General features: G+C 41.7%; 2 protein-coding genes and 1 long non-coding RNA gene across 9 annotated transcripts; 1 reads left to right on the top strand and 2 right to left on the bottom strand.

The window, feature by feature from the left end:
• Positions 1 to 32501: 32501 nt before the first annotated feature.
• Positions 32502 to 36072, bottom strand: LOC135312479 (uncharacterized). Its single transcript, XR_010372028.1, has 2 exons — positions 35441 to 36072; positions 32502 to 34405 (listed from the first exon to the last, which is right to left on the bottom strand). It is a non-coding gene; the product is annotated as an uncharacterized LOC135312479 (long non-coding RNA).
• Positions 36073 to 42811: 6739 nt separating this feature from the next.
• Positions 42812 to 48112, bottom strand: NENF (neudesin neurotrophic factor). The gene is made up of 4 exons (XM_064446197.1): positions 47564 to 48112; positions 46334 to 46394; positions 44225 to 44328; positions 42812 to 43613 (listed from the first exon to the last, which is right to left on the bottom strand). Exons 1-4 carry the CDS (start codon positions 48095 to 48097, stop codon positions 43437 to 43439), a joined length of 876 nt encoding a protein of 291 aa, XP_064302267.1. The 5' UTR covers positions 48098 to 48112; the 3' UTR covers positions 42812 to 43436.
• On the top strand, positions 47642 to 70088 carry PACC1 (proton activated chloride channel 1). Of its 7 annotated transcripts, XM_064446193.1 has the most exons (9): positions 48244 to 48803; positions 49833 to 50125; positions 54334 to 54430; positions 56071 to 56280; positions 58362 to 58516; positions 60022 to 60164; positions 64433 to 64577; positions 67551 to 67655; positions 69350 to 70087. In XM_064446193.1, the coding sequence occupies exons 3-9, from the start codon at positions 54391 to 54393 to the stop codon at positions 69509 to 69511; spliced, it is 960 nt and encodes a 319-aa protein (XP_064302263.1). In that variant the 5' UTR covers positions 48244 to 48803; positions 49833 to 50125; positions 54334 to 54390; the 3' UTR covers positions 69512 to 70087. The 7 variants fall into 7 exon arrangements, with proteins under 7 accessions (XP_064302260.1, XP_064302263.1, XP_064302266.1 ...); XM_064446190.1 differs by lacking the exons at positions 48244 to 48803; positions 49833 to 50125 and adding an exon at positions 47642 to 47844; XM_064446194.1 differs by lacking the exons at positions 48244 to 48803; positions 49833 to 50125 and adding an exon at positions 50286 to 50576 and having other exon boundaries at positions 56179 to 56280.
• The last annotated feature ends 1014 nt before the right edge of the window (positions 70089 to 71102 follow it).

Here is a 71102-nt window from a genome sequence, read left to right as displayed (position 1 = left end):
TAACTCAGAGAAAAACAGAAGTTTATCTGTATTGGTGAGAATCCACGTTGAAATAAATTTCAGAGTTATTGCTATCCATAGTCCTGGAACAGAAGACGAAAAAAAGAGATATCCAGAAGAAAATTTTGTAAAACTGATGTCTAGAGAAACAAAGTAGTACATAATGCTGGACATTTTAAATTGTAATTATTTACACATGAAGGATACTGTAAAGGAACTATTCAAAGTAGTGAATTTTGTCAGCTTGTTAATAGTTTGATCAGACTTGTCTTTCATAACAGACATTTTATCTACATCTTTGCCATTTATCTTAATTTTGTTACTGTGTTGCCTGGGAGCTCAAGTCAGACTTCTCCATAATTGCCTATTTTGATTTAATTTTTCTCGAATATGAGTGACAAGTCTTTACATGTAATATGTTTCACTCTGATTAGCGCTTTGTATCCTGACATTAATACCTCTCTGTCTTTCCCAGTAACTTCTCATCCAGAATATCTTAATATTATCTGCCACATCACGGTGATTGCTCATAGTCATCCTCTGATGAACTAATAGACCCTCCTCTTTCTTCTCATTTGTAATTTCCAACTTGTCACAGGAATTCTTACTCCTATGTGTATGACCACGTACTTTATCTAATTTCATTCTGTTTCTGTTACTGCAGTTACCATTCTCCTTTGGTGTGGAGTAATGTCTTTCTTCGTACTAACAGCTTATCACAAACCTAATTTCTGTGCTGAGGTCACAAGGGAAAATATTAAATATGTCCTAACACAGATACTTGAGGAATTAATCTAACAGTTTCTCTCTAGCATGATACTTTCAACTGTTTTCTCTTTAGCCAGTGCTGTAGAAATACAAGGACATATATTCCAAATTTTCCTATTAAGTTTATACAGGGATCTTACATTTTCACACTTCAGTATGATTTATACAAATCATATAGTATTATTTGTATAACAGCTAACAGATTGTATGATTTGTATAATAGCAATCAGAAAAATCTCTAAGAGATTCCAGACATTCTTCAGCTATTTGCAGAGCAGCTCCACTCAGGGCACTGTGCCAGCACTAAAATTTCCAAGCCGAACATCACATTTAAGAAGGCATCCTTGCAATTATTACTTGCTCTGACCTGCCCCCATGTACCCAGGGCTGTGCTTTGGAGCTTTGGAGCTGCCAGTGGTGGCATGTGGCATGTGCTTCTGAGCACCTTTCAATGGCAGAAAAAGCCCATGTTTGTCAGTAACTGGAGTCCGAGTTGTGGCATCCATACGCACATGCTCAGGACTTTATTCAGTCATGTCTTGAACACTGCCAAGGATGGAGACTACACAACCTCTTTGGACAACCTGCTCCAATGCTTGGCTGCTGAAAAAGTTTATCCTTATGTCAAGTTGGAGCCTTTCTTATTTTGGCTTGTCCTTGTGTCTCATCCTTCTGCCATGCAGTGCTGAGAAGAGCCTGGCTCCCTCTTCTTGGTAACCTCCTTGTAGGTACTGAAAAGCTGCCATTAGGTCCTCCCAAAGCCACCTCTTCTCCAGGCTGAACAAGCCCACTTCCCTCAGCATTTCTTCACCCAGCATCTGCTCTCGCCCCCTGACCATCTTGGTGGCCCTCCAGTGAACTCACTCTGGTTTATCAATATCTTTCTCATGCTGGGAGGCCCAAAACTGGGTGCAGTATTCTTGATGCGGTATTCTCATTACAGTCGAAAGCATGCTGACTGAAGGGGGATAAGCCACTACTGGCTACGTGCCCGGTGGTCCAGCCCAGGATGTTGCCCTTTGCTGCCAGGGCATACTGCTGGCTCATGTTGTTGCTGCCGATGTCCCCAGCTACCCAGCCAGTTGGTCTCCAGCCTGTACTGCAGCATGGGGTTTTTCCTTCCCAAGTGCAAGACCTTCATTCGTCCGTGTGGAATTTCATAATTTCATGTCAGCCCAACCTTCTAACCTATCTAGGTCAGTTTGACTGGTGACCCTGCTCTTGAGCATATTTGACTCGTCTGCCCAGTTTGGTGTCACCTGGAAACTTGGTGAGGGCATGCTTCATAGAATCATAGAATTGTTAAGGTTGGAAAAGACCCTTAAGATCGAGTCCAACTGCTAACCTATCACTGCCAAGTCCACCACTAAACCATATCCTCAAGCACCACGCCTATACATCTTTTAAATACCTCCAGGGATGGAGACTCCACCACCTCCGTGGGCAGCGTGTTCCAATGCCTGACAACCCTTTTGGTGAAGAAGAAATTTTTCCTAATATCAAACCTAAACTTCCCCTGGCGCAGCTTGAGGCCAATTCCTCTCGTCCTATCGCTTGTTACTAGGGAGAAGAGACTGACCCCTGCCTCGCTACAACTTCCTTTCAGGTAGTTGTAGAGAGCGATAAGGTCTCCTCTCAGCCTCCTCTTCGCCAGACTAAACAACCCCAATTCCCTCAGCTGCTCCTCATAAGATTTGTTCTCTAGACCCTTCACCAGCTTCATTGCCCTTCTCTGGACGCGCTCCAGCACCTCAATGTCCTTCTTGTAGTGAGGGGCCCAAAACTGCACACAGTACTCGGTGCAGCCTCACCAGTGCAGTGTACAGGGGCACTATCACCTCCCTGCTCCTGCTGGCCACCCTATTCCTGCTACAAGCGAGGATGCTGTTGGCCTTCTTGGCCACCTAGGCACGCTGTTGACTCATGTTCAGCCGGCTGTCAACCAACACCCCCAGGTCCTTTTCTGCTGGGCAGCTCTCCAGCCACTCCTCCCCAAGCCTGTAGCGTTGCATGGGGTGGTTGTGACCCAAGTGCAGGACCTGGCACTTGGCCTTGTTGAATCTCATACCATTGGCTCTGGCCCAACAATCCAGCCTGTCCAGGTCCCTCTGTAGGGCCTTCCTGCCCTCCAGCAGATCGACACTTCCACCCAGCTTGGTGTCATCTGCAAACTTACTGAGGGTGCGTTCAATCCCCTCATCCAGATCATCAATGAAGATATTGAACAGGACTGGCCCCAACACTGAGCCCTGGGGAACACCACTCGTGACCGGCTGCCAACTGGATTTTACTCCATTCACTACTATTCTCTGGGCTCGGCTGTCCAGCCGGTTTTTAACCCAGCGCAGAATGCACTTGTCCAAGCTGCAAGCAGCCAGCTTCTCCAGGAGAATGCTGTGGGAGACGGTGTCAAAGGCCTTATTAAAGTCCAAGTAGACAACGTCCACAGCCTTCCCCTCATCCACTACGTAGGTCACCTTATCATAGAAGGAGACCAGGTTAGTGAGGCAAGACCTCCCTTTCATAAACCCATGCTGGCTGAGCCCAGTCCCCTGGGTGTCCCACATGTGCTGCATAATGGTATTCAAGATGATCTGCTCCATGACCTTCCCTGGCACCGAGGCCAGGCTGACAGGCCTGTAGTTCCCCGGATCCTCCTTCCGACCCTTCCTGTAGAGGGGTGTCACATTCACTAGTTACCAGTTGTCTGGGACCTCTCTGATTGACCAGGACTGCTGATAAATGATGGACAGTGGCTTGGCAAGCTACTCTGCCAGCTCCCTCAGTATTCAGGTGGATCCCATCTGGCCCCATGGACTTGTGAACATCTAGGTGAAGGAGCAGGTTGGTGACTGTCACCTCTCCAACAACTGGGACTTCATTCTGCATACTAGCTCCATCTCCCAGCACAGGGGCCTGACAACCCCGAGGATGACCAGTCTGACTATTAAAGACTGAGGCAAAGAAAGCATTAAGTACCTCAGCCTTCTCCTCATCTTTCCTGGCAAGGTTACCTTCCGCATCCAACAAAGGAGGGAGCGTCTCCCTGGCCCTCCTTTTGTCACTGATGTATTTATAAAAACATTTTTTGTTATCTTTAACGGTGGTGGCCAGTTTAAGTTCCAGCTGGGCCTTTGCCGTCCTAATCTTTTCCCTGCATAACCTCACAACATCCTTGTCATCCTCCTGAGTCACCTGCCCCTTCCTGCAAAAGCTGTAAGCTCTCCTTTTTTTCTTCGGTTCCAGCCAAAGCTCACTATTCAGCCAAGCTGGTTTTCTCCCCCGCCTGCTCGACTTACGGCACATGGGGATGGCCTGGTCCTCAGCCTTTGAGACTTCCTTCTCTAATAACATCCAGCCTTCCTGGACTCCTCTGCCCTTCAGGACTGCCTCCCAAGGGAGTCTGTTAACTGGACTCCTTAACAATCCAAAGTCTGCCCTTCTGAAGTCCAGGGTGGCAGTTTTGCTGACCCTCTTCCTTACTTCTCCAAGAATAGACAACTCTATCGTGTCATGGTCGCTGAGCCCAAGACAGCCTCCGACCACCACATCACCCACCAGGCCTTCTCTGTTCATAAACAGCAGGTCCAGTGGGGCACCTCCCCTGGTTGGCTCGCTTACCAGGTGTGTCAGGAAGTTCTCTCCCACACACCCCAGGAACCTCTGAGACTGCTTTCTCTCTGCTGTGCTGTATTTCCAGCAGATACCTGGTAAGTTGAAGTCTCCCATGAGAACAAGGGCTAGAGACTGTGAGACTTCAGCCAACTGCTTGTACAGTACTTCATCTGTCTCCTCATCCTGGTTGGGTGGTCTATAACAGTCAACATTGCCTCCTCCAGGTCATCAGTAGATGTAAAACAGAAATGGTCCCAGTATAGACCAGTGCAGTACTCCACTTGTTACAAGCCTCCAGGCTGACGACAATCCATTAACCATTACCTTTTGAAACCAACCATCCAACCAGTTCTTTACCCATTACGTCAATTCATCAATGTCACTTTATTTTTGCTAATTCAGTTATTACATGAAGTAACGTTTTATTGTAGAAATGCATTTAAGCCATGATAGTGAGGGACCAGGATAGTCTGGAGAAAAGAAAGCTGTAGATAATACTACTGCTTTTAAACCTAAACTTTAAAACCTAAATTTATTTCATTTATTCTTAGCTGATCCTGAGCTAAGAAGTCTCTGAAACTAGATGCTCAGTGGAGTGCAGTGTAGAGGTACCCAAGCTGGTGCATTATAATAATTTATAATGATATCTTGAATCTAGTGAGGTTCATTAACTCTGAAGAACTGTGTAAACCATAATATTTCTGAACTCAAGCTTCCTGAGAATCATTATAGTCATATTTGTGTGCTGTTGTTTAGGCATGGTGGACTTAGGCTAGCATGCATGTTACTATTTTTAAGTATCTCTGCACCCGTGTCCTGATTTATCTGCAAAGTAGGTAGCCCACGCAGAAATTTGACTGAGTTATTGGCTATGGGCTGACAATGGAGTCTCTTACTAACTAGGTAGTTGAGCCTGAGCATATGCCTTTAGTTCATATTTTCCAAGGCAACAACCTGCTTGTATTTTGCACATGATTTGTTAAATATAACTTGAGTAATCTAGTAAGTTTGTTATCTGATGTCATTCACGAGTTAAGCAGATGTTTAAATGATCGTCTTTACATTCATAGTTATTTGCAATTATAGAATAAATGGTGAGGCAAGAACCCATTTTAAAACTAGGCCCTGAACATTTTGGTCTTGATTTTGTATCAGTAGGAACTTCTGAAAAACTTGCCACTAATGTCAATGGGAATGAGGTGGAGCATGTCTATAGAATAAAGACATTATGTCGGCTGCCAGTGGCGCAATGTGTGTGAATAAAAATGGTTTATCTCACTAAATGTTAAGAGGTTTGCCTGAAATCACTTCCAATATCCTTTCTTGTTCTCTATACAGTAAAGTATGTAATTAGGGAACATGTTATACAGCAAACTCAGTTTGAAAAATTGATTTTTAAAGCATAAAAGAGGCAGTGACTGAAGTCCTGCCAGGCTCTATCAAATACTCACATGTATTATATTGTAAACATAATGCAATTTTACTGTATGTTGTCATAATAATTGGCAATGGTATTAGAGTCAGTCATTGAGTGCTTTGTTCATGTGGTAATAGATGACAAGGGCTACAACGTTTGTTGGCAGCAAACTTGTTTTCCTTTCTGTTTTTCTTAGTAAATTGGTTTCAAATAGTTTTGTGGGTGTTTTTTTTAACCGACTATCTTGGGATCCAGATGACTTTATCTCTTTTTAATGAGATTTGGGACATTCTCCTTAAAAGTGGTTTTCGCTCAGTGCTGCCACAAAGGCTGCATTCTTCACTTTTCTTAAAGCATGGCACTGTGACAACAGAGCTAGGGAAGACTTAGTAGCGATGAACAGCGCAGAGGGGTGGGTTAAGTCATATTCATTAGGATCCGTGGCTGAAGGGTAGCATGAGTCAGGAGAGAACACAGAAAATGAGTCTGGAGGCCAGCGAATAATTTTAGATTGCTGGGTAGGAACATCTTATCTGTTAGTCTCTGTAGGCTTGACTCCGTAATCCTAACTCATGCAAGCCATGTCACTGGGTTCCTGCGGGCTGCCATGTGATGGGAGCTATTCATTGTGAGTAAGTGTAGCAAAACTGCTCCATTTACTTGCAAAGGTTCTAAGGGGCAGCCAGGATAGATAACAACTGGGAAAGGGGCATTTTTCCTGCTGAAACTTCAAGACATTTGTTACTGAGTCAGTTGCTGGAGTTTTACAGGACAAGACCCTCTTAAAATTATTTCTTTTAAGATGCAGACCATATGTAGACAGGGCTCTGCAGGATCCTGAAAGGCAATTTGTGGTGGCTTGAGGCATTCACAGTAGGCATGCATTTCATTTATGATGGAGTAAGTTTTGCCTGATACAAGTTTAACAGCTGAAAAAAGGTTGGCTGTACCAGCTTTTCACCTTCCATCAAATTCAGACTATAAGCGTTGACTACTTAGCTTCAGATTCCTGCAAAATCAGCACTAACACACACCCTACGCATCACCATTCTTTCACTTTTACATATATCTTTCATTTTTTGCCAGTTTGAGTCAGCTCTTGCTGACTTCAGTTGCACATGATATAGCCATATGCTTCCACCCTTCCCAGGCTGCCGTGCCTTTTCTTGTACTGTTTGTGTGCCTGCCCTGCCTGTCGCTGTGTCGCTCTGTTTCCATCTCATTTCATGTTGTGTACCACTCTCCATCTCAAAGTCCATTTGTGTCTGTCGTCATTCTCTGTGTTATTCTTTAGTGCCTGATTCTTTTTCAGTAGTCTCCTTTGGATTACTGGCTGCAGAATATGCCACCTGCACATGTCTCTAGTTCTGTCAGCAGAACAAGAGTAGCAATGTAATTGCTTCTACAAAAAAGTCTTGCTCCTACAGAGCAGACATAACTTTATTCTGTTTTGCACTGGTGTATACACTTTGGCTTTCTTTGCTGACCACGCAGGTATTATGAACCTGCCCGGGTAGTTTTGCAGAAGGGATGGTATTAAGCTGCCATGAGATATCTCTACCTGTAGTCAGCATTTAGAAACACTCTGTATCTGTGAGTGAAGAACAGGACCTCTAGTTGAATGTTCAGAGGGAAATGGAAATTAGTAGAATACTTGCCCAAAGTGATATTTATCATGGCCTCTGTCACTTTTTCCTCTTGAAAATGCTAGCAGATGTGTGACCTCCCACATGGTGTGGTGCAATATGGGGTAAATTAACCCAGTACTGAGTCATAGGGAAAAGGGGCATCAGTTTAAACCACTAATATAATATCTTAGTTCTTTAGGGATCTCCTGTCCAGGGGTTGTCCTGTAACTGTTTAGTTTGTGAACATCTTTTAAAAATCACTACTCAAAGTGGTTTAGTAATTTGAGACTATGTTGAAAAACAAATTAAATAGTTGTTAAATACCATATCAACAATTTCCAGTTAGAAAGCACAAAAATAAACATTGTAATGTTTTTTCAACATTTTAAGGTTTTTATTAACCTGCTGCGATATTATCTGGTATCTGATGAAATTGCTATTTTTCCTCACTAAGATGTAGCGAGATGTGCGTGCATATATTCTAAGGCACAGTGGATTCTCAACTCAGGTATAGTTGTTGCAAACTACAGATGTTCCAAGTGCTTTTCTGCTCAATATTCTGATTGGTAATTATGTGGCCAATCAGCATTTTAAAACAAAATTTGCACATAAAGAGCCTGTTCATCCAATGGGGACATGCTAATGGGTTCCCTCCCTACACAAGTGCTCTGCATGGTAAGACGTGCATTGGCTGCCTGAGATCAAAACAGAATCAGAACAGGAGAATTTTCATAGTGCACAAGGTCGCTTTAAAATTGTTTTTTCTAAACCACTATGAATTTTTTCTTGTGTACTTTACACTCTGTGAGGGGAAATCTATTCATGCAACAATGCCCAGTACTGTAACTGGGACTGATTTAGCTTGTACTTTAACCACATAAAAAAAATCCTGGTGTCTCCACATTTTCTTGTAACTTTTGTCCACTCTGCTGCTTTAGCAGTCAAGCTTTTTAGACCATGAAAAATCTTGAAGACATGGCTGTGCTTAGCCACACCTCTTTCTCTGAAGGGAGTGGCAGAATCTGATAGAAAGATTTCCTGTAATAGAGCCAGTAACCAGAAGTTGGGCCTGTTTATATCCTCTAGACTGGAAAATTCAGAAAAGGGTAGGTTTGACATTCCTCGTATCCTAAGGTAATATGCTTGAAGGCACACAACAACCTAGCCTTAGGAAAATACACTCTTCAAATGTTTACAGCTTTTTTTGTACCTTGTACTAAAGAAGGAAAGGAGCACATGGACACAGCTTTTCCTTGATGAGTCATCTTATTTCTTACAATTCTCCCTTTGATAAAATTATTTGCAAAGAGGCTTAAAGCTGTTTTCTTCCAAGTGTCACTGTTTATTAGAAAACTGAAAGATCATGAGTTAGCTTCTGCTTCTTGCACGTTAATAAATTTACACCTGTCTTGCTTTGGAGGCAACTCAAAGGGCAAATGCAGTTGGTAAGCATGAGTGCTGCACCACTTTGGAGTCATGCTAAACTCTTTGTACTTCATAGCACTCTACCCTTTCCACAAGTACTGTGGAAAATGTTGGCTGTCATCCTTTCAACAGTACAGTATTTGCATTTCTCTTGATCATCTGTCCCAGAGCAAAGTTCAGTAGTATTGTTGAGGAAGTATTGTTTAAGTGCAATTAATCTAAAAATATATCAAAAGGAAAACTACTGTATATTAACAAATTATGGAGAAGCTTTATATAGTCTTGTTGATGTCTATAAATACATAAAACAAGGAAGCAGCAGCTTATGACATGGTTATTTCTGGAAAAGCAGAAGGTCTGACTCTCATTATTACACCATGCGCTGAGCCAAGCAGTTGCTCCTGGGGAAATTGTGAGTGGAATTAACAATCCCAAAATTAGAAAATTAGAACTATTTCCACAGTGTTATGAACTCTTTGCTCCAGATCAATGATAAATCACACATTAACATCAGTGGGATCAGGCTTAGGGTTTTTGCTTCCTTCTGGCCCCTACCTTTTCAAACAAAACCCTTTTCCTTTCCAGGGAATATCCCTTCTGACTATAAGCTTGAGGATCTGACAACCTTTAGTGATTTCTGACAGATCTCAACATAGAGTATCCCAAAGTTAGTGAAGTGGTGTCAGCTCATTTCTTCAGAAAGGAGAGTAAAATACATGACTGGATCCACAGGGCGGGGGAGAAGCTAGAAGGAACTAAGTCAGTTAATTTGCTTTCTGTATCATAGGTCATTATTACCCAGTTACCTCTGTATAGAATATTTTGTGTTCAACTGCAGTAGTAAGCGTCCAAATACATGCTGACCCAAAACAAGCCACAACTCAACAAGGTATCCAGACTTGAAGACCTCAAAAACTAAAGATGCCATTGAGCATTCCCATGCTAATTGGAGTTATTTATAACTTGTGGTTTAATATGCCATGTTTCCTAACTGAACTTCATGTTTGTGCTGAAGAACCCTGTAGGAGCCAGTATCTTCTGTAATTTATTAAGTCAAGCTAGTTAATAATGTTAATAAGTGAACTTTAAGTATTTCCTTCAAACATGTCACTGTAATGTTTTCAAATAATTTTGTCTGCTTTTTTGTATACTGTCTTGAAACCATTCTTTCTAAAATGTGAAACTTGGTGTGGTGTTCCACTGCAGGTTTCACCAGTGTTGCATATAGTTGTAAAAAGCTGTTTTGCTTTTGTATCTGTACATACAAGGATCACATATGGGGGAAGGTTTGCTACAGTGTCAGCTGTTTGTCACCTGTGATCCTTGGTACCTTTCAGACCATGTGTTTTCCAGAGAGGCGACTTGGCTCTAATGGAGCTTTTAGTTCTAATCCCTTTGTATTTGGCTGTATTAAGTCACATTTAGTTAGAACAGGCTTAGTTTATTAAGTGATTCAAATTGGTCTACATGACTATCTTCAGCTCTTTTCCCACAATTTCGTTAATCTTGCAAATCTTATTATCATGGATGTATACATTTATTTCTAAATCACTGATCATTTATATTTATTTCCAAATAAGCCTTAAAGTTTGTTACAAGTCTGCATTCATTATTACTTTGATAGAATTTTCAGTTTTCCGTCCATTTAATACATTTTATTGATATTGTGTTGAGCTAATTTTCATGACAATGTCATACACTATTCAGTCAACTGGTGTCCACAAATATATTGCAGATATACAATTACTTTCATAAGCCAAACATCTGTCTCATCAAACAATGCAATAACTTTATTTTACAAGATCTATTTGCCACAAAACTGGGTTGATTGCTATTAATTATATTATGGTACTTCAATTCTGTATTAATTTTATAACAGCTTTATTACCTGGAAGTAACATCAGACTAAATATCCATTAGCTCTCTGAGTCATCTGCTGGCCTTTGTTATTATTGGCACAACATTAGCACTTTTCCAGTCAAATGGAATTTCCCTGGAATGCCTTAATTTATTAAAATAAACGTGATTAGTTCTCAGGCCTTCTCAGTCTTAGTTCTTAGGTGTGAGGTAGATGGATTGGCTGATTTTAAAATGTTTAGTTCTAGTACCCGTTGTATAACATCCTGTTTGGTTACTAAGGGACTGGAAAATAGTTCAACATGATCATGTGACATAAGAACATATGTCCAAGTATGGGATAGAAATATTTCTAAGAGTTTCTGTCTCTTCTGCACTGCTATTAAAAATTTTATCATTTCCATCTGGCAAAGGATTTACATAACTTCTAGGACTATTGTAGTCTTCATACTGTTTTTGGTTTTTAATTCTTCATGTTACATTGATCCTGTCAGCTGTGGACTTTCTCCTAGTGTTTCTAGCTTGCCTTACTGTTTTGGTTTTTTTTGCTTTGTAACTCCTAATTAATATGGATTATTGCCATTTCTCTTTATCTTCATGAACTGGCTGGATGGTTGCATCCAGAGGGTAGTGGTCAATGGCTCGATGTCCAGATGGAGACCTGTGACGAGTGGTGCCCCTCAGGGGTCTGTACTGGGACTATTTAATATTTTCATCAAGGACATAGACAGTGGGATCGAGTGCACCCTCAGCAAGTTTGCAGATGACACCAAGCTGAGCAGTGCATTTGACACACCAGAAAGACAGGATGCTATCCAGAGAGACCTAGACAAGCTGGAGAGGTGGGCCTGTGAGAACCCCCTCAAGAAGTTCAACAATGCCAAGTGCAAGGTCCTGTACCTGGGTCAGGGCGACCCCCAGTATCAATGCAGGCTAGGGGATGAAGGGATTGAGAGCAGCCCTGTGGAGAAGGACTTGTGGGTACTGGTGGACAAAAAGCTGGACATGAGCCAATAATGTGCACTCACAGCCCAGAAGGCCAACCGTATCCTGGGCTGCATCAAAAGAAGTGTGGCCAGCAGGTTGAGGGTGGTGATTCTGTCCCTCTACTCTTCTCCAGTGAGACCCCACCCGGAGTGCTGTGTCCAGCTCTGGAGCCCTCAGCAGAAAGGACATGGACCTGTTGGAACGGGTCTAGAGGAGGGCCACAAAAATGATCAGAGAGGGATGGAGCACCTGTCCTGTGAAGACAGGCTGAGGGAGTTGGGGTTGTTCAGTCTGGAGAAGAGAAGGTTGCGGGGAGACCTTATTGTGGCCTTCCTGTACTTAAGGGGGATTATAGGAAGGATGGGGGCAATCTCTTTAGCAAGGCCTGTTGTGACAGGACAAGGGGTAATGGTTTTAAACTAAAGGAGGGTAGATTGAGACTGGATATAAGGAAAAAATTTTTTACTATGAAGGTGGTGAAACACTGGAAGAGGTTGCCCAGAGAGGTGGTAGATGCCCCATCCCTAGGAACATTCAAGTCAGGTTAGATGGGGCTCTGAGCAACCTGATCTAGTTGAAGATGCCCCTGCTTACTGCAGGGAGGGTTGGGCTAGATGACCTGTAAATGTCCCTTCCAACCCAAACCATTCTATGATTCTATGATTCTATAGTACTTTTTATTACAAACTAGTGCTCACACTTGAATAGTGAAAGATGACACAATTTTTAGCCAAAACTATCTTTTCCTTGCCTGTGGAATTAGAAATTCTTGACCACCCTAAGGTTTCTTCTTAAGGAAACTTCTCACTTTTGACTTTGCCACATAAATTTTAACCATAATTTTAATTACTCTGCTAGGATACTGAAGTTGCAGGTTTCTGACAATTGTAGGACATGTACCATGCTCATGGCTTTATGCCACAGTGTCTCCCTCATCTGTCCGACTCATTCTGCCCTCTTTGTGTGTTTTTCCTTTTAGCATTTAAATCACATGAAGCATTGCACAATGTTCGCTAATAATAATCGCATCATTCTTTTGCGCTGGAGATAATGTCACGTTCTCTGACTTACTACCTCTTCCAATCTCGATACATAAAGGCCCAAAAGTATAATCTTTTAATATGCTTTACCATGCTAATTCAATTTCTTCAGGGACTGTTCAAGCATGTACTCTATTTGCCTTCTTACCAACTTCCTCGGGTGTCGCTACTTTAACATTCTCCTGCCTATTCCAGCTTGTCTCCAGATCAGAAAGAGGTAACACTTGCACCGTCCTCTTTTAGAGTTTTTCTAAGAGGTAAAATTATGATAGGGAGTGGATTTTCATACCAGCCCTGTTAATGAAGTCTTCCCAAGTCATGTACTTGTTTGTCTGTTATCCATCTGACCATACTTAGAGGATAATGCTATCTGTTCAAGAAGTGATGCTGCAAAAATGAGATTTCAGATACATTTCATCACAACTTTACATTCTCTAGGCAAAATTTTCACCAATGTGCCTTCCACAGTGGTATGCCAGCAGAAGCCAAAAGTAAATCTTTTTTTTTTTTTTTTTCTTCCACAGCCTTATACAGCAGGCCCTCCTTTTAATTTTGTGCATTTTGCCTCTGTGACTCAGACTCCTGCATATCTGGAGGATGTGTCAGCTTTTTATTCCAAACTAGTGTGTCTTTTTCTTTCTTTTTTTAGAATAGCATGTAGTAACTTCAGTGGGATGATATAAAGGGTGTTGAGGGGACTATAGCATCCAGCTGATTTGTTAGTGATGTTAAAGGCTGCCCTCCAGGAGTAGAGCACACTGCATATTTTGCAGTGAGCGTTCAAATTTGGTCAGCATTCAGAAACAATAGCCATTCGTAGGTGATAAATAGAAAATGTGGCTTGGACATACCTCCTTGCTTTAGTATTTTAGATCAAATGACTTCCAAGGGCAGGGCACTTAGCACAATTCTCCCTTCTGCCTTCCTCTTTCCTTCCTGAAATAAAATAATCATAATTGTAGGTTCTCCTGTCTGCAGCAGGTACTCCCAGCAAAAACTCTTTCCTTAATATGTGTACGTGGCGATTAAGCCTTTTAAAAATTACTTTCCTAGTTTTCCTGCTTAAACCTGCCAATTAGCATAGTCTAGATTGGAAACTGGAAGGAAAAATTATTTCTTTCAGTACGTTTTCCTGAGAACAGAATACTTGATAGGTGATAAGCAGGGAGAAAAAGAGAGCTGACATAATTCAGCTGCGCCTCTTCTTTCATGGGCTTGCAGTCTGGTTTATAACTGAGGAAGGAGAGGAACAAAAAGCAAGTGGAGTTAGAGCATACAGAGAATTTTAAATGCAGGTTTTTATTTTCCTAATTCCTAGCTATCTTGTACTCTGCTAAAATGGTCATCTTATACAGATTTCAACTGATATTTTCCAGTGATAGAGACTCAAAACCTAATGATGCCTAAGTGTGACACATTTAACCTATGGCCTTGATATGATTTGTCCAGATCATGTTGCTAAAGAAATCTTTAGATCTCGTGAGTACGTAAGAACATTTATTTCCTTCCTGAAGGAGATCATAGAAGTACTTTCTGTAAAAGCCAGTATAGTCCTACTCTAGTAGCAGTGCTACATTTGACACGATAAATGCAGAAAAAGTGCTAAGAAAGAGTCACAGTGGCTGAGCTACATAGGCCTTCTGAATCCAGACTTCTTTGGATGTTTTGAAGGAGAAAATGAAATTGTCACATGGTTGCTGATTACATAGTGACTGAATTGTTTCAAGCTACGTGTGCTTTGGGAGATAGAGTCTGCAGCTGGGAAATCCCCAGCATGTGACTGGTACAGCTGTGTTTGATAGCGTGATTAAGCTTTACAGCAGGCCTGAGTATTTCACCAGGTTGCATCTGTACCTGTTGGTGTCTGCCTGTTGCAGCATTCGCGTAACTGCCAAACATTCCCAGTCTTTCAGAATTTGCATCAGCATGTGAACATCTGAGCTGCTTTAACTGTGTCATCTGCTGCTGATAAAGCAATGGGGAAACAGAGTACCAAGTGCAGTGAAGATGACAATTTCTCTTTAAGGGTGAATACAGTAGCTTTAAGTTATCTGCATTTGTGCCATCCTGTCAAAGGACATAAATAAAATGTTAGGAAAAGGAGAAGCTTGGGCTTCTGCTTTTCTTCAAGCTATTTTTATGCTTATCCGTCCCCATCTCGTTCCTACAGTTTCTCCTCCTGTGGCATCTTGTCAGCGATTGAAATGCTGAGTTGTTTGGAACAGGGACTCTTCGTTACTTACTGATCCAGTGCCAAGGATAATAGGACCCAATCCCTTATGGGGTTTAAAAAGTTTTTTGTAATATAAACCTGTGATTTCAACTAATCATTTGTTGGTTGACTCATTTTGACCCACTGCATTGTCTAATACGTAGAAGCATTAGGCAGTGGGTCATGCAAACTGTCACTGTGTTCATGTGGGAAAAGAGAGATGCTGTACTGTGGCTTTGAAGTGACCCCTCAGAGTGTTGCAAAACAGGCCTCTAGCTACATCGTTGGAAATTTGGATCACTGACAATTGCAAAGCATCACTGTGATGACTTCACTGGCTTAGTAGTTGAACTTTTTCACAGTTCTGCCACTCCTGGAGATTTTCTATCACACCATGGGTACCACTGTCTCTCCCAGGTATGAACTCATAGCACAACCCAGTAGTGTCAGCAAGCTCCCTGACATTCCAAGAAACACTCTCTCCTGGATTTTAGGGTACTAGTTATGTGGTCCCTAGAATACTATGATCCCTGACCAGAGTGAGCTACTAAGAAATAATTGATCTGATTTAGAAAAAAAAATTAATGCATTGAAGCACCAATTTGCAAAGTTTTATGTATTGTGAGAAAAATGCACTGTTTTTCACTGTTTGTAAAATATTTTCAAGATAGAGTCCCTTGAAAATATATTTAGCCTTTGCTTCTTGGATTTATCATGTGTTTCTTCTATATGTATGATGTCTTGTTAGAATCCATTGTCACTCTAACCTACCTCATCTGTCTCAAAGCTTCTGGCTTTGGGTTTGATTTATAATGGTGCTGCTTCAGTCTTCCTGCCAAAGCTTCACAGTATATTTAAAATATGTTTTCCTCTTAATGTGTATCACCCTATGTTTCTAGGGACTAAATACCGCTTTTTCTCTGATATTTAATTGTTTCAAAATGCCTAATGGGGTAAGACATTGCTGGTAGGTGCTTGAAAGGATTTCAGTCTAGTGTTTAATTTTATGCCTGCAGTTTTTCACACATTGTGGTGAAAAGGCAAAATTTAATGTTTGTGCTAAGGGTTGCTTGTTACCAGCTTTACACTGTAAGTGACAGAAAGAAAAGTTAGTGGTACAAATAAATGTCACTTTTTAAATACAGAACTAGATTATCTTTTGCAGATTGGTAAATTATTTATTCATGTAACGTGATTTCTTTTGATAATATTTTTTGAAAAATTTTCCTTTTGGAAGGTCTCTAGGGACTGATACTTCAAAAGTCTAGGTATTCTCTGCCTTCACTCATTTCATAACAAAAAACAACCTATGACTTAGTTAATATGGTTAATTAGCCAAAGGATAGAGTTTGATAGAGCATGTAGTAAGGATTAGCACAAGAGCAAAAAATCATGAGATGAGCTATTATTATTCCCCTAATTTGTTGGTCCTGGTTTCCGTATGTTATATATATTTCTCTCTATTATGTTTGAGGAAGTAGTCAGATGAAAGGTCACAACTGTTTTATGAAAGTGGGTGAATCATGTACTGATTCACTGTGTACAGACAATGTATGCTCAATGTACTTGGACTGTGCGTTCCTTTATTAGTGTGCCATCCGTTCTACCGTGGGAATATAAGAGAGATTAACTGGGCTGAAAATCAGTTAAATAGAAATGGTGTTGCAATACAACTTTATGGAATTGAATGGGAAATTACATAGTTCATTTAAATTGCACACTCAGTATGACTTTAGGCCACATCCCCAAAATCTTTGAGATGTAATTTAGATGAGCAGGTATTAGACAAAAGCAGGATGTGGGGACCATACCCATTGCTTTGGTCATGAGATGGAGAACGTGCTCCCTTCACTGACTTTTGTCGTCGTATGCAAGTGTCGTAGCTTAAGGACATGTTGTGTCCCCAGATTCACATCAAGATACATAGAGTGAAGTTGGGGACAGGATCTCTGTGACAGCTTGTGTGACCCAGAGCAACAGTTTTGCTCTTTCTTTCCCATCATTGCCACTGGAGTTCAGAAAATTCCCAAAGCTGGGGTTTGAGGAAGACAGAGAGGGGAAAAATCACCTGTCCCACACAAAAATTTGGAGTAAAATAACAACCAAAGATTGTAATCAGGGTGATGGGAGAGTCTGGGTTAGTTTTGTTTGGTTTTTCTTTAAGATTGTCCAGGGCAAAGGTGACACATTTTTAAATGCTGATCTGCTCAGTTATTTGGCCAACGTGCCTCATTCTCTGTTACCACCAAATTATATAACGTGGTGGGGTTTATCCAGCCTCACATGCTTCATCACAGTGTGGTGGGTCATCTGACAGTATAAGGAACATAATATGGTAATTAGGGAATCTTGTCTTTCTTTTATTTTCCCCCTCCAAAGCAGACTATTTCATGCTTGTGGGAAGGTATCATGCTAGCAGTTCTGGGAAGCAACACTTTCTCTTTATCCCCTGAACAGATACAAGATGTACGGTTACACTGCAGGCTTTCCTCTTGCTGGCATGATAGCATCTCCATTCTCACATGGAAATGCAACCTTCAGGGCTGAAAAAGCAGTTCAGGCCAGCTGAGGTGTTTAACCCATTCCACCTTCTTGCTAAGACTAGCAAAACTTTAAAACCAGAGAATTCCCTGTAACTTCAGCCAGAGCAGACAAAAGTCCAGGTTATCAATACTGACCCAAACATGAAGCCCCATCTGCTAGAGGTACTGTCTTTTACGACGTGCTACTATATGGAATGAAGTAAAGAGAGAGACAGTCCTACTTGCAATACTGGTAAATATACTGTAAAGTACTTGGAAACTCTATCTGTATTTAGGATCCTATCTGGGAAAGAACTTCTGTATGACGCTCAGCATCTGAAAGCTAAGCAATTTCATTGATACATTTCTGGACTGAGGCCTTGGGTTTCTTCTAAGGACAAGTATAATTGCAGCTCCTTTGCTCTGACCTTTAGTTGGCTTAACGTAGGCATCCAAGCTTGAAACTTGTACATTGTACAAAGGGAGTTCGAGTTTGGTTTTCTCTTACTACACCTACAAGTGGAATGCCAGCCTGATGTGCTCAGAAATGAAAATAAACACTGAGCAGGACAAGTAGAAGCACTGCTGGACACAAGGGTTCAGTATAACTTGGGCACCATAACTTCATTCTTATAATGCCATCTTGAAGTTGTTGTAGGTTTTTTTTTTTTATATAGCAGAAATAAATCCAAGTAAATCTATTTTGCAGCCTTTCCTTTTCAGGTGATGTAGGATTCATGTATATGGAATTGAACAAACTATAAGTTTTGCAGTGCCTGTCTTTGGAATTACCCTACAATGTATTTATTGACTGTTGCTTCTTTCTAGCAGCCACTGTGTTTTCTGCAGCTAAAAGAAGGTTTTAAAACCTGATTTGGAATATGAACTGACAAAAGTGGGAAGAGAGAGAATGTCTCTGTAAAGTGTCTGTAATTACTTACCTTCAAATATGCAGGCATTATGCAAAATAGGATCTTAAAAGTTATTTTATTCCCTCTTGATAGGTACACAGCTTATCTCTTTTTGAGATCAGAATTTACAATATTCAAGGGGAAAAATTAGGACTACTGATTCCCCTTACACATGTTTTTACAATTATTTGTATAAATTTTCTTCTCCTATGACCAATTTAAACTGTTTGTTTCATATGTAATTGTATCCAAGGGGAAGATATGTGTTTGTGTGTATGCTTGAATATTCCATTATTAACTAGTGAGGTGATTTCCTGAAATCAGGAGGTTTTGCTGATGCCCTTTATTTTATGTAGTTTTATGTTAAAGAAATTGTATTTTTAAAGATAGTAAAGCACATCAGCAATTTTGGGGAAAAAAAATAAGCGTAGGCTTCTTGGATGTTTGAACAGTTCGGACTAATGGGCAATACTAAGTAGTCTTGAGATGGGGGAAGCACATATGCAGAAGAAAGAGAGCTGAGTTTGGGAACTAAAACAGAAAAACCACAGAGCGAGTAGGAAGCATATCCTGGGTAAGACTAAAGAAAAGCTGAGCTGGAGCTCTTGGAGCAGCATCCAGCTTTACCAGCTGGGGGCACTTTCAGCTGTCTTATTTGTTTGATTCTTGCACAGCTGGAAAAGACTTGACCCTGTAAAAAGGCTTGTTAGTTTTATCTTGAAAGTATAGCTGATAAATAAATGGGGGGGGGGGGGGGGGGAGAGTGGGAGAATAAAAACAGAGAGTAAAGTCAGTTCTTGTTTCTGCCTTCTGTCTGTGGGAGGTTTCTACCCCTTGAGGTAGAGTGCAAGCACTCAAACAGGTTGGGTGTCTGCATTTGGCACAGCTGAGAGGCTGAAACTGCGGTGAGGAGCACAGCCTGGAAAGAGTGTCAGAAATCTCCTAAAACCGATCGGACATTGATGATGAGAGTTTCTGTGCTCTGAGCAGCAGAGGTGCTACGGAAGAGTCCCACTCCACCCCTGGCTGCTCCCTCCTGTCCCCCAGCTGTGGCAAAGGCTGATCCAGTGACTTCTGTAGCTATGCTGTGGCTGTCCAGTGAACAAGGTGGAAGTGGGTAACAGGCACAAGCAGATGGGGGAATGCCTCAAAATAATAAATTAATACTAGTTATTAAAACTAACAATTAAAACTAATTATTATTTGTGAATTTGATAATAATTAAACTAGTTACTATTTTAGAGTAAAATTCTATACCAGTATTGTCTAACTGGAAAGATCTCCAGAATCCTGAGTTTTGTCCAGGTGGTCAGGTAAAAATGTTAAGAGTTGAATAGTTCAGCTGGTGCCAAAGGTAAATGTGCTTCAGCAGCAATTAATGGTCAGATTCGGCCTCCACTGAGGCTGTGGTTTCACAAGCACTTCTTTCTCACAGTATTGCCATCCACTCACTGTTCATTCTTGCTTCCCACCTTTACCCGCATATTCACTTGTGCCAGTATAACACTTTGTATGCCTGCACAGTGAATTAGATTGGGAAACTAATTCAGTTTTGAAAAAAATCTTTTTCTGGGGGTGGGTGGGCGGGCAGGGGATGGTTATTTTCCTCAATACAGTTCAACGTGTGCTGTACCAGCAGTTGTCCTGGCACAAATAAGATTGTGGTGGAAGGTGGGAATGAGCTGGAGGGAACAAGGTATTAAGGCCAACACTGTTGCTAAAAGAGATGTTTGTGAAAATACACCTTGTTTTGGTGCAGAGAAATGGGAGAAAGGGTATAACTAACTCTTATGGGAACTGCTGGGTTATATGTGGTCATTTTGCTCATAACAGAGATCTAGCTCTGAGTGCCTGTGGACCCCAGTCCAGATCCCTCTTTTCAGTAGCAGGCTGAACAGAAATCTCATTGCTTCTAAACTCTGGAAAAGCATGCTGTGCTAGACTGTAATGGATGTAAATTAATTCACTGATGGAAACACACACACACACACACCCCACAACCAATTTCCTGTATAATACTGTTCTTTGGTGCAGTCATCTCATTGTCCTTTTCTCCATTGCACCCTGGGCACTGCTGCCACAAGAGATGCTGCAAATGGCCGTCATTCTGCACAGATATATGTCCCTTCCAGGTATTCAACTCAAAGCTGCCACTCCTTGTGCTGTAAATCAGCCCTCCTGGACTGCAGTGGCTGCAACGACAGCTTGTTCACTCCTTTCCTGTGTATCTCGTTACTTTCCCTTGAACTGTAGTTCCCTCAGGTACAGAGGTTCCTTGCCTTCCTTTTTCTTGGTGTAATATAGTAAGATTTTGCCCTTTATCCAGTGATTTCTACTTAGAGTTCTCACAGCTAGGTAAGTACCTTCTCATTTCTTACACAGAAAAATAGACATAGGTGATGGTAGCAGCTTGACCAAGATCACAACCTGGTGTCTGTCAGAGCATGGAATAATTAAATAGTTCTCCTCACTTCAGGCCACTGCCTAAGTCATCTGCATCTTAACAAGGGACTGTTCCTTCTGGCAGCTTGATTTGCTTATTTTAGTAGTTCCATGGTACGTTTCTGTGGTATGTATTTTTTATTAATATGGGCTAATTGGGTCATTAATATTAATGACAATCAAATTCTGCTGTGTCTGCATGCACCTGTCATTGCACACCTAAGACCGCACTCACCTGTGTCACTTCTCTTATTCCAGTCCTAAGTTCTCCGGTGCTGTTATTGCCAAAGTACACAATGTTGTCCTTGTGTAATGTAGATAGATACCTGCTAAACCCCTTTGATATTGTGAAGCTCACTTCACCTGGGCCCTAAGGGAGGAGGCTAACCTCCGAGTCAGAAATTGAGAGGAGCCTGCACATTGAAGTCAGTGACTTGATACGGAAACCTAAATGGTATCAGAGTTGTGTCATATGACACAATGAGAAGGTAATAATATTAAAGAATAGAGAACAATAATTATCCTGACATCATCTTTATTAATTTTATTATCAATTTTATTACAAAAACTCGTTGATCCTTTAGTGCTGTGAATAGTCTGTTAACAGGTCATCTGCTTGAAGCCTTTCTCCAGTTTTTCCTCAGTTCTCAGCTGGGCAACTTTCCCATCGAAGTTGATGCCATTTTGTGTGAGTAAGAGGGCCAGTAAAGAGGAGAGAGCATTTCAGGATTTGTGCCACGTAGTGGTGTTAAGAGTCTTTAAGGCTCCTCCTTAACCCCCACACCGGCAGAGAAGCAAAGACTCCCCATCAGCTCTGCCCGGCGCTCACAAGTGTGCTCACAGCCAGGGCTATCATTGCTGTGGCTGTATGTTGATGCTCCTGTCTATGTCCCAGTAAATCAGTAACGTGCCGGTTTTTTTCTCCTCGCTTTACTACACAGAGTCCTCTACCTTCAGGTTCTCAGATTTCTAAACAGGGTCGAAGCTGTGAGTCTTCTCTGCCAAATGCAGTATGTCCAGGAGGTTACATTATACTGTCCTCTAGTGGTAAAATATTCTGCTTGCAGTCTTATCGCAAAAGCAGGATGCTTTCAGGCACTTCCTTTTCTATGTTATTCCCATGTGAATACTGTTCTTGAAGAACCTGAAAGCAATCTTTCTTTGAAAAGGTTGCCTAATAATAACACAGGCATTTAGGAAGAAGTTCTTAACAAAGGAACTTTGTAACAAAGTTGAAGTGATGCTTTGCTAACATAATTCAGTTTCAGGTTTAGTTTTAAGTTTTGGTTGGCTGCCTCAGTCATTCTTCTGTGTTGTTCCTTGAACTTACAAGTGGAAGAATATTTGGTGGAGAAGTACAAAACGTCAAGTCAAGGGATTTGAGTTATTGCTGTTTCAACTGTAAAGTGTTGGCAAAACTCTGGATATCATTTTTCCTATCATTTTCTCTATGGAGAGCAGAGTGACAATAATAGCTACTTCATCTCAGTGTTGGAGGGCTGCTCTTGGAAACAAGGTCCTCAGTGCAAAGAATATGTGGTATAAGAAACAGTAACACATTGCCTGTTAAAATAGGACCAAAGTCTTTGAGAGAATCCTGTCTCACAAGTGGTATTTTTTATACGTTTGCCTAAAATCAGGGTGAGTTCTTACCATATGTAGATCACCGTTTTTAAGTTCTTTTGCTTTTCAGTGAATTCTTACCTAGTATCACAGACTCCAAAGCAAGATGGAGGCTAAGGAAAAAAAAACCAACAGATTTCAAATGCTTATTTTCCTTTCTTACCTTTTCATATAGGAACATTAGAGTATGTTTTGTTAATATGTTTAGACCTAAATGATTAAGTCATTGATTAATTAGTGTTAATCTCAGTTGTTGATTTAACCTTTGAATAAAAAAATATTTCATTCTTTTGAGATAACTAGAAAGTAATAATAATTCAAAGTTACTGTCTGGTATCCATCTAACCAATGAAAAACAGGTAAAAATTCCACCAATTACCGTGTTGATAATAACTCTTCTAACAGAAGAAAATTCACAGAACCACAGAATCACAGAATAGTAGGGGTTAGAAGGGACGTCTGGAGATCATCTTGTCCAACCCCCCTGCTTGAGCAGGGACACCTAGAGCAGGGGGCACAGGAACGCATCCAGGTGGGTTTTGAATGTCTCCAGGGAAGGAGACTCCATGGCCTCCCTGGGCAGCCTGTTCCACTGCTCTGTCACCCTCACAGGAAAGAAGTTTTTTTCATGTTTAGCTGGAACTTCCTGTGTTCCAACTTGTGCCCCTTGCCCCTTGTCCTGTCGTTGGGCACCACTGAAAAGAGTCTAGTCCCATCATCCTGACACCCACTCTTTAGATATTTATAGGTATTGATTAAATCCCTCCTCAGCCTTCTCTTCTCCAGGCTGAACAAACACAAGTGTCTCAGCCTTTCCTCATAAGGGAGATGCTCCAGCCCCCTGATCATCTTGGTAGCTCTCTGCGGGGCTTGCTCAAGCAGTTCCCTGTCCTCTTTAAACTGTGGGGTCCAAAACTGGACACAGTACTCCAAATGTGGTCTCACTAGGGCAGAGGGGGGGAGGATAAGTTCTCTCGACCTGCTGGCTATACTCCTTTTAATGCAGCCCAGGATACTGTTGGCCTTCTTGGCCACAAGGGCACAGTGCTGGCTCATGGCCAACCTGCTGTCCACCAGCACTCCCAGGTCCTTCTCAACAGAGCACTTTCCAGCAGGTCAGCCCCCAGCCTGTACTGGTGCCTGGGGTTGTTCCTCCCCAGGTGAAGGACCTTGCACTTGCATTTCTTCACACTCATTTCTTCACACGCATTTCTCTGCACTCTTCCACAGGAATAAGTACAGAAAGAAAGAAAGAATTTCATAGGAAACAGAGGATCACTTCCAGCCAGTGCCACTTTTTTCACCCAACAGAGCAGTAATCTGAGGGACCTTAGATCTCCAGAGTACAACAATTAGGTAAGACTTAATGATTTTCATGAGTCCAAACTGATGAAAAGGCATCATTGTACAAAAGAAAAATCAGCATTCAGGTTGCTGTTAACTCTTGGAAAGGTTTCATCTATATATGTTTCAGAAGGAGCTGTTGCTGACTGGTAATGATGGCTCAGAGCAGTTTTGTTTAACCTTGAACACTGATTGTCCCGTGGCCATCGGGAGAGGTCACTAGGAATTCAGTTGTCATTTGCCCACCACTTAAAGCTGACCTAAAATCTGCCTGTAAACAAAGTTGCCTCATGGAAGACGTATCCTGAATATCTTGCTGAACTGCATGACCTTCATGTGAAGCACCAGTGCCAGGGTTGGAATATGCAATGGCTTTGTGTTTCATTACCAAATTGTTACCTAACAAGACCCAAATCATCGCTACAGCATTATTCTGACATATAATAGACTGGATCTTAAAACCTGTGCTAGATTTGTTTTCTCCTAATGCCTGTGTGGATGATGTGGCTTTCTTTAGTGAATGGGCAAAAAGTCTGGGATTTGCCTTTAAATGCTTTGAAGCTGAAGTGGTTTTGTCTGTCTGTTTTTCTGAGGGCACTGTTCGGGTCTCAGCAGATGAACAAATCCTCAACTTAGATAATTTGAGTGAGGCAACTGTACAGTTAACACTGATCAAAGCTAATTGGGTGGGTGGCAGATGTATGCTAGATGGGCTGTAGCTTAATGTGTTACAAAGCATTGTTATAAAGGCACCAGTGAAGGATTTGCTGTGGAGGAAATAGGAGTAATACAAGTTCTGTGATTTGTCAGACAAACCACATTCTTCTGTGCCTGTGCCCTGTACTAAATTGCTGTTTGCTTGGGTGGCTTTCTTTGTATGTAATAGCTTTCTGACATATGCATTTTTAAGGCACTGAAGTGTTGCTTAGACTTCAATACATATATAGTTCACCACCTGTATGGTCCACCACCACACAAGGTCCTGGAGTTAGCCAACAACATCAGTTCAACTCAACATCCCTCCTCAGACTGGTCAAGGCATGAGGCTTGCTGACAACTGGCTTGCTAATGATCCAAGCTAATGAGGCTTGGGATGAAGCTGCACATCACAGATCAGTGCCATGGACCTCCACCTGCATAAATGAATTGTGGATAATGTTTGCCAACAGCTGTTATTGTTTGATCACTTACAAACACAGGACACTGTATTGAAACCAAGTAGCCCGCATGTATGTAGTCAGCAGGGATAATATGAAGCTTCTTCATTAGGTATGACCAGTTGCCTGAGGCAGGTTGGGTTTGCTGATTGGGGTGTGCCACATGGGATCAAGATAGATCCCTAAGGTCAAACAACATGAACAACTCTGCCTTACAGTAAGTCCAAGATACAGCCTCTTTTTTAAAAGATTTCAAACTGAAAAATAGTCTACTGCATCTCTAATAATTCTCCAAATGTCACCTACTCTGCCTTGCTTAGATACCTCTTTTAAAACCATAAGCAGCAGCAATGTTTTGATAAAACATTTAAAGAACTAGATCTCTGTCCAAAGGTTATTGGTAAAGAGGCTGCACTTGATTTTTCAGAACCCGAGATTCTGATTTCAGCTTTTGATTTCTATTGATACAACTCTGTTGCTTCAGTGGAGCCTGTCTGGCTTTCCAATGACATCAAATATGGTCTGAAATCACAAGGGAAATCTATTTGCTCTCATTTTCAGTCACAGTAGAGTATAGCCAGAAGTCTATGAATATAGTGATTTACAGTCTTTCTGAAAGTAGTTTCTAATGATGTTAGCAATTGAAATCAGCTGCCGTAGACATCTGGTGGTCAAGAAGTGTTTTATTTAATTCAAGCATGGAATTAATGTTGATTTGAAAGCTATACCAAGCAATTCTTACTAAGCCGCAGTAAGAAGTGCCTTGTGGACGTTTCCTTTTTTATTTTTTTTAGTTTTCCTTTTTTGTTTTTAATTTGGGGTGAGTGTTTTTGTAGCAGCACAGTTAAAAAAACCTTGCAAGGAAGTGCACAGTAAGTAGAGTGAAATATTGTAGCAGAGGACACAGTACAAGCCTTGAGCCACCTTCTGGGTTTTTTTGGGGGGTGAAGGGGAGGGGGTTTGGGGTTTGTTGTTGTTTTTGAGTTTGGGGTTTTTTTTTGTGTTAGGAATAACTCTATTGCAGCTTGATATGTTGTTTAGCTTATGTATGATGGATTTTCCATATGTGTATGTGGTAAGAAGGGAACCAAATGTCTTCTCATACTGGATATGTCAGTTTTTTCATAAGTAGCATATCCTGCTAATTTTGGGTCATCACATCATATTATCTGTTTTCACCCCATTGGCTGCATACAGTTTTCTCTTTAGAAGTTGGGAAATTGGCTCATAGCCCTTAACTCTGTCCCTAACACCTCATCCAACACTGTTGTGAGTGAAGCCAGCAACTGTCTGCCTTCAATTCTTCACTAAATATGGAAGAAATAAACCATTCTTTACACTCTTACCAGAACTCCTCATACAGATCTTTCAAGTTTATAAGGGTGAAGCCCTTTAAAAAATGAATTATTTAACATGTAGCAGTGACAAAGTTGATTTTTGCAAATAAATTACTTCTAAATTAATATTGCTAATATACTTTGTCAAAAAGTTTATGTTTCTCTTCTATTTATTCATCCTAGGTTTAGATTTTTGAGTTTATAAGCACTTTTGGGCTGATTTATATTTCCAGATAAGCTGTCTTTTTACATACATGAAATAATTTGGATATAACAGTAAAGATATGGAATTTCTTTATAACAAATACTGTAGATTCTACTAATTTACAATAGTAAATTTAGTAATCTTTTTCTCCCTGTTCTTACATGAAGATCAAACCACTCTGTACCAGGATTTACGACCGGTTCTCTGGAATTTTGTATCAGTAACAATTGGAAAGTCTATTTACTATGCAGATAAAAATAACTAGTACAAATAGACTTAAGGTTAGATAAAATATGTGAATAGCAGATAGTAGATGTGAAATGTACATCCGAATGGCAAACAATTAGAATGAGATTCTGGGTTGACACAAACCATTATAGCTCCGTGGAAGTTAATAGACCTATACCAATTCACATGAGTTGAGAATCAAAATAATGAAGTTAAGCTTAAGACAAAAAAGGGAGAACTACAGATGGGACACGGAGTACGCAGTTTCCTTCAGGTTGGCGGAAAAATACCCAGCAGAAATTATGGTAGTGCTTCAGCCAATGGAATAACTTTTTCTCTGGTTCCGTATGTCTGGTGGTTGGCTCCTGCATGGTTTCTTATATGCACAAGCACGTGGACTAGGAAAGTAAGAACATTGCTGAGTTTGTCTCTAGGTTAAAAAATACACTTAAATGGTCCAGCCACTGGATGTCTCTCTTGTTCTGCTTACATGAATGAGGACTGGCCTTTTAGAATGAAAAACCTACATCTCAGAAAGATAAATGGGTCAGTATGGAAAGCCAGCTGTCCAGTGCTGCCCAGCTGACTGAGGTGATATGACACCAGTCATATGATAGACTTGATAGACTATAAGTATGAGAAACAAGCAAGATTAACAGTTGGAAATGCATTTTTATTCCGTTACAAGAGCACTTCTTACCAGGCCCATTCTTCTCAGTTGTGCTCTGCACAACTGTATTAAATAACCTGCTGCCAATAACTGGTTATTATTTGAGAAAATAAGTTAAAATCAGTAGTGCCTTTCTTAATAGTTACAGTATGTAAGCAAATACTGTGTTAGGCTGGATAGTGCAAATACACCAGGTAAACTTCCTTTTTTCCTGCCAGGGGTTTCTGGCTCAGGTCAGTTGAATTTGGTAGTAACTTCAGCTTGACAAGAACCAGATTTCCTTTTTCTGGAAGAGTCTGCACCTTCTAACTATTTCTCTTTTCTGAAACAGAATTAAGAGAGACACACATTCAGAACTTCCCATGAAATACTGTGCTGGAAAAATAAACATTAAGAGAGACTTTTGGTTACCCGTGTGAGTTGAGGATACAGGACCAGGTCTTTGTTTTGCTCAGCTGCGTTGCTTAAGCAATGGAAACCTTTCTGCATGCACATTATTGGGTCTTGTTTGTTTGAGGCATCAAAAATAAACGAATGCAGGAGAATGCTTAAGAAATCCTTATGAGGTTAAGAACTTCAAAGTCTCTGACTTCTGAGAATCAAAGAGTTTCATACTGCTTGGTAGCACATATCTTTCAGTGGTGTGAAATATAGGGAAGAATAGAGTGAAGCCTCAGGCAGTGATTTCAGAAGGACCTATGAAGGGTGAGTACTGAGAATTCAGGGTTTCAGTGATTTAGCTAGGATAATGCAGGAATTTGGGCCGAGGGAGGAATGTAGTAGAGATCTTCAAGTTTCAAGGTAATGTGATGATTAGATAATTTTTTCCATTCTTCAATTCTCCACGCTATTTTCAGAAAGAGTTTCATCCGTGTATTGTGAGGTAGTATGTTTCCTTATAGTCATACTACTTGTTTAATCCTTTAAGTTAAAAACCAACTGAGATTACATATTCTGAATGGTGAAAGTTGGATATCTTTCAGAATTTTGCTGGATTTGTTTTCTGCATCTCTCAGTATACATGAAAGAAATTACGTAATTTTTTACTTTAATGGTTGGCCAATATTTGAGCTCCACTAGTTTATGTCTGTCAAAAATGTTGATATGAAGGGATATATCTTTGTGTACATTCTTTGTAATCAAAGTGGGATTAAACTGAGGTTCTGTTTCCCTGAATGTAGCAGGAAAAAAAGACAATAGGAAACAGCTCCTTTGGCAGTAACCCAAGCCTCTCTTTTCAGTCAGTACTGCACTCGGAAAACTCTCACTCCCTCTTTTTCTCTCTTTGTGGGAATTCAGAATCATTCTACAAAGTGTTTCACTGTTTTGGGGTGGGTTTTTTTTGCCTGCGTGTGTAATATTTCTGACTGGGTCACTTACACCATTTTGCTAAAATTATTTTTTTTATTTGCATGTCTTGTGGTTGGTGCCTGGGAGGTGATACCTATTTGTCTGCATCTTCTGTTTGCCCACAGTTACATTTCAGAACCATTTTCCTCTCTAGGACTACAAACCAGTTTCTTTCCACTCTGTTTCCTGTCAGCATTCTCTGTAGCAATTAAGGAAAACAGGCAGGGAAAATGCGCCTCCCACTTCTTTGTAAAATGTGGGCTTATGAACCAATCTATTACTGTATTTTGAAATGTGCTGTTATCAATTCCTTTAAGCTTCACTACTTTTTAAAGGACATAAACAGCATTTGGTTGTCCAAGAAGTTTTGCTCTCTCTTATCTCAGACAGTGAAATTTTAAGAATATCAGAAGGGTTTTTTAACAGTCTAAGCCCTGAACAGGGGTTGTGGTCACGGCCATGTTCTTAAAGTCTAGGGCAGACAAACCTGCATTTTGCTATACTGAATATTTTAAGGTCTCTACTCTTTCTGGATTTTAGCTTTTCCTGGTTAGTACAGGGAAAAATCTTTTCCTAATCCTGATTATGTATAAAAACAATAATTGGAAGTGGTTATTTAGTGCAAGAGCTAGATTGTATGGCTGTTATCTTACACAAGCAGTGAAACCCCTGGAGAGTTACTTAATTTTGTAAATTAGCATGCAATTATAAAAGGAGTTTTGCTTTGAGGTTTTTTTTGGGGGGTGTTTGGGGTGCTGGGTTTTTTTCCCCAGCTATATCAAGAATAAGCATCATCATAATGTACGGTTTCTTTCTGTAGCTTTCAGCTAGATTTAACGATTGCTACAGAGTTCATCATTAATTATCCTATACTGTGTCTTGCAGCAATATTTGCCCCTGTGTTTCAGAGCTCCCTGTAGCATGGATCTGTTAAAATTCTGCAAAAGAAGACATGAAGGGAAAGGGATAATAGCGTACACAGACGAGTACCATACAGAGCTCTGAAGTTCCAGTGTATTTTTATTCAGAAGCAAATGTTTGTCTAATTCAAGAATTATGGAAGAAAAGTGGATCTGTCATTATGTTCAGAATTAGAGAGGTCCTTTTTTGGTGCTTAATCTAAATAATGTAAAATATGTAGGTAGTGGAAAACATCAAAGCTGATAATGTAGGAGGTTATTGTGGTCCAGGGAAAGGAGGGTGGACCAGATTCTAACATAGTGAAAATCAGCATAGCTCAGTTGGAGCTCTTTATTTCTATTGATGTACACTAGTTGAAAATTGGTTTATGACTTCAAGATTCATGGAAACAAAGCAGACCAAAGAAACTGTTATGAAAGCATCCATCTAGGAAAGCACTGGGGGAAGAAAAATACAGTGAAAGCAGAACTCTTTCTAAATTAAATTTACTATTGAATTTAATAAAGTTTCCTAGTGGGGAGTTGCTGGAAAATGTGGACTGAAATGTGAAGCAAACTTTGATTGCTCTTTTAGCTGCCTTGATGGTATATTTATGAGAACTAAATTTGGTTTTGGTTGGTTTTTGGGTTTGTTGATTTTTGTTTTTCTTTTTTAATTACTTCTAAAGAAGCTGTCTAGAGAAAAATACCCATGCTTCGTAACTGCCTTAAGAATCATTTGCTATGGTTGTTTCCAAAGGAACAGCTTAATAGTTTCATAAATATCAAAGTTAATGGGCTCCTAAAAACAAGGAAAATTGCCTGTAGGTGATTTGTGCTTATACAGAAATAGCTACTCTCTGAACTGAAACTTTCTCTAAACTTTTTCTCTAGGCCTGTAACCTATTACTGCATACTTTGCTGTCCTGTCCCTACTTCCTTTAGCTGTTTTGAATCAACAGTGGGTAGAGCAATACTTAAATGAGATGTTCTTGAGGGTGAAACATGATCTAACAAATTACAGAAAATAAACAATACTAAGCATAGCTTGTGAGTATAAGGAGATCAGAAACGGTCTAATGGGGACACAGTTTGTTTTGAAAATACAACAGCTATGCCACATCATCATAAAGCCATACTTATGGCTGGCTTTGAAAAGAAAAGAAAAGCCACTTTCAAAAAGTGGCTTGCAGAAAGGAGTTTGAGAAACTTTTTATTTTCTTGTATTGAGTTGCTGTTTGTTATGCAGTAGGAGCTGCTTCTCCTTTATTTTTGCTGCCTTTTTTCCCTTGATTTTAATTTTAACGGTGTTGAGGCACCTAACAGACTTGATAAGCAGCTTTTACTCAAGGTATAAAATCATTATTTTCTGCATAAAATTGGTAATGTGTATAAGCCTCATAATGGTCAGAGAAAACAAGAGCACTTGCCTCCCCTTAGAGGTGCAGGAACACCCAGCTGGTGGCAGATTAACTTACATTGTGCTTTATTCTTCCATTTAATGTTTGTGTTGTACTAGGGGGCTTATCATTATTAGACAGGTCACAGAATCATGCTTATGAAAGCACATGCAAAGTATGAAAAAAAGATGCTAGAAAATTGGGTCTTCCTGTTAGCATTTTGTAACAGGCTTTGAGTCCTGGTGAACTTTCTGCAGCTAGAGCCTCAAACCAGTCTAAAAGCAGTAGAGTTGATTTTACAGAAGGCAGGAGGAGACTGAAACAGGACTGAGCAGTGCTGGTTCGTGGCATGGGAACAGACTGGTGAAAGCTGCAGGTACTCTCCCCATCATGACTGAGCTGGCTCCACCCAGGAAGTGCAGGTGGACTATGATTTAGTTTGAGATAGCTGCATCCCCATTCAGGGTGCCTCTACGACAGGAACTAAGAGGTCTTTGCCCTACTCTTCTTTCTGTTCCTGTTTTGGTAATTTCACTTTATGTGTAGACAGCTGTTCATGATGTTAGATATTTTTATTTCACATTCCTTGAGTTTTCTGAATTATTTGTCAGAGGGGAAGAAAACTTCATAAAGTTGTTTATCCCCTGGCAAGTTTTTGAAATCTGTCATCTAAAGTTTTACGTAGGAGGTTTTATCGAAATCTTTGTTTTGGAAAGGTAATTCTAGAAGTGCATTGCTACTAGTAACACCCCTGGGAGACTGGTTCTCTTCAGAAAACATATGCCTCCTTAGAAAAGATGCTGAGATGTCATAGTCTTGAACTTAAAAATGAGCTCTTAATTCCCTCAACTGCTGTTTTTTGACAAATTCATCCCTGATGCTCCATTGCAGGGTGTAGTGTACAATAAGGAAAAACGTTTTTTCTCCTTCAGGCAACAAGTCAGCCTCTCCCCCTTTCCCTCCATTCAACTGCAGTTGAACAAAAATCATCACAGAAAGTTAGGGGGGGAATAGAAGTCAACATATATTTCTTCTAATCACTAGATACAATATAAAATAAAACTTAATCCCCAACAGTTCTCTCTTTAAAATGTGCATATCTTCTTTCCCCACTACGCTAGTCTGAAATAACGATGCAGGAACCAACCACGCAGTTAGCCTGGCTCTGGCCTTCTCTTACTCTGCTGTGGCTGTCAGCATGAAAATTTCTGTTACCTCTCTCTTGCTTAATTTTGGGGGTCCTTCTATACTCTTTTTCTCCTCTTCCACTGATCAATCCCTCCTCCTCATATCACTCTTTCCTTTTCTTGATTCTCCAACAGCTTTTCAGCTTGCTCCACATTGGCAGGACTGGACGCTCCATATATTTTGTTCTGTCTGATTGGGGAAGCTGAGACTTAGCATCCCTTGGATTTCTCTGGGTGTCATATAATTGAATTGTCTAGAGTGTTAACTTGATTCCTCTGACGTTCTTGATGAAAAAATGTTTATTAAAATCATAATGTAATTACAGAATTTGCTTTTAGCATGAATATGTTTCTTCTCAGTGACATTGAAATTATTTACTAATCTCAATATTTATATATTATTTTGACAGATATGCAGTGGCCTATGAGTAATTTTACGGTGGCACAGTTTACTCAATGCAGCTTAAAAGCAAGGGCTTCTGCCCCCCACCCCCCACCCCATCCTTTTGCCCCATCACATTTTATTATTAATGGCTACATTTGAATTGTCAGCTTTCCCAAAGCATTGGTGTGCAGGCTGGAATGATCAGATTAATTTAAATGCTTAATCATGTCGTTGCTAACTAGGAGTACTGAACACCCTTCTTGCTATATCTTTTCCCTAGCAATTCTTCTTTTTTTTTTTCTATTCATCCTGTTAGTTTAAACATAAGAATTCCAAGCCAAAATAGCCTGTAATGTGGAAGTGTAGGCTTCCAGGAGCTGTGGGGGCTAGGAATAAATTTTTGACGTTGTCTGGAGGCAGGATGCTAAGACAGCTCAGCTGGCAGGTTAATGATGATTGTCATGAATATTAAATGATAGAACCAAAACAAAACTCCCAGAGAGACACTTACGCACAAATCTTACACAACACCACAACCAGCTCAGACAGCTGGCGCTCTCTAGACTTTCTTGAAAGAAAGCAGTGCTGAGGCATATTAGGATGATTTTTATAAACAGGAAAGCCAATTTGTGATGCACTGTTTGAAAGGTAGAGGTCTTAATGATTTATAGCTTGAAGCAGAAATCTGTTTTCTGAAGTAGATAAAAAACAGGTAAATGATATCTGTGCTGTTCTCCCTTGTATTGAGTGTTTCAGAATATTTTTGAGCTTTGTGTTGCTAAAAATGCATACAAAGGGTAAGCCTTACTGTTCAAGTTCATACCAGCTCTCTGGTGTGCAGCTATTATCCCACTTCTTCCTCTGAAGTTCCTCTAATCCCTTCTTTGTTTTTCTTTTTTCCTCTTGAAAAAGACCACATTGCAGGGCATAGAATAATCAACTACAGTTGGTTTTGTTTCTTTCTTGTGATTTGTCCCAAACCGGATAAGAGGTTGCTATTCACAGAGTCCTTCCTGCAGCTCCAGTGGTGTAAAGCTAGCTCCTGCTACGCAGAAAAATTGCTCCAGCACATGGAAAAAATTAAAATTCAGGAAACCTGGATTTATTTTAAGTAACACCAACGTAGAGCTGGGATGATTCAATTAACAGCACCAGAGTCATGCTCTGTTTCTAAAAGGGTAGCTAAAGGTGAGACGTTCTCTATGGCCTAGAGAGTAATCTTTGTTACACTTGATAAATTGGGGTCAGACTCTTGCCCGTAACTTCCTTAACTTTTATGATTATGTAAATGTATACCAACTTAATATGCGGTTCAGTGATTCTCAGACACCAAAAGGGATGAGCTGATATAAGAGAGTAGGTTTCTCAGATAACTGCATGTAGGCATGATCCATTTTGTGGTGTTATTCTGAGTAGAAAAAGATAAAGTAAATCTCAACTATTTTTAGGTGCGATGCATCAGTCTAAATAAGTTGATGGAAAAAGATATAAATGAAAGGACAGTCCAGTTAGAGGAAGTTATGGAGAGTAATGCTTTTATATAAACATTCTGCAGAATTCGTTTGGCTTTCCAAACCCTGTCTGTAAATCAAGTGCTTTCCAGTGGCTCATGGAGACCTCTCTAGTCATATGGTGCTGTCTTTGTTTTCAGTTCAATTGCGTTAAAAACAGAATATATTTTTAAAGTAGAATTTTAAAAGTATTTATGTAAATAATTGATGCCGTTATTCCAGTGATATTATGTGGCTATGGACGGTGTGGGCAATCAGAAGTAGAAGTGGCCTGCAGGTTCACATCTGTGAAGAAAAAGACATTCAGTGAGATTTTTCAGGTAGTGTCAGGACAACCCCTGATTTATTTCTGTTGTTGTTAAATCAAACAGCCTAGTGGAATGGGAGTGATTTCTTTTATTTTAAGGGTAACATAAACCAGATTTAAAAGACTTACTTAGACTAGCTTGTATTTGCGTTTTCACAGTAACATGAGGAATTTACATGCATGCTTTGTGACAGGGCTTGCAATAAGGTGAGCTACAGTACTGTAGAATAACAGTTTGTAACCATTTCCCTATGTATTTAAGTTTCCTATAAAAGTATATTACTTTGTGAAGCAGATACAGCTAACATAATTATTCAGATAAAATCTTGCTTAAGATTTTACTTCTTTTCAAGCTGAAAAGCTCTTTTAGGTACTTAGGAAAGTTCAGGTTAATGTATCTTAGTCTGCAAAGGCTACAGATAGTTGTTTCGGGATTAGAGGGTCATTTCTTTCTTATTTGAACTATCTAGTCTATTTTATCATAAACCAGCTAAGCCTAGTGGGTTAAAAGTTTACCTCTAGCTTCCAGCTGAACCTTCATTTTGCACATTTTGATTGTATCATTAAAACTCTTGACAATCTTGTGAAACACCTTTTATACAATGTCTTCAAGTGGCTGAGCCAGAAATACTGTTGGGGTCATCATGGTTTCTACCAGTACTTCAACAAATGACCAATGGACATACAGGCAAGTTCCAAATGATGACAGACACCAATGAACATGGGTAAAACATAACTCTCTTTAGCTGAAAGATTAAGCGCCACAAAGTGATACCTCTTTGGAGTCAGGAAATTAAAGCTAGAGCTACAGAAAGTAGCATTCTTGATATTGGTGGAACATTAGGGTTCCAGTCCAAATGTCCAACATCCAGCCAACATTACCTTCTTCAAATGGCTGAAAGTCCCAATAGGGATGAAAGACAAAGGGAATTCAAGGGAATCATCAGCTCATTTAACAGCCAGGAAAACTAGCATTAAGGATTGCAAAGTTGTAGTGAAGCTGAGAATTGCACCTTCATCTCTGTGTCCCAGGTCATCTCTTCTGCAGCAAAACTCCAGTCTTCGTTCTTAAACTAGAATGGGCATTGTTTAAAGACAAAATGAGAGAAATTGTTAAGTTAGGGACTGAATTCTATGAATCCAGGTACCTGCAAGGTATCAAAGCAAAAGGCAATCAGTATTTTTGGAAAAGGAGGCTGAGGATGTCAAGCAAGGAGCCAGCAGTCAAGAACTGTTTAGTTCATGCTGATTTTCCCAGAACTGCATCCAGGGAGGTTGTCACACTTCTCTGTTCTCGAGTTCAGCCTTTTCTCTGAGTGCATCAACAAGTTTCACCTCCTCTGAAACCGTACTCTCCCTTGAGTTATTTATAATCTCCTGCTGCCTTCTGTAAGTACAATTTTACTCCCCTTCCTTCTCTCTGCCTTGGATTGTTGTATTCCACTGATACACTTCTGCTTCACATACAAATCTTTCAGCAGCCTGTTTTCTTGCAGCTCCAAGGCATGCTAAACTCAAAGGAGACCATTCAGAGAAACATGAAGGAAGCTGCCCTTGGCAGCAGCGATTTAGGAACGTACGTAGTATTTAACATGCTTTCTTAAAATCCTTTCAAGTTCACTAAAATTGATAGGTTAGTCTTTTCCAGGCTAATATTGAGAGCTTTTTGCCAACAGCCTGAAATTTATTTCGCTTAAAAGCAAACTGTCCGCTATGGTTGTTTTGTTCAGTAAGTTGCTTTTCCCTGACCTCTGTATTATACCAGCAAAACAGGTGCCCTCACTATCTATAAATTGCACTCAAAATAAGCAAGCTGTGTAAAGCCGTATTGTAGCCCTGCCACTACTCTGCACCTCTTTTGGGGAGTGAAGAATTTCTTTTCAATTTACTTGCTGCTTCCAGATAACATTGCAAATGTCATTATTTTTGCTGTGCTGCTTCTAACCTGCAGCTTGCTAACTTACCATGGGTGTTTGAATGGTCTGAGGTTTTAATGAATTGCAGTGCCAAGAATTACCTTACATTATTATTTAATACTAGTTTACTCTTCAGAATGTTAAGAATTATCAGATGGGTTCATCACTTAGAGGATGCATTACCTGAGCTGCTGTTTCCCACCCGGCACTCTTTTTCAGTAGTCCCTTACTTTGATCCTAATACATTGGACTAACTTTTGTGACAGGATAGATTCTGTCTTCCGTACTTTATGAAGGACTTCTCTGATTAACTACTGGAGCAACAGGACTAATAATCTAAGCAACCAAAATTCAATAAAGGGGTTATGAAAAGCAGATGAAAGTACTGTTTATTTTTGCAGATGTAGAGACTGCAGTTAAGTGAAATCATGCTAAGAACATGTAAGGTGTGTTAGCGCCCTTGGTCACAGTTATTCCTTAATATCTTTATCAATGATCTGGATGAGGGGATTGAGTGCACCCTCAGTAAGTTTGTAGACAACACCAAGTTGGGCAGGAGTGTCGATTTGCTCAAGGATAGGAAGCAGAGGGACCTGGACAGGCTGGATCAATGGGCCGAGGCCAATTGTATGAGATTCAACAAGGCCAAGTGCCGGGTCCTGCACTTGGATCACAACAACCCCAGGAAATGCTACAGGCTTGGGGAAGAGTGGGTGGAGAGCTGCCCAGCAGAAAAGGACCTGGGGGTGCTGGTTGACAGCCAGATGAACATGAGCCAGCAGTGTGCTCGGGTGGCCAAGAAGGCCAACAGCATCCTCGCTTGTATCAGGAACAGTGTGGCCAGCAGGAGCAGGGAAGTGATAGTGCCCCTGTACTCGGCACTGGTGAGGCCGCACCTTGACTATTATGTGCAGTTTTGGGCCCCTCAGTACAAGAGGGACATCGAGTTGCTGGAGCGTGTCCAGAGAAGGGCAGTGAAGCTGGTGAAGGGCCTAGAGAACAAGTCTTATGAGGAGCGGCTGAGGGAATTGGGGTTGTTTAGTCTGGCGAAGAGGAGGCTGAGAGGAGACCTTATCGCTCTCTCCAACTACCTGAAAGGAGGTTGTAGTGAGGTGGGTGTTGGTCTCTTTTCCCAAGTTACTAGTGATAGGACAAGATGAAATGGCCTCAGGTTGTGTCAATGGATGTTTAGATTGGATATTAGGAAAAATTTCTTTACTGAAAGAGTGGTCAGGCACTGGAACAGGCTGCGCAGAGAGGTGGTAGAGTTGCCATCCCTGGAAGTATTTAAAAGACATGTAGATGTGGCACTTGAGAGCATGGTTTAGGAGACATGGTAGTGTTACTTTGACGGTTGGACTTGATGATCCTAGAGGTCTTTTCCAACCTTAATGATTTTATGATTCTATGATTCTAAGACTGCCTGCCAGAATGCAGGTACTCCAAATCCTGTAGATTGAGTGGCTCAGATTTTTCCAAGAATTTGGGGTTAGACATAAACCAAAGTTATTTCTTTCCCAACTATAATGTGTATATGGACACTGTTCTTTTTGTGGCCCTTTGCCAAAATACGAGTATTTCAGTGATTTAAGTGAATCAGTTTCTGTATTAGTTTTCTTACACAGAAAAGGCCTTTGTGTTTCTTTGAAAACTGCAGCCTAAGCTAATGTTCTTTGTGGTCTGATGATACCAGTTGTGAATTCATAACAACATGACAATCAGTGTGGGATCATGTTTCAGACTGCACTTGTCAGACCTGCCAGACTTTCACATTTCAGTAAAAATTAAAAGAGGATGCTTATCTGTTTAAGTACCGTGCTTTGGAATAGGAGAAACCTCACCGCAGTATGTACATCACCTCCTTTATCTCCTCTTTCAAACACCCTGCTGGGCTACACATTCAGCACCCGATAGTTTGTAAGGCATTTAGTTGCTGCAGTTTTTCCCTTGCAATACTCCCGAGAACAGGTAGAACTCACTTGAGAGTGCAGGAAAGAAAACAAGAAAAAAAATTATTTAGCTGACTTTTACAAATGTATTCTGTCCCTTTTACATGTTCGATGTAACTTGCATCTGCTCAAGAGAAAACAGAAGAGATGTGAAAGATTTCACGTAGGAGGTATAACGCAAAATTTCCAGCTGATCTGATTGAAAGGGGAAAAAAATTGAAAATTCAGAAAAACTTCTGGCTACTTCTGTGAGTGAGAAAGCTGCCATTCAGTAGGCTTCAGCTTCACATCAGTAAGATGTGCAAAGTAGCTCCCGTTAGTTATTTACATATTTTCAGATGAACACTGGATATTCTCAGGGATATCTTGAAATCCCCAGAACTGGCATAAGCGACGACAGTCATACACTTTGTTATCCATCATCCGTTAATGCTTTTGCTTAATGTTTTTCCATCCATACTGGAAACAATATACAAGCCAAGAAAATTGCATGATAAATCCATGCACCATGAGTAATATTCAGATAAAGTAAAATACACATGACCCTATAACCTGAAAGCTACTCACATGGTATACAGAGTGGCTATTTTCAAAGAAAATCAGTCCTCGTCTAGGAATGCTTTGATTAAAACAAACAAAAAACTTCCCCTTCACTTTCAGGTGTGTAATGATTGCTTCACTCAGAGCCCTGTTGGTGAATGTTGATCCAGATAGTTATAATATAGCAGGTGTCTGGCTGCTTTCACAGAAAAATCAGTGCTATATCAAAAGGTGATTTTTTTTTCACTCAAAGAACTACATGTACGATAGGTGGGCCTCACTGCTAAGTACTCTAATAGCATAGGCACGATTTTGATCTTGGCATGACAAAAAACCCCAACCTCTAACCCAGAAAACAGAATAGGTGGGAAATGAGAATGTATCTTAGTGTGCTGTTGGGACAATTTATACTGGTAAGGTGGATTTGGCAGAGCAGTATGTGCAGGTCTGATAAGGGACAGTGCTTCCTGGTTTTGCTTCTGTGAAATACAGTCAATGATAACAATGTAAACTTGTACTCTGACCCATCTATTGGTCCTCATGTAACAACTTCTGGTTTGGCTTTTTTCTCCCCGTTCAGTGGAAGGTGCAAGTCCTAATTTACTTTTTTACAAAACTGATGCTTAGAACTCCTTGGCTTGGGTTATCTGTTGACAAGAAATCCGAAATAACAGATAGAAAATGAGATTAATGTTCTGTGAAAAATAGAGCTTGTGCACCTGGATGAACTGCAGAGCCATAGGAAGAATTAATGAATAAACAATTCCTGTTACTGTTTCCCATAGGTTATTTGTAGCTGTTGCAATCAGAAATTCTGCACTTAATGAATATTCAGATTACTGTGTTCTGCAGTACTTCTTGACGTGAGCCTTTATCCTTCTGAGAAGTGCAGTTTAGAAGAATCTGGGTGTAAGCCATCTTGAAGATATGCTATCCAAGAAAAATCAAAATATGACATAATTTTCCCTCAACTTGAAGAAGTATCTCTGAAAAAGGCAAAGAAATTGATGCCCCAATGTCCATATTTTACCTTCCAGATTTTGCTGAAAGTTTTCTCGTATTGTGCAAAGGCAGCAGACAAAGCAGAGACCTGGATCTAACCCTCACATTGTGAGAAGTTGAGTCTACTTCCTGGTGTTTCTACTTGGGCTTTAGAGATTACAACAACACAGATAATAGACTGATGACAGAGTCAAACATATGAACTGAATCCAAACAGGCCGAAACTTGTAGGAATGTTTGAATGTAAAACTGAACCTAAAGCCTCGCACCCTCCTTTTGTTGACAACAGAATTATTGAATTAAAAAAAAACATTATAGGTAGCATTTGTTTCAGCCAGTAAAGGGAGGGTTTTTTCCTGGCATTTGGGCAGATAGAATTAATTAGATGACGACTGATGTGAAAACTTCCCTCTGCCTAGTTCTATGTTTCTTTGCAGAGATACTAAAATCAGTTGTGTTGGATACTCACAGCTTAGTTACCAAGCAATTAAGTGCCTGCAGGATAACTTTATAGATTAAACTGATAAGTGGTTCAAAACAGCTGTGGCAGACCAAGAGTATCCTAGGAGGCTGCTCTTCTCATTGGAGGCTGCTGCTTCATACCCTTTATTTTACATTGCAGTGCTGTTTTGGTAATGATCACAGATAAGGGCTAGATAACTCAAACTTATTTATTACATTTAACCCTTTATTAATTTTTTATTTGAGCAAAGCTCCTAAAAACATAGTCTCGTTAAAAAGAATAAATATTGCTCCACAAAAAGCAAAGTGTTCATTCTGAACTGCAGAACTGTGCAGCCATGCATCAGACCTAAGTATTCTTATGGCAAAAGTGTTAATTGAAGGGATTACACGTTTAAATTGAGATTACATGTCTTGAAGTAACATGTCTGTGTCCTACATTATGCTTGGAAGTGTGTCAAGATTATTGCTGATTTTTTCCTTATTTATCTTTTAACCATATAATTTTTAAGAATAGGACAGTAGGACTTTTAAGGCGTTTGTAATGTATTTTTGTGTTACAGAAAGACAGACATATATGTATGTCTGAAATACACAACAGCCAGATTTAGCAATTTAGACAAAGGCAACAGTCTTACAGTATTTCTAAAGCATGTTCTATTCCATGTATTTCTTAAACTGAACAGGTCAGAAATAATGCCCTGACACAAGAAAAATGGTAGACATGAAATTATGGTGGCAGCTTATAGGGCTATCAATCTCAGACATAAAATAGTGTCACTAAATTAACACTAAAAGAAATACCATGGTACTCTGAATTAATTTTTTTAAAGTAGTCAGTGAAGACGTGTTAAGGATATATGCCCACTTAAAGCCTTATTATCGTAACACTGTTCTATTGAGCAGGAACCTCAACTGAAATAGCCTAGGAAGTGATTAAATGGGAGTCCTTCAGTTCCCAAACTGAAATAAAACAAAAAAAGGAAATGGTTTGCATTCTAAAATGCATTCAGTTATGGTAATCTTGTCTTTAATAACAGAAAGGAAGGACTAGAGCATCTCCCCCTGTTCACAGGCAGGTTGGGTTTGCAAGGATATCACTCTACAAGAGTGGGGTTTATATCACCATTTCCTGTTGCAGCAGGAAGGTTTCTTCACTGAAATATAGTACATATAGAAGCTGAGTTATCTGCTTTGAGATCAGTAAAGGTGACCTTCATTGCATGAATAAGAAAAGCAGGGAAAGAATGTTAACACTAAGCCACTCAGTGGTGATGAGTTACAATCTAGGTACAGCATTTTTGAAATGCAGCTGGATATGTTGATTCCAGACAAAGCCGAAACTATTACAGTAATGACTGTAGCACAGCTACTGAAGCTTCCCATAGGGAAGCATGCAAGGAAGGGAAGGGGAAAAACAGTAGGCACTGGAAAATTGTTTGTGAAATGCTGGCAAGAGAACAACCACCATTACTACCAAACCCACATGCATTCCCATAAAGATGGTGGGTGTACATCCATGCCTGTGGGCAGACATCCTCAGGGAGCCAATTCCCAGCTGCTGTTGGTATCTAATCTGAAGGACAGCAGTAATAATAATAACAACAATAAATTATCTAATGCCACAATATTTTCTTGGATGCTAAATTATTTATTCCACCCAAGAGCACCATCTGATGAGGTGGGGGTCTCATGGAGTCCCTCCTGCAAATTAAGTGGTCTAACAGTAAGACACAAAACAATTTTAGAGTAAAATATGTAACATTGTGCAAGAAAGGACAAATAAATAGAAACAGCTTTTCTAATTAATCAACTGACAGGCAGCTGTCCCCTGCAAAACATGAAGTGGAGAATCATCTAATAAAATCTTTCCTTCACAGAAAATGGCCAAAATGCTAAAGAACTGACTTTTATTCTATTATTAATATAGAATTGGGAGCAGCTGCTCAGTTTTTCCACATCAATTCAACCTGTCACAGTGGCAGATAAATCCATGTACATGACAATTTACATTCTGCTTAAGTTAGCGAAAGTCAGTGGTTAGCAGCAATTTATGCAGCACATGCTTTTATGGTCCTTTTGGTGCTGAAACTGCCAGAGAAACGTGACAAAGGGGGTCTGCTTTCACCCCACAGGATCTCCAGGTTTATATTAGGTTAAAAGGAAGAGGAAGATAAATGCACGCTTCACTGCAACAGCAATGATGAAGCCAGGGTAAGAACAAAGGAAAATGAGCAGAAATTAAAAATGAGCTGAAATTGTCAGTATAAAGATGCTAACAATATCCACAGGATGCTAAACTACTATAATAAACTTGTGCTACAAGAGTAAGTGGTAAACAGTGGGCTATCATTTCCTTTTTTTTTGTCAGAGAAAGAGTGGAGGAAGCTAGAAGGAAATCATCACAATCTAATATAGATGACATCTTTGATAATTATTTTAAAAAATTAAAGTGTCATTTATTCAAAACTAACATCATAATAGTCTTACTTAAAATGTCACAGTAGTTCTTATGGGGGAAAAAAAAAAGATTTATTTTTCTTGGTTTACAGCTGTAGGCTTTGCATAAATATTCCACAGTAACTGCATTTTAGGAGATTGAGTGGTTTTATATCCGGTATTCCCAAACCTGTCAAATATAAATCCTACAATGCTTTTTAAAATTTATGCCTCTAGTACACCTGTTTTTACATGTGATACCTACACTCACCTGAAGCATGGAGAATTGATGTTAGCTCGTCGAGATAATGCATTCCCACTTTTCCAAGGAGTGGGAAACAACTTGGGATTTACAAAAAGACGAGTCATGTTTCAACTATTAAAAACTTCCTTGTCTCTTCTGAGGACTGTAATTTTACATTTTGTGCTTGTAAATAGAGAAACCCAGGCAGAAAGAACTTTCATATGAAATAATTCCCATAATTCAGAGCAAAGAGCCCAAGTGTATGACAGTAATACAGATCTGTGTGTTTCCTGGAACGAAAAATGCTGTGTAAACTATGTGTACACACACATGTATTTTCTAAACAGAAAACTGACTCATGATAGCCAATTGTTGTAATAAACTCCAGAAAATAGGGAAGCAACCTAATATTCTGTTGTGCCTCTCCCCAGGCATTCTTTAAGTACAAAAACGTTCCTCAAAACTCATCTTTAATGTTGAAATGTGGCTGATCTTCAGGTTTAAAGTCTAGATTGGGGCTGCCATCCTCATTCAGAATTCGTCGAGAAGTATAGCCAACAATTGGATATTTGGCCTTATAAACGTTATTGAAGATATCATCCAGGGACTTGAGTTCTTCTTCTGTGAGTCCTTCCTAAATGAAATATAGAAATGAAAGTCCTGCCTCAAAGAAATTAAAATACAGATATTTACATGCATTTTTCTTTTTTATATTGATTACCATAAACCTTAGGGTCAGCTTTTGCATTTACTTTGCAGAGCATGATTAACAAAATTGATGGTATAACCTGTCATTTTATTCTTTCTATTCAAATTCAGCCTCGACAAAACTTCAATATATTCAGGTCAAACAAACAATTAATCTCCATTTTCCCTGCAGAAGTAAATCACACCTCAGACAAGCCAGGGTTAGCATCCACTGCCATGCGAGTGACACAGGATACACTAAATCAATTGACAAAGAAAGCAATTTACTGTCTTTGGAAGCATCTTTTTAAACATCAGGTAATTTCCCCTTTATGTGCTTACATATTAATTAAAATCTTTCCTCTTCAAGGCTGTTAGCACTGCACCTTTCATGAGCAGTAAATACATAGCCATTTTATGTATTTAAAGAATATTAATGCATTTTGGTTTTAAAGCTGTGAATCAAATTAATACAGATAAATCAATATTATCATTCATCATTTTGCAAAAGAATAACACTTTACAAAATGGAATAAAACTAATAGTCCATTTTCTTACTGTGTCATGTGTAAGATCTGCTGGATCCAGAGACATCTTTGCAACTCCTCTTGTTGAGTCTTTTCCAGCCAAAGCATTGTATGGGGCTCCTTTTCCATAAAACTCTGTCAGATTAAAAAAAAATAATCCAGTGATGATCTGACAATGTACGGGGTATGTTCAGCCTGTACTTTTCAGCAGCCTGTTACACTCATCAGTGAACTGAATGTAACAAGTCTAAGATTCTTCTTTCCAAAACTGACTTTTGATTTCCTACTTTTTGATAATAATTAAAAACAAAACAAAACAAAACAGGAGGTAGGGTTATACGATACAACTGTTGAACTCCTCTACTGCAGTCTTAAAATTTACCTATTATTTAGGGAGCTGTGCTTTACATTCTTGTGTGAAGTTTGTGGACTCCAGAATTTGCAGTGGCCAGCCTTGTCTAACTTAGGGTTTGAAGATCAGCCAATGTGCATGCCCAGACAAGCAGCATTAACAAGTTTAGTACAAACAAAGCAACAAGCTGTTAGTTTGCTAATGATGACTATAAGGCCAGTGTCCAGGACCCCCATGGTCCCTTCAAATGTTTTACAGGAAATCTGGATTAAGTAGCAGGAGTTCAAATTAAAACATCTGTAGGTCTTAGGGAAGGCACAAACAGCAAATATGGCAATAAATGGTTAGGTGTAAACAATAAGACAAGAAGCCTCATGAAATAAAAAAATTTAAAAGGAGAAAAAAATTTACTTAGCCCCTGTGGGGTCCCAACCCTGGGACCAGACTAATGTCAGGGGTCTGCTGAAGAGGGAAATGCCATGATGAGGCCGAGGTGAGGGGCGGAACTAGGTGAAGACTTGGTGGTCACCCCTTGCTTAGCACCCACCCCCAACTGTGCCGACTCCCATAATATGGCTCTGCCACTCCCTACACTGCTTATCAGCTGCCAGAAAAGTAGGCCTTAACTTATGTCAAGAGCCTAGACAGTTTCTAACAGAACACCCTTGGGAAGTATTTAAACCGAATCAAGTAGCTGTCACCCACTCGCAACTAAACACTAATCACAAGTACAACTCATGGTTGAGGGTTCAGTTCTGTGGCTTCTTCAAATTATAGAAGAGTGAACATTTTCACAGAACCATGAGGCCTTCCTCCCTCCTTGCCCCTCATTTATCTACCCAAACAGCCCCTGTTCAGCTCCAAGAGTCATAGCAGGCTGTGTTGCGGTGTTTAAGACTCTGAGTACAATGTGGGGAATAGGGGCTTCACAGCAGCTATAAAATCAGGGCATGGGAGTAACTTGGTGGAATTCCCTCTCAGCTGGCCTGAGACCCCATCACCTTTGACCTTGCTGCAGACTACTGGACCACCAAACAGGTCATATTCCCCTTCCCCCAATTTCATTTACCTTGCTCTACCCATTTCTGTCTTATTATGTATTGGGCTTACTATATAGGTTAAAGTGACTTGCTTAAGGACAGTGAAAAATACAATAAAATTGTGGTATACGTTAACGGCCTGGCATCTCGTCATGGAGCATGTTAACAGACAATCTGTCTCGCTGCAGATAACAATCCGGGAACAGTGCATGACAGCCCCCTGCCCTCCTTTCAAAATCAGAGCAACTCTTCCAAGAGTTTTGACCAGGCCACTGGACAGCACAGGTGAGCAAACACCAGCACAAAAGGAAAAGATGAAGCTGCAGCAATGCTGATACTGCGTAGTACACTACGGGTACATCCCAGTTACCTTTGATCTGGCCACTTCATGCACCCAGTGCAATAAAATGCTGTAGCGCCAGCCTCCATGTGGCCTGACCGAACACCTGGTGAGGACTCAGGGGTCTGGGCAGGTGTCATCAGCGTTCCTGTCATCAGCGCCTCAGCTAACTGGACTATACCGACTTGTCTGTCTACATGTACTGTAATCTCAAACCAGTGTAAGTTCTAGACAAAACCTCAGTGGGAGAGGTGTCTGAGGAGGAGAATTGAGGTTTTTAAAAAAGAAAAAAGTATATTCTTTTTGTGGCAAGTGAACTGCAGGCTTCTAATACCTTGGAAATATTTAAAAACACGAGTGAATAATAGCATGGAAATAAAGCAGACAGTAGAGGAGAAGCAAACTCACCTTTTCCAGAAGTGACATCAAACACTACTCCCTTCACCGCCAGGTAAATAGGCTGTCCTTCCTGGAAAGCAAGCCATCAATATGTCCTCAACACTTAAGTGTAGGCAACTAGTTTTAGCTGTGAAATCCAAATGTTTCTGCAACTAATCCGAACAGGAAAACCGGTCCACTCAGGACACAATGAATTAAATTCTCTGTTGTATGTTTGCTCTTGTTTGTGTGTGTATACAAGCACATACGTTACCGCTCTTGAAATGGCTTGTGCTTTAAACTCTCCCTGAGATTATTTTTTTTTTTGAGGATTTAAGCATATGGAATGAATCTTTTTAATCTAAATGTCATAATCATAGAAGAGATGTTCGCCTTGCAAGTCACCTCTTGTCCACACACTTCTGCTCGAAGATGATCAACTGCATCTTTCTGTTCCTAACGCAGAATGCCCAAGCTAAAAGGCTGTATGGCCTGCAGTATTCTTTATTCGATTAAGAGAACAACAGATAAATACATAAACACACACAAATCTGATCTGCTGACATATGTTTTACTTAAAAGCCAGTGCTGCTGCGTTGTCTTTTATGTGCAAGGTGTATTTTTAGTCTGAGGCTGGTTAGTTTCTTGAAAGTATCAAGGGAAGACCCTGAGGAGGTCAGCCATCAAGTTTTTCAAAAGAGGAGACAGATGTGTATCAGTATAGGACTTTGTAATTTAGAATGTGAAGTTCTGCCGAGATCTCTGTGTCACAGAAAGCTGAGAACTTGGAAGCTGAAATTGCTTTGTTACTTCTGTAATCTGGTACGGGGGGGGGAAAGGTCTAAATGCATGGTTTAATGAATTATTGAGAAAAAATTACTTTGGCTCCAACTTTTGGTAATCTGAAATTCACTGGCACGAATACCTTGTCAAGCAGGCAAAGAACAAAATAGGAACGTGCTATCTAATTGTCCGTACGCAACTCCGGCGGACCAAGATCAGCAGCTGCCAGCGGGACAAATGAGGAGCGGGCTAGCAGCACCCGAACGAAACCTCTCGCGAGTGCCACAAAAGCAAGTTAGCCCGTGGTTACCGGGAGGGAAGGGGTCGCACCGCGGCGGAGCGGGAGGGAGCCACGTTCTAACGCGGTTTCGGGGCACCGAGCACAGGGAAGGCGGCAGGACTGGTGGTGCGCCGTGCCGCCCCGCCGGCCCTGCCGCCCTCGGCCCTGCCGGGCCCGGCCCCGCCCCCCGTGCCTACCTGCTGCCCGTCGTATCTGGCCAGCTCGGGCTCGGTGAAGAGCCGGACGGGGGCCTCGGCCGGCGGCCTGAAGCGCAGCTGCCGCTGGGCCGCGGCCGGCAGGAAGCCGAGCAGGGCGGCCAGCGGCAGCAGCCCCGCCGCGCCGCCCGCCATGCCGCGCCGTGCCGCCGGCGACGGGACGGGACGGCCCCGGGCCCGCCTCCTGCTTATCACCCGCCCCGGGCGGCCGGCGGGAGAGGAGGGCTGCTGGCCCAGCGCCGCGGTGCTTTGGTTAAATGGAGGTACGTGGGGAGAGTTGCGGGCCGGGCGGCCTGGAACTGGGCAGCCGTGAGGGCAGGGCCCGTGAGGCGCTGGCGGCTGAGGGCTGGAGCTGGAGCTGGGGCAGCGCCCGGCCCGGCCTGTCCCGCCGCCGCCGCCGCCGCCTGCTAGCAAAGGACTCCTCCACTTCCACCCTTTTTCCCCTCTGAAGTTTAACAACAACAACAACAAAAAACCACACACACAAACCAACCAAACCAAACCAAACCCTGACATTTTTAGCCTAAGGAAGGAGAGAATAAATAGGAAATTTTCAAATGACGTGATTTCCCCATGCTATAAATATAGCATGGTGAAACATTCTGGGCTGGCAGAAGAATAAGCAGTTGGATGTTTGCAATTCTATGTAGAATTAAGAAAATTAGAAACTTCTTACAATTTACATAAATATATCTCACATCCCTCACTGTAGCGCTGGCAGGTGAGGGCTTGAAGGATTTAAAGTCTGGATGTTTGCCGCTGCAGCACCCGCTCTTCCCGACTGCCATGCTGTAATTCAAATCCCTGTTTGCTGTCTCCACTCCTTGCACAGTGTGCTGTGAAAGCTGAACAGTTTGGAGAAGGATCTGGACAGTAAAGGGGAGACAGAAATGGTTTTGAGCTTTGTTTTAAGGATTGTTTATAAACTCTTCTTGTATAAAATCCATACGTCCACCTCGGAGGACGCCCATTCCATGTTGCCTGAGGTAACGCCCTTTTCCGCAGCCTGTCCAAAGACACTTCTGTGCATTGGCATAAGCACGGCTGAAGTTGCTAATCCAAAGCGACATCTCCAAAGTTGTTTTCTGGATGACAAAAGCAGCACAAGATGAGAAGCACAGGGGAGCAAGGGCATGTCACCACAGTACAGGGGTGACAACCAAGGGGCCATGTCCCACTGTGAGGAGCTGGGCCAAGCCTACAGAGCCAGGGCATGGGGAAGGTGAGTTGCTGCGGACGTCTGGGAGCTGATTGCTTGCCGCAGGCTGCTGTCTGGTCTGGCAAGCTGAGTATTGGTCCTGTTAGAGTGAAGGTTTGCAAAGTTGTTACTGCAATTCTGTGTAAGCAGTGAAGTTTGCTCACGCTGCCTAAGCAATAGCTGGGCTTCAGAACATGCTTCCCACCCTGGCTGTCCATCAAGTCCATTTGCAGACTCTGCATGCTACAAGAAAGGTAAGAAATGTCAAGCAGAAAAGAGACCTTTAGTAAGGCTTTGGACAAAAGAGCTCCTGAACACTCCTGTTAAGCACCGGAAAGAGCTTGGCCATTTGCCTGGCTACTCTGCCTGCAAATACCCCGTGTGGCTTGCCATAGAGACCCATGCCGCTGGGAAACATGCAAAAGTCTAATTTGTCGGTTTGGTTCAAGTCACATTATAGATTTACCTTTTACTCTGAAATAATTATTTATTAGTGTCTCCCCAGGGGAGGGCTGCAAGTGCTGAATACTAGCCAACACCTGTTATTGATTTGGGGGTGATTTAGAGCCTGCCTTTGAACCACAGACATCTGAAAAATGAGCAATAAGGCATAGGGCAATGATCTACTGAGCAGGGAGGGACCCCGCTACAGCGTTGCATCTTGTTGCAAGAAATGTTGTGCATGCTTTTACTTGACGGTGAAACAGTGACGATGACTTCCATGCTGGGGAAGGAAAAGCTGCGTGCGTATTTGTGGATGGATGGCTCATGAGTCAGCTCTTACGTGGTTTTGGCTTTTATCGATTATTTTATTATTATATATTATAAATTTATTTCTTTATAATGGGAGCACCCCGTTGCTGCCGCTTCTCTGCTGGCACAGCATGGCTGAGAATTTGTAGGAGCCTGGCAGAAGTTTTGTCTGGTTGCCAAGCGAGCCCGTTGGGTGTTCCACTAGCAGCCTTGAACTGCAAAAAATAATTTAAAAAAGTAATACAGTGTGCATCTTGAGGAGAGCTGGGAAAACTGTTTTAAGTTGTTTTTCCCATCTAGTTCATTCTTGCATAGGAGAGTTGGTGTTGTGAAGCGCACAGCATAGCAGACTCATTTCCCCATCACCAGACAGAGCAACTGCTCTCAGTAGAGAGAAACGTTTCCATAAACCTTACAAAAAAACCCGCTTCTGCGTGTGACGAGCAACCGCGCTGCATCTGATGGCTTCGTACCGCCTAGAGCAAGAGAGCTCCGCTCAGCAGAAATCTCTCGGCGGGCTCTGGGAGCTGGCACAGGGCCCGACTCCCCGACGGCGCTGCAAGCCTCGAAACGCCTGATAAACGCAACGCCTGGTAACGCTCCCTCCCTGCCGCCCGGACGCGGAGGAGGACGGTGGCCACGGCCGCGGCGGGCCGAGGGCCGGGCCGGGCCCGGCCCGGCCCGCCCCGCCCCTTCCCCGCCGCCCCGCCCCGCCCCGCCCCGCCCCGCCCCGCCCCGCCCCTTCCCCGCCGCCCCGCCCCGTCCCGACGGTCGCCCGGCCGCTGTTAAGGCGCGTCAGGCCGGACTACGCCTCCCGGCAGCCCCCGCGCTGCTGCGGCGAGGCCGGGGGGGGCGGGAACCGGCCGGGGGGGGGCTGGGGGTCCCGGCGCCTGCGTGGCCCTGCCCGGGCAGGGCGGCTCGGCTGGGCTCGGTCGCCGTGTCGCCGTCCCCTGGGGTGCGGCTGGGCCGCCCCCCCCCCTCCTCCCCCCGCTCCCTGCCGTCGATGCCATGCTCAGACCAGAGGTCTCCGCATCCTACCAGGAGGTACGGGGTGGGTTGGGGGTCGGGGCAAGGCTACTGGCCGGCGGGTCCCAGCTCGCTGGGAGGGGCCGGGGCGACCCCCGGCCGGGTGGGTGTTGCCGGGTGTGCCCGGCGCTGCCGCCTGCCGCCTTCCCGCCGGGTAACCGGCACCTCAGACTGCGTCTGCGCTCGCCAGAGAGAAACGGCTGTTTCAGGCGCGCGTAGTTTCACGTTTTACCTGTAAAAGTCGGTCGGATAATCGGCAGCGATACCGTTTAATTGCGTGAGCTGGGTGGGGCTGGCCGGCGAGCTCCGTAACCCCGGTAGCGAGGAGGTGGTCTGTCGGGCCTGAGAGGCGACTCGGGTACCGGAGCTCCCCCGTAGGGCACGGAAGGCGGCGTTATCATCCTGGCGAGGGCCCGAGGCAGCGCCCAGCCCGCCTATCGACCTATAGGCTCCAGCAACCGCGATTCCTTGCTCGTTCCTGTCTCTCCCGCTGGAGCTAAGAGCTATTTGTGCCAACTTCAGCAGCGGTGGAGACTTGCAGCAGGTCGCTTCTGTTTGCATCTTGCAGGCCAAAGGAATGCAGGTGTTTGCCTTCCTCTGTGTGTGATGGGTAGTTTGGGGCTCTGTTTTAATACGTTCTAGTTTAGTTTAGTACTGCCTGTTTAGTCTCAGCTTCTGGTTTTTGTGCCACGCTGGAAGGCATTGGAGGGTGATGAATGAGTGGACCAGTAAAAGGCTTGTACAGGTAAGTTCTCTGTTTATTCACGAGGGTTTTATCCAGTAGGAAGGTTTTATCCCATGATTATCGGGATGAAATGAACTTGTGTAAGAGCTTGTATTTAGGGGAGGTACTTGAGAGAGTTAATGAAGTCACATGGATGCCTGAAGTATGGATGGGACTATGTAGGCTACACTTCTGCCTTGTGTGTCAGCCACCACTGACACTGCTCTGTGTGTTTGGGATTGTCCCAGACACCGTGGTGCAAGACTAGATGGTAAGTGTGTGCAACGGTCACATTTCCGTCCCTTCTCCAGTACCTGGCGCAGTCTGTGGTGCTCCCCCCCTCCCTAGCAGGGGTGCTGAAATGCCTGGAATTGCCTTTTCTGAGCTTCTCTTTATCTGGTGCCTTTCTGCGTGCAGGACTGAAAAGGAACTGCTGGGTCGCAAGCGGGTTCCTGCAGTTGTTTCTCACTCAGCTGCACGTGCAGAGCCCAGAGGTCTTGTTTCGTGCCCTTTCTGCTCTTGACATCCTATCCTATCTCTGCATCCTGTTGCAAGCTTAATTGCTGTGCAAGTTTATGTTCCTTCTGCATTAGCACCGTGCTTCACCTTTTTATCAAAAACAAAACGTAGGAAGAGCTGGCCTGTGAGGGTAAACACACTTGCCATGTGCCAGGCTCAGTGTTGCCAGTTGCCTTGATTTGGGGATTCTGTCAAGTGTGGAGAAACTAGAATTAGCTGTCACATGGTAACACTGCACTGGCTTTACAGCTGTAGAGGACTGTCGCGTAGTAAGTCTCTGAGCTGTTGGGTTTGTAGGGCTGTGCTGCTGTGTCTTGTAGAGTCACTGTGCTGCATGCTGTACGCTGTGAACGTGGTGGCTGAGCTGTGAGCAGCGCTAGGCTTTTAGTGGCCTCAGAGGGTTTATGCAACTTCACCTTTTGTCAAGTCAGGTTTTCAGGATTTGCAGTGAAATTACTTGTTTTTAGGGGGTCTCAATCCACTCACTGCACCTGAGGCAATGTTAGCACTCCTGCTTTTGACTAGCCATCCTTCACTGGTTTGATGTGAGAAGCTTATGAAACAGTCTGCCTTGTGAGCAGAGATAAGAAAACAGTTGCGTATTGTTTGGGGTTTTTTTTGTTCCTAAGGCATGTTCAAAGGTTACATTTTCTGAGTTTTTCTTCTCTTTTCCTACGTGTTGAAAAGTCACTGTAGGTCCTCTTGAGAAGAAAGGAAATGTTGTGTATTGTGTTCTTGTTTAAACCCGTGTTGGGATCTCCTTGCTGTCAGGAATAGGAATCGCTTACCCTCTACATAACCTCAGTTGATGAGGTGCCTGTAGCTGGGGAGCCATGGCTGAACCAGAGAGGTGTAGGAGTCGGCTGAGAAACCGCAGTGACTTTGCACCTTATGTTAAACTTTTTGGATCAGTTCTGGTGTAAGGAATTTGCATGAGCGTAATTTGAACTGGCTTCCTAGGTGATTTAGTGTAACCAGTACAAGAGGAACAGTGAATACTTTTCCTGCTTCAGAACACCTTGTCTTGGGTCAGGTAAAGAAGTAAAACTGGTGTGGTTCTACAAAAAGGAGCAGAGTCTTAATTTTCCCATATTTTATGAAGATAATTTAAAAAGTATCTTCAGTTGGACCCTGGTAAGTCTCCTGCAAATGAGTTGACTTATGCCTATTAGTTACCTGTTCACTCCATGCCTCATGCCATGGGAAATCATGCTTTATTTATGTGCAAAGCATTTAAAAACAACTGGATAACTGCTTTCAACTTGCTTTGTGCGGTGGAAATGAATGCAGAAATATGACGGGAGGTGATGGAGACTTTATGTCAGACTTTGAAGATGTAAAATGAATGAACTCTTTCCTAATAAGTGCAAATGATGATCCGTTAGTGGTATAATGATGATGACTTCAAGACTGAATTAAGGTTGGGTGAAAGAAAAGCACTTCCTTATGGATACGTGTGCTTTACTGTTGAGTAAGTTGGGGGTGTAAATTTCAATAGCATTCAGGATGGCTGCTGCATTAACTGTGCTCCCATTTTCCTTGAAATAGGAACAAAGCTGATCTCTCTTGCCTAATTAGGTAGGTGATGCTGTGAATGTTTAGTTTGGAAAGTTACTGTGCAACACATGATATGCTGAAGCTTATGCCCAGTTTGCCTTGCTGTCATTTGTATGTTGTTCCCTCTCATGAAAGAAATTTGAAAAATGTTCAGGAGACACTTTATATTAGAAAAAAAAAAGTCTAATGCTTCATGATCTCCTGTGATGACTATCTGATGTGACAAGCTCCTGACTTTGACGGAAGTGTTTTGGCAGTTTGGGCCCAGAGCTCTGAATAGCAAAACAAGAAAACATCTGGTCTCTGTTGCTGTTTTAGAAACACTGGAAGACTAATTAGTTGCATAACCACTAATATATAATAATATGTACAGTGAGCTCAAATAAGTGCCAGAAATGTAGGGATGTTTGACTGTTGTCTTGAAATGACCCACCTGCCTATGTGGCTGAACCTGCGTTTGAGTTACTTGCCCTAATACCTATCAAAATGCAACTTGCTTGTTATGCACCTCTTTATAAGAAGTGCTAATGCTCTGTTTGCTGGTACGTGCTGTGGTTTGTTTATGCCTAAAAATGCATTCTTGAGTGACAGATCGAAGTTGCTGCTTATTTCAGAGGGCATTGCCCTAATTGGTGGTTCAAAGTGAGCTGAAGCTGCCAGGGAAACAATTACTTTGATCTTGAAAGAAAAGGTGATGTTATTGTTGAAGCAGCAGGGTGGAAGTAGGTTAAATTTAATGTGCCATCTTTCTCTTTTTGCAGCATGCAAGTCACTTCATTTTTAGCTGTAGGTCTACATAAATGTGGCTTTTGTGAACAAGTGAAACAGATGTTGGGCACTGTTCGGAGTTGGGCACTGAGACTGAGAGCATGTTTTTGTGTTTTTGGTTAGTTGTAGCGTCTCTTATTTGTACCATAGAAATTCCAGCAAGTTGAGAGCATGTTTGGAAATTGAACCACTGTTTTAACTACACAGCTGAGTGAAGATGTGGAGCGAGTATCTGAAAACCCAACAGATGAAACAGAAGGAGAGATGGAAGTTCATGAAGATGCCAGCTCCATTATTTTACCAGGTGAGACTATTGATGCAGAAATTACTGATTTTAAGCATCTGATAAGCTGCTCCTGTGTGGGTTTGGTGGGTTTTTTTTTAATTGCACTCTGAAAGCAAACGGAACACTAAGTTACTTATTTTGGGGAATAACTGCTGATGGAAAGTCAAGGAGCTTTTCCAAGAATTGAAATGAGAACATTTCTTTGAGCACAGTTCATGACAATCAAAGAAGATTCAGCACATCGGGTTCTGAGGTAGCTCATTATTTCATCTTCCTTTACGTTGTATCTTACCTGAGTTGCAGTGTCTGTGGTGGCAGTGGATTGCAAGCGAAGTCTGTGCCAGATTTACAAGAGCAAGGTGCCATATCGAACAGCTGTGCTTTTAAACAGATTTTAGTTAGACTGTTCAGACCTGCTTTTGGAGAGTGTGGGGTGGTGCTAAATGGGCTTATTGCAGCTCAGGTGTAGGCATTAAGGTAAGCCAACCTGAAATGAGTGTCCCCTAAATGCTTTGCAGTTGTTCAAGACACTTGTTTCAATAGTGCAATTTATTAATGTCCGAATTTCCTTGGCTGCCATCTCCTGGCAATGAACTTGGAACACGTGTATGACCATGAACTTCCGTAAGAGGTTGTGTTCAAAAGTATTTACGAAAAGGCTAGTGTTTGCTGTGGTAAGGAACAAGCACCAAACTGTGCTGTTGCAGTTGAAGGGCAGAGAGTGGCATGGCCTGGGAGGGCCTGACTCATTAGGTTACACGACACAGAAAAGTCAGAGTAAAATATGCCTACTTATCTCCTTTCATATGTTGGGTTTTAAAGCTTCTTTTGCGTGTTCAGCTATATATTGCTCACAATCAAACCATGATGTGTAACTCAAGAGTACATGAACTTTTTCCTTACAAGTATTGCAAAAAGAAACAGCAAATGCAAGGAGTATGGGGAAGGCAGTGTCTGGGTACAAGTGAGGCAGGCGTGAAGATCTTCAGAGAATCGGCTTTGAAGGGAAGGAGACTGCGAGAATTGGGTCGGTCTTTTTGTAGCTGTAATTGGAGGAATTTTTTAATGACACTTTATGTAGTATGCACAAGGAATTATGAACTAGAGTCCAAAAATGAGAGGCTAACAAATATCTAGTGACTTTTATGATGGCAGAGATGCAATGCAGATAGCTGTGTAAGAACATTAGGATATTAAATCTCTCTGCTGATGCGTATGCTGATGTGTAAGAATCACTTCCGACTGGGAAGGGGGAAAGGAGTTGTTTTTTCCGTGAAGACTGACTATCACAGAATATTTTTTTCTTATGAACTTTTAACTTTGTTTCTGAGTTGTCCTTCTTGAAAATAAATCTTGTTTCATGCCTGCTGTGTCCTTAAGCAGAGTGCCAAATTCAACATGTGCAAAAGGCACAATCTTTGGATGATTATTACATGAGCGTGATACATGATCAGTCCTCAGGATGGACCATTCTCATGCCTGAGAAGGGAGCATCTGACTGATCATCAAAACCAGCAATAGTTGTGTGGCTTTTTTAAATAAAACTGAGTTTGAGGCTTACTTTCCTCTCAAGTGATTGATATTTTAATGAACAGTACATAAATTCAGCCCAAATATCTGTATGTTAAGGTCCTAATTCATATTCTGTTTGGTTCCAGATAGTGAACTGGGTACTACTGCCCCTTCTTTGCGTTTCAGCAAGACCTGCCTAAAGAATGTTTTTTCAGTAATTCTCCTGTTTATTTATCTGCTGCTCATGGCTGTAGCTGTGTTCCTTGTTTACCAAACCATCAGTGACTTCATGGAGAAGCTCAAGCACCCAGTGATGTCTGTCTCTTACAAGGAAGTCTCCTTGTACGATGCACCTGGTAAGACTGGTAACGAACAAAATTATAGCTCACATTTATCTTGGGTTGTTCTACATTTTTGGTGTTGATTCTCCAGGGCCCAAAGTGCATATAATGCTTTGACCCAGGTCTTTCACTTCCTCTTTTTTTTTAATCTATGTTGTGTTAACTTTGCATGAAAATGTTAATATGGTAGGACAAATTTTGGCCACATTTTGGGGTTTTTCATGGCAGTAACATGAATGAGAGTAGTTGTGGAGCATCATGCAACATTTGGTAGATAAGAAGTGTTTGCAGACTCTAGAATGATCCCTCTTATATGGAAAGAAGATAATTCCTTGGGGAAATAGTCCCAAAACTGTTATGGTTCAAACAGGATAGCCTATAGGATGTGTGTCAGGACCTCAGTGCTGCACCAGACAGTGAGATGCTGTTGACAGTAAAGAAGGTGAATTTCTCAAACCAACCACAAAATAACCACAATGCCACTTTCTGCTTCTGTTCCGCATTGTTTACAACTTGTTATTACATCAGTAGGCAATGAAAATATTCAGGGAACAAGGTTGGCATAAAAAATGCAGTGTGACATCAGCAAACTGTGTTGCAGTTTGCAAGAGGGATTACGCCACAGAAGCATTTTTGAGTAGTGAGTTCTATCATTATTTTTTTTCTAATTATCCAGTAACCATTCACAAATTGAGCTGCAGCAGCAAATGCAGCTCAAACAGTAATAGGTCAGTTTCCAATTAAAAAAATAACACTTGTTTGAAGTGTTACCACATTTTACAAATAACCACTCTAGGAATTGTGGCTGAAAGGTGCGTGTTTCATGTTGTTGCCATATTCCTGTAGTCGTTTTTCTGTATGGTCAGTTAGGCTCAGCTCTCTAAGTAGGTCCTTGTGTTTGGACCTTATGGATCTGACCCTAAGGGCAGGCTTTCCACCCCCTCCCTCGCCTTTTTTTTTTTTCCCCCCTTACACGAGCTTTTCATACAGCAACAGGAAGAAAATGTCATTTGAAGAAGCAGAGCAACATACATATAAATCCAAAAGTATTTGCAGGGCTCCCTGCCAGATCAGAGAACGTAAATTAACATAGCCCTTTACTTCATTGCTCTATTAAAGTGATGAGATGGCAAGTTGCAAGTGTGGAGCACTGAAGAAAGGGATAAAGCATTTTTAGACTGAGATGTGCTGACTGCTTTGACATCTTGCATTTTGGCGGACAGGTCATCTCAGTTGTGTGAGTTAATCATATCTAATAAGTGAAATCTACTTGGTTTTGGTAGTTGGTCTAGATTATCTTCAAGCAAGCTTGTTTCCAATACTAAATGTGGCATAACAGGATTTGGGGGTTTGGGCCTTTTATTTTGCTAGCCTTCTACAGCTGAGGTGACTGAGGTTTGGTTTTTATTTTAATGCATGCTCTGGGTCTGAAACTGTAGATTTATGGTACATGTGAATTTCCATACAGGTGAGGTAGTAGCCTACCCACCTAGTGATATAAATAATAAGGGATACTAACAGTTAGCACTTGTTTGATGGCTTTGATTTTTATTGTGACATTGTATTCAGTGAACAGCAGGTGCTAGATGTTTTGAAGAGCATCTTCTCACTTTTATTAGACCAGCCAGCTGTCTTTGATCTGCCATGTATAGTACATGCGTTATTTACAATTAAAATTTGGCATGTTAAATGATAATATCTGAAAATACGTACATGCTGAAGCGCTACATGTCCCGTTTGACTTCACCAGTCTCCTAACTTACTTTATGCATTCATTTCATTTGGGACCAGAGGGACTGATGTATGTGCCACGGGCTTGTGGGAAGACCAGGGCAACTCAGTAGCTTCTGTGAACCCTGAATTGTCATAACAGAACATGAACCCTGATTTTTTTTTAAACGCATTGTGGGGGTTCTGTCTTGATGCAGCTGGCACTGTTGTCCTGCTCCAGAAAAATGTTGAAGCACATGTTTTAATTTGATTGTTCTGCTGAATCTTGAGGATAGCTCAGTACCCTGTGGGATTAAATCCCAGCATGAAAATCTATGTACTTGGGAAAGAAATCAGCTTTCTTCTATGTTTTTCTCCCAAAACAGGTATTGCCTTTTACCCAGGCAAGGCTCAGCTGCTTAGCTGCAAGCATCATTACTATGATCACATACCACCTCTGATAAACCCAGGTCAGCCAGGAGACATTGAGTGCACCACTCAGAGAATCAACTACACAGATCCTTTTACTAATCAAACTATGGTAATAATAATATAATAGAACAAAGCTTATTCGGTGGGGCTTTTCTGCTCATAATGGTATTTGAAAGTAAAAATATTTACTTAGTGCTGCAAAGAATTCTTGCTTCTAGTTTTTTTTTCCCAAACCATCTGTTCTTTTGTTTTCAGAAATGTAAAATGCATTGTGTGTATGTGTGTTATGGATGATCAGCTGTCATGCGGGTGCGTGCAGCATGAAAACCTCAACGTGACAAAAAAAGTAATTTTTCACAATGAAATGCTTGCTTCATTCCTCTCCTAAATGAACTGGCAAGCATATTCCTTGGTATAGTAAATCTAGCTCTGAAAGCTGTAGCAGTTACTCCATTAAAGCAGGATAGCTTTAATGGATATCTCTTTTTGTGTGTTTGCTGGGAATTACATGCTATTTTTGTCACACTTGGAAAAATCTTAACTGGGCACCAAGGGTTTTATTACACTGAAATGCTGTGAGCCAATAAGATGGGTACATTGAGTGATAGCCTGTCTTAAATTGCCCTTAAAAATGCAGGGAATCTAGCTTCTATACAAATAAATGCTCAAAAAATAAAGTATTAATACTGTAATTTGTATCCAAAGTGATCGCTGAGACTGATTTTAAGGAGACTAAACGTGAACAAGTGAACAGTCTAGGTGCCTGTTTGGTCAACATTTTTCCTCTTCATGTTTTGCCTTTAGTAACCATTTCTTTCTGGGAAGCAGCTCCTTAGTATATTCGAAAGTTATATTTGAAGTGCAAGTCTAATTTAATTTCTGCCACTAATATGCTCTTTTTGCATCTTTTAACAAACTTAAGAATGTGCATTTTATGCTGCGCGGTAGGTTCATTTAGAAGCTTGCTGTTTCAGTAGGCTCTGGTCCTGCGGTGGAATGGAGAGGCACTGAGGCAGGGACCTCTGAACGATGTAGAGCCCTGTTCAAATTGGCTGAGTCCTTTTGCAAGCAGGAGCTTGCTGTTCGATGTAACGCCTGCACTACTTCAGGTTGTAGTCTGCCTGCTAGCATTTTTTGTTGGTTTTGGTTTTTTTCCTTTCAGCAGCTTACTTGAAGTGCTAGGGACTGTGAAACTGTTCCTTTCTCAAGGAGAAACCCAGTGTTCAGAGTCCACATTAACTTGTTTCGTGCCAAGAGATGAAAGTTTCTGGACTTTAATGTCAAAACAGTTTTGATTGTCCTTCTGCAGAATGCAGGTTGCAGGGCCTTGACTAGTAATTCCATGTGAACCCAAAGGACTGTGATAGAACTAAAGTAGATTTCTTAGAAAAACACTAATTAAAAAATCTTGATGTAAAGACTTCATTTTTAAACTAAAAAGAAGGATTCAACTGGCATTCTTGTTAGATGTTTTAATAGACATATACTTAGTAGTGGCCAAGAAAATCTCAGTGTGTATTAGATTTCTATAGAGTATTAGTGACGGATGGCAAATTCGTGAACATGAAATGAGGATTCCTTTGCTACTCTCACTGTCTCTCTCTTTGCTTACAGAAAAATGCTTTGGTTGTTCAAGGCCCTCGTGATGTGAAGAAAAAGGAACTGGTGTTTTTGCAGTTTCATTTAAATGGAACAGACCAAGACTTTAGTGCCATTGACTACCTTCTGTTTTCTTCTTTCCAAGAGTTCATCAACAGGTATGTAAAGGGATGAGGCTGTAACTGCATTGAACTTGCTACAGCAATACCTCTGAAAGCAGGGCTTTTTTAGTAAAAAACAGACAGGCTTTTCTATTATATTTTCCTTTTTTTTTTAATGTTTGGGTTAACATTGATGCTCTTTCACATCTTGGGTTACTAGTCTTACTTTTTAGAAAATGAATTGAGGACTTTTTCAGTGACAAAACCTGTCCTTCAGCCATTTGTTGCTGTACTTTCTAAAAGTTTGAGATTTGTGCTGGCTTACCTCTCTCTGCTGCTGTGGGTGATCAAGAAGTGGGCTGTCCTGGGCAGCGTGCTCAGGAAGTGTACAGAGGGCACCAATGTTTCCATACATTTTTAAATTTTTTAAAGCAATTACTTTAAAGATCAGATCCCTGGATTGATTTGTTGAAAAATTAACTATATTTCTTTGTATTACTAGCTTTATGTGTGGTTATGAGAGCATACTATTAGCACTGTGTCCAGCAATTCATGTGAAGCATTAGCAGAGTTGTTGAGATATATGCTAAAACTCATGAGATGGCAAAACCTGTAAAGGTAATTATGGCTGAAAACAGCTTGGATTGGGCTGAGCAGGCAGGCTGCTGCAAAATATGTGTAGGGTATTCCATCATCTTCAATCACAACCCAAAACCCCTTGACATTGTTGAGAGGAGTCCTGCAGTATCTACCAGTGGTTTCTCTGTAGACAGTGTTATGCACAGCTCACTTCTGCTTTAAATAGCAAGAATTGTATCTCTGAAGGCTGCTGCAAGCAGCAGCCATAAGCAGTAATGAAAATGTCATCTGGAGGCTTGTGTCTTTAAGGGTTTTTGAGGCATAGCAAGTGGCGAGGACTCAAGTGAGGTCCAGTTGTTTCTGTCAAGGGTTTTATTCTTTGCAGCTCTTCTGTTAAAATTGCATTCACAGACTGCATGAAACTGGCACTGCTTGCTAGTTTTGTTCCAGTCTTCACAGAACACTGCTGAGCTGTGTGATATTGTTGGCCTGTGAGTTGGAGGGATACTGCCACTGGCTGTTTTTTCTCCCTCATTTTCCTTTTCTCCCGACAGTGGCAGCTGCTGTCTGTACCATATTAATTGGAGGGAAGGAAATAATGAAACCCTTGCAAATTACAAAAAAAGTGTAGCTAAAAATACAAGTTCCTTTCCTGAACTGTCATTAGGATAATACATGGGTTTAAGAAAAACCTTTGAACATACTACAAACTATTGTTAGCATAGCATGTAAAATAACATATGGTCATGTGAGAGGATGAATACCAGCCTGAACAGGTCAGATTATTTAAGGGTCTAAACAAAGCTCCATGTTCACATTTCTGGTATGATTTGCTGTGTGCAGAGGAATAAATTATAACATAGAAGGGTTGAGACTTCTGGTACCACACCATCTGACCCTTTATTAGATCCCATGGCTGCATGAGAGGTCCTCAGTGTAGAGGAAGGCAAAAGCAATAAACGCAAATGGGGTTTGACTCGTTCGTGGTTTTGGCTCTTGCTGTTGCATTAGAATCTGCTGGTGGGACGTCCTCAGCTGCCTCTGGCTCTGTGGGTTGCTCCATAGAGATCAGCATTAGAAGGATCCACTGCTGAGCTGGAGCCCAGACCAGAATTAGGTGAGCAGCTCCCAGAGCTGGGACCAATACAACCTCTCGTGGTCTGACATGGATCAGCGCATGCTGGGGCAGAGGGTTCCCTGGAGTTGTCTGAACTATTACTGGTTAGCAGGGAGCATTGGCTGTGGGGAGACCAGGGCTCTGAGGTTCACCTGAGTGAGACAGTGGCCTCCTGCATTCTCTGCTGTGATGTAGGAATTTTTGAATGGTCCTGAGGTACCATTAATATCTTGGGAGAGCCTGGTGTGGAGTATCCCAGGAATCTTACCCATCCATCTAAAGGACACTAACAGGTAGAACTTCTTGCTGAACAGCCAAAAAAAAAAAAGGTGCAGCCGTTGCTGGTTGCCTGTCTTTGGGGTGATGAGGGAATTAAAAGCAACACTCTGGCTGGAGAATTGTTCAGATTAAAATCCCTTGTCTGTCTTGTTTGCTTAGTTGTGTGTGGCTTTTAAGCTGCGCTATTTGCCCTCTGCTATCATTTGTGCAAACCGTGTGCCTTTCTGCTCTGCTCCCTGGTTTGGTTTTTTTTTCCCCTGACTCTGGCAGCAGTCTGGATTATGGGCACATACGAGGAGATGCCTTCTCGGATCGCTTCTCCACAGCTTCTAAGATATTATTAATCTTTCTTTTTCAAGCCTATAATTACCATTGAAGGCAAAGTATATTACTGCTGACTGCTTACCATGTAAGTTGTAGCTGTAATGTCCAGCTCTGTGTCACAACTTCCTGCCTCAATTTTCCATGTTGGTTTGGAAAGCTTTTCTAGGATGCTGTATTTAATCATGCATTAGCCATATGACTGGCTGGCAGAGTGCTAATTGTGTATGTTCCTCTGAGCAGCAAAGCACCGTGCTCTTCCATACTGTCCCATCAGCTGCCGCTGAATCTGCTTACTGAAGGGGGAAGAAATCGTGGTCAGATTTGGGCTTCCTTTGTCACTGGTTTGTATGGGGAGGAGCAGTCAGGCAGAGGGCTTTGTTCTGATGCTGTGCTCATGTCTTTCTTGTGAGGGTTAGAGAGCTGCACTGCTCTGGGGTCACTAAACAAGCAGCTCATGTCACAAATCCGTAACACTCTTGGAATATCACCTGTCTTGATGGGTAGCAAAGTGTATTAGTTTTTCTTTCCAGAAATGTTTCTCCTTTCTGTTTGTATGCACAATGGAGTTCTGTGTTTGAGCCCATCACCTGAAGCCCTGACTTAAGAGCAATGGCTTTGCCAGGTTTTGCCTTCCTATGAATTTTTGTATGTTCATCTGTTAAGCCTGAACAGGCGGCATAGTACAGAGTAGCCATCGGTATGATACACTTTTTGTCAGTCCATGTTCTTGCTGCCTTTTAGACAAGACATCTTGGTTGGCAGGAAGGCGCCCCCATTCTGAAAAGTAAGGGAAAAGACAGGAAAAGTGCAGATCCACCCAGTGCTGGTACCAGATAAATCTTCCTGATTGGTCTGTTCTTTGGGACGAGAGCTTGCTTCTCCAGCTCTGCTTTTCCTCCTCACTTCTTTGCGTCTTTCTTCAAAAGACCAAAATACCTTAAGCTCTCAACAGACCTAGCTGTGCACACCCTCTGCCATATGAGCAAAATACTCTTTCCCTTGACCTAGGAAGATGGATTTAATCTGAGTCAAAACCCTTTCCCTTGTCTCAAGGACCAGCATACCCTGACATATCTCTGCAACCTGAAATCTATCTTCAGTAAAAAATCAGCAGTCTGTACTTGAGTGATTCATGACTCATCACAGTGGTTTAGTCCTTCATCTCAAATGAAACCTTGTTGCAAAAAGCAGCTGGAGGGCCAGGCTTATTCACAGAGATTACATGGAAGTGGCTAAACTCACAGTGCTGAGGAGCTCCAAGTAAATAGCATGGTTAATACACTGTGTCCTGTGCAGTTGGTAGAGACAGGATGGAGACCAGATATGCCTTAGAGCTGCCTCTTTACCACTTGTGGTGTGAGGCGTATTAGAGGCCTTAAAATGGATTATGATCACAGGATTAATAATATTAAAAAAAAAAGACAAAGCAATCCTGCTGCTCTGGAGCTACAAGTATCTGTGATCGTATGTTGGGAAAACAGCTGTGTTATGGCAGATGGGAGCCTTACACCAAAGGTATATTGGTCCCAAAATAATAGGGAAGAGCTAAATGTAAATTTTGAAGTGTTTTAAGCATGCCTGTATTGCAAACAATTTATTTGCATCCCAGAAGTGGGGTGAAGCAGCCTGTCCTGCCTCTAGGCTATTCCTTCCATTGCTTTGCTTCCTACCATTGTGGTGAGTTGTTTCCTGGGGTCCTGGCTCTGCTCCTTTCTGTCCCAGAGGTGACAGGTGAGCAGAACGAAGCTCCCCTCTGAGGCAGAACAACCGGGAGGGGCAGGCAGAGCTCCGGGGCAGTAGGGTACCAGGTAAGTCTTCTGCGGTTAGGAACACATGAGTACAAGTGCTACCATTAATGAAAACATCACTGCTCTCAATGTTTTAGGGATGTTGAATTTTAGCAGTTGAAATATAAAGGGAATTGGGAACACATTGTAAAGTGCCTGTAGGTCTGACGTTCTCCTGCCTACAGTGCTCAAGCATTGTTCTGAGTTTGGTCAGGAATGTAACGGTCCTTTTCCTTTAGTCCAGAAAAAGCAGAATTCATGAAGGACTGTGAAAGTTCATACTCCAGCTGGAAGTTTTCCGGAGGCTTTCGAACTTGGGTCAAGATGTCCTTGGTGAAAACAAAAGAAGAAGATGGTAGTGAGACTGTTGAATTCAAACAAGAGGTAAAAAAAAAAAATCATCAGGAAGAGGTTTTTTTGGGACCTATCAGTTTCTTAAGAACTAGTTACTGCTGTGGTTTTAATGATAACTAGCCAACAGAACCAGTTCTTGGAGCAAATTGCAATATGTGTTGGAAGAAGGGTGGGTGGGTTGGTTAAGTGAAGCATCAGGAGCTTGTTTCATTGCATCCATTATGCCACTTGCCACTGAGCGGTTTTGGCTGTACAGTTACTTGGATTCTTTCTTAACACGGAGAGGTTCTGCAAAAGCATAAATGTCTTGATGTGCGTGGCTGTTAGTTTGGCCTAGTGACACATCTCAGGAAAGCATCTGCTAATGGGGAGTCCAGAAAATCCAGACCTTGAATCTGTTAGTGACAGCTGTAGTCAGAGTTAAGGGGCCTTAGGGACTGACATAGAAATACTAACACAGCTACATTTAGTTCAAGGTGGGGAACGATTGCCAAAGGAATTGTCTAATAGCTAGTATTGGAAAGAGGTACTGTTTAGGTTACCACAAGGGCTGATGGTAGGATGAAGGGGTAAACATAAGCCTTGGATCCTTTGTAGCTTTCTCATGTCTGCTTTTTGTTTGGGTTTAGGATTTTTATCTGTTTAGTATCCTTAGAAACATAGAGTAACTTAACTTCTTGCATCCTTTAAAACTAGAAAGTACGCAGGTGGAAGATGCAAACTTAGCTAGAGATGAAATGAGTTTGACTTTTATTCTTGTTCTGTGCATACTAATGGACAGGAGACTTAATTGTGTTTTGAGTTTGCTATCTTGCTCCCAGTGATAGTCCTCTTCAGAGATAATGTTTCAGAGACAACATTGTCTCTTAGTCTGTGCTATGCTTGGAAAGAATATTTTGTGGAGATGAAAATGAAGCAGAATCTTCAGTTCTCCTATCTTTAATACCCACAGTTAGGGCCTTATGGGACAAAGCCTTAAGGGAAGAGCAAAACTGTTCCTGAGGCAGGTACCTTCCTGCTCTACTCTAGGAGGACAGGAGGCAAAGCCCAAAGTCATCCAAGTCCTAAACTAATGCCTTAGTTTGGAGGAGAGGGAAGGATGAATCGGCTGCTGCCATGTAACTGCTAACAGGGGTTGCCTGTCTGTCTGTCCTTCATCACCTACAGCTCTGTATCACTTGCCCTTTGGTACTTAATGAAGTGTAGGATTTTTGAAAGTCCTCCTTTGTGCATCCAAGTCTAACGTGTTGTAAAGTGGAAACAAAAGGCTGACTCAAACTCAGAAAGTTTATCATCACAAAAAGTTCAGCATCCATTTAGTCCAGCTGTTAGTCAGGGAGGGCAGGTGAACACTGTGGTGGGTTTTCTTTTGGTTTTGTGGAGTCTGTTTTTTTTTAAAAATCAAAACTATGAAGTAGGGTTTCAGATCCCTATTAATAATACAGTAGAAGTTGAAATAGCTGATATGTAAATTGCACTCTTTGTTTGACAGTACATCTGCTCCAATGCATAAGGAAGTCCATTAGTCTCTCAAATCTAAAACTGGGAGACAGAATACCAGTAAGATGGATATAAATATTAAGTCAAATAGCAGAGTCGATGGGTCTGCTAGCCATCCCAATCATAATTTGTCTTTTCTTCCTTTCCCATTGCTTTCATTTACCTTTGTGTACTCTGTTTTGTGGTGTGCAGTGTTCTTGATGACTGTAGCTGGGGTGATGATATGCTGCGGTAACTAAATGAGCTGTAGAAGTATAGGGTAAGTCTGCAGCAAAGGTGCTTGACCAGAAAACATGAGGTGGGGATGCTCCCATACACTCCAAATGTAGAAGCAGGAACACAACACACTGTCCATGTTTGCAGCCAAAAACCTGGTCAGGGCAGGGTGTGTGGAGAACACTGATAGAAATATTGAAGTGTTTGTAAAGAAACTAAGCCATGGTAGAGGGGATGTATTTGTAGTAGGCCCTCCCTCAGAGAGCATCTGCTGAATCACTGTTTTCATATATAGTTCCTGTCACAGTCCTGAAATGAAGTTGCAGTACTGCTGGATTCATTACTTCCAGTACAGTATTAAACTACTGTAGGAAGAACAGCAGTACACCCTTGTGCACATACCGAGATATAAATACTCCTTTGCAGGCTGGAGAAGTCCTCCTGTCACTTGTTCAGCTCCAGCGCCCTTGCCTGCTAGGTAACTGCCGGGCTCCTGAGCGGTTTATGGGCCTCTAGCAGGGGGTGGGTAATGCAAGCAGTGCTGTTAGTGCCTGTGTGCAAACCCTGTGTAGTTCCCCTCTGTGCTGGGAGGTGTGTTACAAGATAAATGTTTGTCTGAGGCCCGAAGTCTTAGTACTTTCCTGATCGTGGGTCTTAAGGCTATGGTTTTATGTGGCTGTAACATTGATCTGGTATCCTGGCCTGTACCCTGGTGGAATTGCGCTAAAGTGCTCTGCTGGTCAGTGCTAGCTTCAGATGGTAACAATTAAAACTGTACTTCCCATTAGCTAACTCTGTTAACATCCAGGTTTCTTGCCCTTCCATTTTCATTCTGTGCTTGCTGATGTCTTCTAGTTCGTTCTGTAACTGATTTAAAAAAAAAAGTCTTCCTGCCACCACCATGTAGTTCTCTGGAGTAACTTAGCATTCATTCACAAGAACTTTCAACATGCTTTATTATTCCAAGTAAATGAATTTTGTAAATTAAGTTTCCTTCCTTGGAAGGGAAAAACCGTGTAATAAAATAAAGGCCCTCGCTACCAGCATAAAAACAGTAAAACACTCATACTAAGTCAGAAATAGGAAAGGAACGTGAACATGAGACAGACTGAGGGAACTGCCCTTTCCATGTTTTGGGAGCCTATTGTTCCAGGTAGGGGAAGGCTGAACTGTAAGTCCCTAAACAGTCTGCTATTTTCACCTTTCTACAAGCCTTTCCTGTTGCACAGAAGACTCGTGACACCACTGAAGGAAGTGACGTGCATGGTTTTGTCTCCCTCTCTCCAGACTAGTGTGGTTAACTATATTGACCAGAGAACGAAACGACGAAGCGACCAGCTGTTTTTTGTGGTATTCGAATGGAAAGATCCTTTTATACAGACTGTTCAAGATGTGAGTAACACCAGTCCCTTTTTGAATTGTTGTCTGACTGTACATGCTCACAGATTGTGTGTGCGTGCATGTGCCTCTATTACCTCACTTCAAGCAGAATTTCAGACCATCTGATGCCTTTCCCTTAGCTTGGTGACACTCAGCATTCTCTTTGCAGCTAGAGGTACACGTGGCTAAGAAAAAGCATGTGTCCCCTGTGCTGTAGTGAGTGTAGCTTCAGGTCAAGCCTGAACTTTTTTGCTTAAGTAAGCGTGCTTGGATAAACTGATTCAATGACTTTTTTATAAATTGACAAGCAAGAAAGCTAGGCTTATCTCAGAATAATATAAAAAAACCACACTGGCTTTTTTTCAGTTATTAGAATAGAATTTGGTACTGCATTCAAATGCACAAAAAGCACTTCAAAATTTTGCTCAGTATGCTGCAGCCAGAGGCGTAGGATGTGCCAGATGAGACCACTCCCAGTCACTGGAGTGCTTAAAGGGTATGCACGTGCCCTTTAAGCACGTGTGCTAGATCTTGTTTTCCTAGCTTTCTAGGAGAGAAGATCAGATACACTTGCCCTCCCCAGAAAAATTTAGAATGGGAAAGTGCACACAGACAATCCATTTAAAATGGCTCTACCTGACCCCCAAAGTCCATCACCAGCAAAATCCACCGAGTTCTTGCTTGTTTTCTTGCCCAAAGCCAGAGTGCGAATGCAGACCGTGCTGGGCAGGATTGGGCAGTTGGTCCTTTGCATTCCTGCTGTCGTGTCTGCACTGGGGCCAGCCCCCTCCTCAGTGCAGGCACCTCCTTGGCCTCAGGAGCTGGTCCTTGTTTCCGGCACCACTCACTCCTCGCTGCCAGACAGGGCTCTCACCTCTGCCGTCTTACAGCTGAAAGCTGTCTGGGATCCAGTGGATTGAGGGTGCTCATTTCCTCTTGCAGAAGAGGCTGTAGTTTACAAGCACTGCTGCTGCTTTTAGGAGGATTAATGAATACAGAAAGCCTGTTTAAGACCTCTGGCTCTGGTGGTGACCTAGCGATGCTACGCTCATGCCGACTGTCAGAATTGCATACTCCAGGGAGAGCCCCAAAGCTGTGTGACACTTCATTGCTGCCTACACCTAGCGCTGCTTGCTTCATCTGAGATCCTGGAAGGCACCCTTGTGCCTAGAGGTGCGAGGAGAATTGCAAATTATAAACAGACTTAACTACTTTTGAGCCAGATGTAGTTAAAAACAGATATATCAAATCCTTGCTGTAGCTCTGCAGAAACAGTTGCCACATCAAAAGCTGATTTAGCATTGTAATGCTGTCTTGTTAAAGCTTTCCAGTAGTTGCTGTTTTTAGCTTTGTCTTCTGGAAGATCTTCTCTGAAGTGACTGCTGATTTTTGGAAATCTTTAAATAATATGGGAAGTTTAATCTATAATCTTAAAATTAGCAATTTAACTATCTTCTAAAGTTTTAAACAATTCAATATCCTGAAATGGTCTAAAAAGAATTTAGGAGCTAGTACAGTGTGTTTTCTTCCCGATGGAAATAATTGGGAAAACTGTGGTGTGAGAAGGCACTTCAGGCCATCTTTGCAGCCTGAAGGAATGAATATGCTGCAAAATACTTGTTTGAAAAATGGAATTGTTTAAATATTAAACAGGTATAACGTATGCTGAGTCAGATGAGGGGAGTAATATTTTTAATCTCTTTCAGATTGTCACAGCGAACCCCTGGAACATGATTGCTCTTCTTTGCGGTATCTTTTTGGCTCTGTTTAAGGCAGCAGACTTTGCTAAGTTAAGTGTTAAGTGGATGATCAAAATCCGAAAGAGACATCTGAAGAGGAGTCTTCAAGTAATGAACCACATAAACTGAGACTAAGACTGGCTTTTAACTATTTGTAGCACAAGGGATAGAAAATAACTGGAATAAACTTCAGTCAGCAATACAGCAACTAAAGATGCAAAACAGGTATGTTTTTTCCAGAAAAAACACAGCTGGGGGAACAGCCTGGTGAACTGGCATGTGAACTTCACAAAGGAGCTAACTCTAGGACAGGTCTAACAAACTCATGCTTTTCTATTCCAAATTTAACAAGCTTACCTCAGTATATGGGGGGACCAGGAAGAAAGGGGAGAATTCACTGATGTTCAGAAACTCAATAACATAGTGGTTAAGTCAGGGGCGAGGGGGGGAACGGGCAGCATGTGAATGCTTCTTGGAACAGGAGACCATTTAACTTCTGCATGAGCTACAACCTGCACCTGCCACTGTAATGCAGTCACCTCCCTGACTGTGTTTAGTGGGAGGTGAAGCACTCAGCAAACAGTCTGTCTTCCCCTCTCCAAAGTACATGTTAAAATACACTGGAATTCTATTACATGGCATTTTTTATGTATAGTGACTTTAATATTAAAAAACACTTCAAATAAGATACTGTGTACATTTTCTGAAACTACGTGCTCTCAGTTTTACAGGAGGTAGGCTGGGCAGGAATGCTACTGCCAGCGGATAAGGTGGAAACCAAAAACCTGTCCCGATTAGTCCCACGCAAAGTAAACAGAAGCAACTCAAGACCTGTGCCTCTGAGCTGATGAGGGATTTCAAAGCTGTCTCAGGCTGTTGCTCATCCCTCTTTCCCCCAGTCTTTGCTAAGGAAGTGAAAAATAGTCTTTCATCATCCTGGTATTTACATGTGATTCTCTATTATATAGAGAATGTGTGCTGTGGTGCTGTAGTCTTTTTCTTCCTTATAAGTCCCTTATTACACTAGATGCCCAGCTCAGGCTTGTGGAGTCTACCAGGGCAGCAGTGCAGCACTGTGTGTTTGCTCTGAGGGCTTTGGTGCAAGGAAAGGAGCTGCTTCTGTCCTTCATTAATAGGGTATTAATAGAGTAGTAAGCATATCAAAAGTAGCCCCTCAGGATATTTTTTCCTTTGAAGGAAGCTTTGGGGAACAGAATTTACTACTTTCAGCTGATTTCCAGTGCAAATCAAGGCCCTGCATTGACCAAACACAGCCTTAAACCAGGGAGCAACCCTTCACTGTAATAAGCAAAACAGAAGAGCAGCCCTGGCTGCACATGTGGAGGCTGCACACCAGCTCTCCTTGGTCCAGACAGGTGAAGGCAGGAGGAGGTCACATGCAGTTACCACTCTTACCTCTGCCCCAGGGCCTGTATTGGTGCTTCAAACAGTTCCTAATTTGAAGGGTATATTCAGAGCTAGCTTGATCACACTTTTCAGGGGAAAAAAACCCCTTTGGATGCAAGAACCAGTGGTGTTCAGTCAATTTTTGTTCAGTATCTTGCACCAATGGCCCAGGAGGGCCAATATCGCTGCTGCCTCAGGTGAGGCAGGTCAGCACAGGGCACAGCAAATGAATGAAGTTAAACTGGAGGGGAAAGGGGAGTAGCAGAGACCAAATGCTGCATGGTTGAAGCAAACAGAGAGCTACTTCATCCCT

This window comes from Phalacrocorax carbo, chromosome 3 (assembly GCF_963921805.1).
Source record: "Phalacrocorax carbo chromosome 3, bPhaCar2.1, whole genome shotgun sequence".
Classification (NCBI taxonomy): Eukaryota; Metazoa; Chordata; class Aves; order Suliformes; family Phalacrocoracidae; genus Phalacrocorax; species Phalacrocorax carbo.
The sequence above is the reverse complement of the archived record's forward strand: the minus strand, read 5'-3'. Positions and strand labels throughout refer to the sequence as shown.

Bases quoted from the DNA above. Each gene is read 5' to 3' on its own strand.
- PACC1 (XM_064446189.1), top strand. From the start codon at position 50,541: ATGCTCAGACCAGAGGTCTCCGCATCCTACCAGGAG. The intron at 56,281-58,361 runs GTAAGACTGGTA...CTCCCAAAACAG, and splicing joins CTCCTTGTACGATGCACCTG to GTATTGCCTTTTACCCAGGC. The intron at 64,578-67,550 runs GTAAAAAAAAAA...CCCTCTCTCCAG, and splicing joins CTGTTGAATTCAAACAAGAG to ACTAGTGTGGTTAACTATAT.
- NENF (XM_064446197.1), bottom strand. From the start codon at position 48,097: ATGTCAGGGTTTGGTTTGGTTTGGTTGGTTTGTGTGTGTGGTTTTTTG. The intron at 46,395-47,563 runs GTAGGCACGGGG...CTTGCTTTCCAG, and splicing joins CCAGATACGACGGGCAGCAG to GAAGGACAGCCTATTTACCT. The intron at 43,614-44,224 runs GTAAGAAAATGG...TATTTCATTTAG, and splicing joins CAGATCTTACACATGACACA to GAAGGACTCACAGAAGAAGA.